The sequence below is a fragment of the Camarhynchus parvulus genome, chromosome 2, assembly GCF_901933205.1.
Source record: "Camarhynchus parvulus chromosome 2, STF_HiC, whole genome shotgun sequence".
Taxonomy (NCBI): domain Eukaryota; kingdom Metazoa; phylum Chordata; class Aves; order Passeriformes; family Thraupidae; genus Camarhynchus; species Camarhynchus parvulus.
Window position 1 is genome coordinate 100,839,264 of NC_044572.1, and position 72,089 is coordinate 100,911,352.

Sequence of the window (72,089 nt, forward strand, 5' to 3'; positions counted from 1 at the left end):
ACTCAGACAGTGATGTGGTTTTAATTTGCAGACTTTTTTAGAGGTTTTCCTAGGAAAGGCAAGTGATGTTTGGGAATTCTCCTGATAATTTTTGCACCACTGGGCATTTCCAGCCATTTTGAGAGAGAAGCAGAACTAAGACCTCACACACCAAGGTGGCCAAGCAAAGCAGACAACATTCATTTCCCTCAGAAGAGGCAATGGTGTTAGCTCATGGCTTTCCAGGCACCAGGACATGCCCACCAAACAAACCAGTCTGTATTATCCTACCAGACCCAGAAATAGTTTTAACATGAAAAAGTCACAATCTGGAAAAAAAAAAAAAAAAGTGTTAGGAAACAACTGCTGTAGATGATGAAGACATCAAGGTGAAAGGTCTGAAGACATTGTTGCACAGGGTGAAAAATTTGGAAGAAGCAGAATAAAGTTCTTCACCTAGGACTTGCCATTGTCAGCTAGGTCCCATGATCACAGGGTTCCCCAGGTGGGAAACACTAACAAGGCCCTGTCCTAGACAATTCAGACACACTCCTTTTCCCCTAGTTTCCCATAGTTAAAAATCACTTTCAGTATATTACACATACTTTGTAATGGGTTTAAGTATATAATACTTATATACTTGCTCAAATTCTGTATTGCAAAGAGATGCTCTCGGACTCCATGACTTCTGGCAGTGCCAGCTAGCTACTCCTTAAGTGATTCCCATTATCAGTTCTGATTTCACTACATCTCCTCTTGCTTCTAGGCTGTCAAATAAAACAGAAGCTTGTGATAAAGGTTCTCTGTGCTGCTCATCTTTTTATAGACTATAACATTTCCCTACCACACTCGAGTTTCCCATCCAGTGAGTGCTATAAAAGCTTCACTACAAGCCAATAATTTTTATTGGTCTGGTTTTGTATTATCCTTTTCTAGATGACCAGCAGTGCCCACAGTATTTCAGGTACACTCACTGACCTGTGTAACAGCTACAGTTCTAGAAAACATTCCCAGATTTTCTTAGTTAGTCTCTGTTCAGTTCCCACTGTAATCTAACAATTTTTGCAGATTTTCATTTCTCCTTCTCTCATGATGCTCCTGAGTTAACACAACACACTTAAACAGAAAAGTGCATACTTATTCCCTCCAAGTACTTAATATTTTGAATATTAAGATTTCTTTACCATCCTCTGCCTTCATTTTTCACATGTTCCTCAGAGGTTAACTTTATGATTAAGTTCTGGCTGATCTTTGCTGGGCTTGACTTAAGCTAGAAAAACTTAGTGTCATCTGAAAATTTTGCTGTATCATTGCTTGTTCCTTTTTCCAGTTCACTAAGCAGCACCAGACCTGGCAAAGAACCTTGCAGCACCCCTGCTGTTACCCTTTTGCTATGCTGAATATTGTTTCATGTACCTTAGCCAAAACCCCTTAACAAGCCTAGCCTGTATCTTTATCACTCTTGTTTCCCAAGGTTACACACAAAACTGCAGTTCTTATTTGAGTAAGAATCCTAGATTTACATGGATTTCCATGGTTATTTTGCTTGACAACAGGGAGTTCCAAATATCAGGGAACAAAGATTGTTTTCACCAGAGGCAGAGTCAAACAGTGGCTGTGGTTACAGGATTATCTCAGTTTATCTTATTTATAGATCTTTATGGATGTAGCTTCTTTGCTCTGCCAAAAGATCAGATTGTAAGTACAAGTCCAACTAAAGGTTCCCACAGGTCAACCCTGCTCAGAGCTCGCCTGAATTTAGCTTTCCTGTTTCTCGGAGAATGGATTCCTACTGATATACTTTTCTACCTGTACAAGGATGCAATGACACTTTTTTCTTGTTGCCCTTGTTGTTCTATTAGTACTTCACAGCGAGTGGCTTCACTTTCCACTGATAAAGTAACAAAATAATCAGAGCACATAATGCTGTCATCCTTTCCACATCAAATGAGGGAACCTGTTCCTTTGGCTTTTCCTAAAGGGTGATACTGAGGAAAACAGTTCCTGGAAAGCAAAGTTCTGCTAACCAGTAGAGTGTTTGCGGTGCTTTAGAAAGAGTCGGGGTTTGTTGAGCTACAACCACGTCAACCAAACGCAACATTGCCACGGTACATGTTGCACCGGACTGACGTTCATCCAGCGCCCACAAATCGGGCTTTGCAGGGAGCCGCGATCATTCCCTTAAGTCCCTTAACTCTCCTTAAGCCGCGCCGCGGTCCCGCTTCGTGGGGGCGGGGGAGGAGGGGGCCGAGGCTCCCGGCTGGCTCTCCCTGCCCCTATTGCCCTCCTGCGGGTAAAATTCGGCATTTGGTCCAGCGGGGGCGGGGGTCCCATGGGAGGTGACTCCAGGCAGAGCGAGTATTCCTCCCTCCTTCCAAGCGCGGTCCCCGCATTCCCGGGCAGGAGGGGGCCGCGTTTCTACCGCTGCCGCCTCCTTCCCTTCCCATTCCCGCCGCGGGCGATGCTCACCTTGAGGTACTCGTTCTCCGAGCGCAGCTCCTCCACCTCCCGCTGCAGCTCCTCCGGGGCTGCCGGCGGCGGCTCCCCGCGGCTCGGGGCTCTCCCCCCGCCCGTGGCCGCAGGTAGCGCATCCCCGCGGGAGCCGAGGGCCGCCGGAGCTCCGCGCCCGGGGCCGGGGCCGGCACGGGGCTGTTCGGCGGCGGGATGAGCGGCGGGATGAGCGGCGGGCTGCTCCCGCTCCCGGTCGCTGGAGCCGGTGCCGGACTCGGCGTCGCTGCTGGCGGCCGGGGCCAGGCGCTGCTCGTCGGAGAGTGGCTCGGAGGGGCAGTCGGAGAGGTCGGAGCTGCTGTCCGTGTGGCCGACGCGGGCCAGCGCCGCCGCCGCATGGCCGCTGCCCGCCGCGGCTCCCCGCTTCGCCTTCCTGCCCTTGCCGGGCGGCGGGGCCGCCTCCCCGCCGGGCTGCCGCCCCGCGCCCCGGCCGCCGGGCCCCGGCTCCGGACCGCGGGCTGCCCGCTTGGCGCAGGGGCGGCCTTGGCGCCCGCCCTGCCGACGGCGGTGACGGCGGCGGCGGCCGCCTTGCCCCCGGGGCCGCGGGGCGGCGGGAGAGGCGGCCCGGCGCCGCCAGGAGCCCCGCGGAGGGCTGGTGCACGCCCGGGTGCGGCGACGAGGGCGCCCGGGCGGGGGAGGCCGGGGGACTTGGGGGCGCGGGCGGCGGCTTGGCGGCGGCGAGGGCGTGCAGGTCCTTGAGGAAGGGTCTGGCGGGCGACGGGGCGCGGTGCGGCCGCTTCTTCTCGGCGTGCGGGTGGTGGTGGCCGGGCGAAGGCGGCGGCGGCCGCAGCGCGTCGCCGGGCCCCGGTGCGGGGCCGTTCAGCGCCTCCATGGCGCGGGCCGGGGGCGGCGGGGCGGCAGCGGCGGCCGCGGGGGCGCCCGGCGGCGGCAGGAGCGGCGGTCCCCGCGGGGCGCGGCGACAGGACGGGCAGCCTCCTCCAGCCTCCCTGCTCGCTCTCTCATCACTTCTGTTTCTCCCAGCCACAGCCCTCACACTTTTCTTTCTCGATCCCCCTCTTCCTGCCCCCCCCACCCCCACCTTCTCCTCCTCCTCCTCGCCGCTCTCTCCCGAGCACTGATTTGTTTCAATAAATCGAGCCCAAATCCCCCGGTGGCAGCCGTCTCCTCCTCCTCCTCCTCCTCCTTCTCCTCCTTCTTCCCCTCCCGCTCCCCTCTCCGCCTAGCTCAGCTTGATGCTGCTCAAGTTGTGATGCAGCCCAAAAAACCTATCCTTTCTCCCTCAATCCGAGGCAAAGGCGTGTTTTCCCGGCTGCCTTCGCCTCCGCTTGCAAGCCCCCCGCTCAGCCCACCGGCGCCGCTAACCCCATCACTGCCCCGGCTCCAGCCGCCGCCTCCGCCCGGCTCCTGAAATAGCCCCGCGGCTGCCGGGGCCGCTCCAGCTCGGCGCTGCCCGCCCGTGCGCAGGATCCGCCCCCTCTGACAGCCAGCCAGGCGGCTCTCCTCCCGCCCGGCAAACTACTTTCCTCGCACGCTTTATTATAGGGACCCTTCTGCCAGCCTCTTCCTATCAGAAAGCCTCATTTGGGGGGAAATTTTGATTTCCCAGTCATGAGCTATATAGCGTTGCCCGTTTTGGTTGTTTTGATTTTTTTCCTTTTCCCCCGAGCTAAGACTTCATGGAAACGGTCTTTCCAGGGACCGGCAGCAGCAAAACAACAGCCACCGCATTATCTCCCTGCTCTAGGCAGATACAGGTTCACCTAGAGGCAGAGCCGAGTATCCGAGGATATCGGCAACTTCCTGGCTCTGGCTGAACTACAAAAGGCACGGACCCGTCCTTTTGGAGTGCGGGGATATGAAATTGCAGTCCTTATATTTGCAAAACACCCGGAGAGTAAATGAAAGGGAGGAGAGGCTCGGGCATGGGAAAGAGGCACAGCCTTAATGGGGAGAGCAGAGCAGCACCAGCCGGGATGTTTCCGATTCTTCCGCTGGGACACAGCGGACCTTGGAGGAGCCGCGGTGGCTGCCTTATCTGTCAGACGAAAGCAAATGCGTGCTTAGCTTCTGAAGTCCTTGGGAGGCGCGGATCATACACGTCTGGATGTCAGGGACTGCAGCGCGCTCGGGGGACGTCAGTCCCGGACGTTTTGGGGGACATGGGAGGGTGGGCGGCACACTGCGGCGCTCCGGGCCCCCCGCTCCGCTCATCTGGGCTCAGGGCATTGTCCCTAAAGGCAAAAGCCCCAGGGTCTGTGGAGCCTGAGGGCAGCGGGCACCTCGGGGCGGGTGGCCGAGGCGAGACCGGGCAGCTGCTCCTGGCAGCGCCAGGCCGGGGCCAAACCACGTTGCCCGGAGGAAGAGACAGGACCGCTCAGGCATCCCCGGGTCCTTTCTCCTGGTAAACGAGGGGAACAGATTTATCCTGTTAGCGCTGATTTATCCTGAATAGCGCTGCCGCATGAGTATGCAACAGGTAGTTCTTACTTTGTAAAGGCTGCAGAAGTGAAAAAACAAAACAAAACAAACATTCAAATCAGAGCTGTATTTACAGGTGTCCAGGAATTGGGAGCAGCATCACGACAGAGCCCCGGGCAGCCGGCGTGGGCAGCGCCAGCCGGGAGAGCGGTGATGGGCGGGATGTCGGCGGGGCAGGGGGCGAGGGCGGCTCCAGCCCCGAGAGAAAGCCGGGGCTTGGAGCGGCAGCGGAGGGGGAGGAGGAGGCCAGGTCCTCTGGACAGGGCGGTGTGGTCCTTCCGCGAGTGGGCAGGCGATGAAAGCTCTGCTCCGGGACACCCAGCGGTGATGCCATGCTGTGTTGGGTGTTTTCTTTTTTTTTTTTAATTTCTTGAAAATTCCACTTCTGCTCTTTATTTTCCACCCGTTGACCTCGCTGCCAGACTGCTGTTTTCCCGCATCCAAGTGCGCCTTCCAGGTCACACGGCAAAGTACCTATTGTGGCAAAGATGGCACTGGCTGCTGCCGGTATGTCCATCTACTACAGTCACCGACAGCACTTCGTGGGGCCAAGTCCTTTAAAAATACAGAAAACGCTTTGGGGAGAGTCAAACATAACAAACCCACTCGCAGATGTAAGTCCCCTTATTCTCACTCGGTGTAAAACATTAGTAATTTATTTGTTTGGGTGAGACAATCAGTGTATAGAAGCAGTATGAAGTGGCTCAGTTGATCTAGAAAAACGGCTTATAAAATACAAACTACTGTTACATTTTAATGACATTGCATTTCTGTCAGGCCATCACATATTATCAGTGTTCCCTACAGAGCTGTTGCGCTCCTAGTTGTTGTTGGTTTTTTTCTAATTATAATTTTAATTTTATTTTTTGTCAGTACACTGCTGAGCAGTTCAAGGAATTCTCCTTTATGGGAATGTGAAAGAGAGTGAAAGAAAGTGAAAGAGATGGCAACTGCTGTATTTCATAATGAGAAATAGTAATTATTATGGAAACACAAAATATTATAGATGTTGCCCTACATGGGAGATATCAGAACGGTTCTTTTGCACTACTCTGTCACCCCTCTCGCTTGGTTTTGGCTATAAATTCCAAGAATAGATGGGAATTCCAGCTTCACCTACTAGATTTGCAAAGTGTTTATGCCTGTGATGAAAGAGGAACTGCTCTGTGATAATTTATGAGTTGCCTGTTTTGACTTTGCCCCATGAACAGAATGGTTCAATTCAAAAGGAAAATGAAAGGAAAAGTATGGCTCAAGATAAGCCACTTTTCTACAAACAATAGCTGAGGGACACTGCCAGGCTTCTTTGCACTGGAGGGGAAAAGAATTAGGGATGTGAAAAAAGGAGCACGTTCACAAAAGGCTGGGAACTGTCTGGGAGAATTAATCTGAGACACTTAAGTGCCTGACACAGCCCAGTTTCCTCTGGTTACCTTGTAAATTTTACATTGCAAATACATTAATAAATATATATTTTTTCTATCTTACTTATCTTTTTCTCCCCCACTAAACACTTTGTTTCAACTGTTAAATGTTTTACATTTAAGATTACTTTTGTATCACTGTGCATCACCAACCACAAGCTCCTGCAGGCAAAGAGGACTAAAACTCATCCTGACTTCTGAGGAGGTGCCCTTGACAAACAGAGACTGAGAGTAATGAAAAGCCCATGACAAGGCAGGGTGACCTCAGATTGGAAAGGAGACTGGAGAGCAGATACCTCTTTAAACTCTGTGTATCTTTGTGTTCTGTGCACCTTCTTCTCATTGAAACACACAGTGATGTTCTCTGTCCTGGGCAGCACCAGTTACACCAGGCACCTTAATCAAGTGATTTATTCAGATTAATGCTCAAACAAAGTGGGGCTGTGGCACTGGAAACGTGCTGCAGCAGAACATGTTAGAGGGAGAGGAATGATCAGTCACATCAAGATCCCTTTATGCTGTGCTGGCAGTATAAGGCATTTAATAACAAAGAAATGCAGCCCCTGTAGCCCTCCCTGGGCATGTGCCTGGCTGGGTGCAGATGGCAGATTTGTGTGGTATGAGGCCAGCTGTAGGATTTTGGCTGTGCTCCTCTGTCCTCTGCTGCTGTGCAAAGCCTATTGGAGACCCCTGCGAGGATGGTGTAAACAGGCATAGCGTGGATGAGGATAAGTCCCTAATATGAAAGCTAAGTACATACCACAGAAATCTCCACTGGGCTAGGCAAATGCCTGGTGAGAATTACTGGTATTATATTACTTATTTATTTATATCAAACCATTTTTTTTCCTTTACTTAAAACTCACTATTGGGTCTTATAGGAAAATACAGTCACAGAATACCGTGAGCCCCTAATTCTCCTCTTTCTTTTTATTTGCTTGTAATGTCCAATTGTTTTCTCTTATCGTAAATTAGTCATGCACTCCCTCCTGGTGGAATGGTTGCTTATATGCTTGTGTAGCTCTTAACATAATAGGACATCTGGGTGTTGGTTGAATAATACAAATAATCAGACACAACACTTCTACAACATGTTTATTTTGGCAATGCTGATATCCTTTGTGTGATTAATGCTGACATTTGATAACTGAGCTGTATTTGCAGAAATAATTATGAAAAGTAGATGCTAAGCCTGACTACTTAGATTAGCTATCACACATCTTACAAAGCATAAGACAGTTTTTGGCAGTGCAGGACTGCCTAAATTCTTTTCTTGGGCTGAGGCACGGGAGAGTTTACAATTACTTAGAGAAGATGTGAAGAGGCTCAATCTAAATGTAAATTTGCCCCTCAGCTAGCCAGCTTACAGTAGCCTAAGTCTAAGCTGTTATTTTCTCCTATTTCAAATCCCTATTTGACATCTTCTTCAATGACACCACAAGAGCAGCCAACTTCTAATGGCCAGGCTCAGAGTTATGAGGGAGCACTGGTGTTTACAGAGCTAAATCAAAATAGTAAATGAAGACACAAAAGCATCCATACAGGCCATATGTATGGATAACCCAGCATAAATCTGGTTGAGTCTATTATTATTCCCCCTTTATATGTTGCAGATCATGAGCTGTAATTTCTTTGTGGCCACATTGTGCTCTGTGATTATACCATCCCAGAGGAATCCTAATCAGGGCCAGCAGGTGTGACAGTGACATGTTGACAACAGCAATGAGGCATAGCTTCAACAGAAAAATGCGTGACATTTTCAAGTTCACAAATTCACAATTTTTTTTTGCAAGCTCTCCCTCAACTGCTTTCTCTCCCTGAGGGATTGATTCAAAGCCCCAAAGACCTTTTTTTAAAGATTTATCCCTGCTCCCAGGAGTTATATCTAGATTGTCACTTCTTGTTCTTTATTTGTATAAAACCTGATTATTAGAGGTCTCAGTTCTTCACTGGAGCTTCTGTCTTACAGCAATGATATTATTAATTGCCATAACTCAATCAGGGAATGGAAATAATTGCATGGCCAGCTCCTGTAAGGGACTTTAGCAGTAGAAGAAGAGCATGAGGAGATGTTAGGCACATTTAGACAAATGGGGATTTTGGGGGATAACAGTAAAACTGTGATTCCCCAAAACCCATTCAGTCAATCTCAGAGTCTCCTAACTCTATTGGTAAACTTCATTTTGGCCATAAAACTCCATGGATGACCAGAGCTTTTTCCTTGTCCATGCTGGCTCATTCAGAGGCAGCAATGGAGACCCTGGGCATTGTGCAGTTATCACCAATGCTTTCTTAAGGGGATTTTTGGGGTCCACACAAAACACAGAGGCAATCAGCTTGGATGAGAGAACAGCAGCACCTCACCTCTTGCAGAGGTGGCCATGTGTCAGGGCAGCAAGGAAGAAAGAAGTCTGACTTTGAAGCTTCCTCAGACTGCAGGGATTAGAGACCAAACCCTAAAACACCAAGGGGTTGAGGGGGCTTGCTGGCTGCTGTCAGTAATTCCTGCTGGTGCTGAGCCTTTGTGCATGTATGTGAGAAATATCCTGGGATCAGGCTGGGAAGCAAACATGGCTCTTGCACCCTTGCTGGAGAGGAGCTTGTGCCTCCCTCTCCAAGCAGCAGGTGGTTCCCATGGGAAGTGAAGCCATCCTTACTCTTCCCAAACAAGGATCTACCTCCTCTCCCAGTTCCTCTAGCTGTGGGTTAGTCACTGCTGCCCAGGCTGAAATCTACAACTCTGTTACAGGTGGGTGTTCCCAAGTGTGCACTGTTCCTCTTCCAATATCCAAGGAACTGTCAAAGAGCCAGAATGTAAAGTCCTTTATGTTCAGCACCACAAAGGCAGAATTTTTCCAGTCTGGTGCCTGCTTGAGAGTCACAAAGTTCCTGCTGAGGACTGACTTGGTCTGTTACCCACAGTCCCATCTCTGCAAAGTACAGCCAGTGTCATTTCCAGTAGGAAAATAACCTCCAAAATTATGTATCATGCTATTGTACCAAGGAGCATACACTCTGCTATTAGAGTTATTGCCTCTTTTAGAACTAAAAATTTGTACTTTTTCTCCTCACAAACCACCTGTGATACCAATAAACACCCACATTAAAAGTTTATCACCTGCTTCCCATTGAGGGCATAAGTACTTGGGATCTGCTTTTTTCTGTAGCACACCACTGTGTGCCACTCATTTTCTAGCTCCCTAACTTCCAAAGGATCACTTATATTTGATGAGATGCAACATGGAGAGACCAAATAAGTCAAGAATCATTGGGAATCAAAGGCTGTCTCTAATCATAGGCACCAGAAGAGGAACAGCTCATTTTGGGTCTTCCTCCATAGAGAGGGTGCAGCTGGCACAGAAAGGTAGCATTAATTTATCAGGTGTTCAATGAGGAAAAAGAAAGATGGGTCATATCCTTGTTACTTACTGAAGATGGATGCTATTGACAGTTTCTGGTTATTGAAATTGATATGCATTACTGGATACACTGTTTGTGAGATACAGTTTGATAGAATATCAACACCAGAAATATTTCACAGAATTATGAGACATTTTAAAAGCTGAGGAGCCAGACTAATAAGATGTCTGTTGGTTGGCAGTATGAATAGATTGGATATCCTGCAAGGAAAGTGTCGCCTTACACTGAGCAAAACATCTTAGAATGTTACAAATTATCCATTTCTAATGGTACAGTTGGCCAAAGAAAGCTACAGAAAATATAATTCTGCACACACACATACCTCTAACAAGTAACCAATACCCCAATATAGCAAACATTCAGTAGGATCAACTTCCTAGATATATCTGTGCCAAATTTAGCAATTAGAGTCAGTATTTTTCCACAGTGCTTCATTCCCACTGTATTATTTCCTCCTACCCTCAGCACCTCTTCAACAATTTTTTTTGACCATGACTAAGGAGGCTGTTCCCAGAAGAAAACAACCCCCAAATTTTCATTCATTCTTACTTCAATTCCTCTTAAGATGCATTGGCAGACATACTGTATTTTTTGTTTTACCCCTTTTCAGTAATTTCTATAAATCTACCTCCATTTTATCCCAAACATTTAGGACCTCTGGCTTTGGTGCCAGTTCCCTTCAAAGCTGTAGCCATTTTGATTTAAGACTGTTTTTTGAGACAGCTGCTCCTTAGTTTTTTTTTTCCTGTCTCTGAAAATCCCAAACAATTGCTTCTTACAAATACTCTGTGATGGTTTAGGAGTTCCTTTGTCCTCAGTGCATCTGCTGTTCTCTTAGGTTTCAGAAAAGCTGATTGCCAAAGTCTGCTTCACAATTCCTGTGTTTCCACATGGAATTTCCTCTCCAATGCTCCCATCCAAATCTGGGGCATGTCATTGCTTTCCCACATGACCCACAGGCTCTCAGCTTTGCAGCACCTTTGAGGCAAGCACACAAATTAGCTCCCGCAGTTTAGACTCAGCTGAGAAGGCTCCACAATGAGTTGAGGAATCAGGGATTTTTAAGGAACATGCAAACAGCGTTTAAGAACCAAAATTAAAGGCTCAGAAGGAGCAGAGTCAATGAGCAGGAATGCATTATTCTGACATAAAGAGAAGTATTCGCAAGTAAGACTGATTTCCATTCACTGGAGGAATGTTTGGAAGATGGACCATTGATTGTGGGAAACATGGAAGAATACAAGACCTACAACCTCAGCACACTATAACTCACCAAGAATGGTATTAGGGGTATGTTTGGGGTTTGATGTTCTTTTAGTGTGTGAGTCATAGACTACAATTTTTGAATTTAAATACTCTAGTGCTTCCTATTCAGAAGTCAAAGAAGCAGCTTTGCTTACTTTCTTGTCTTGTAGGGTATTACAGTTTGTTTCTTATCAGTAGCAGAATGGAGACTGGTGTTTCCCTTCACCTGTAACAGAAAGTTCAACAATAAAGATGGTCCCTAATTCAGGGAGTTAATATTCACAGAAAAATATTTTTAGATCAGCAGACACTTGTAGCACATTGAAGAGGTGTCCTTAGCACTGAATTATTAAAATTTCAAAAGAGGCTAAAAACTTTGACATGTATTGTATATTTAAAACACTTTAGGGGTTTTCTTTACTGAAGTTAGATGAAAGGAATTCTTTATATAATTTAGTATTAGAAATGATGGTGTTTTAAAAAGAATAAGATACAACCTGATAACTAATTGATTTACTGCAATTCAGGTTGTAGAGTTGAGACCTGAATGGAGTTGAAGTTTCTTGACATGGCAGGAAAAACAAGGAAGAAGAAAAGTTTTCTGGTTATCTTATCTTGTATAAAAGCTTAGAGACTGTACTCCAGTTTCTGAGGGAAGAAATATCTCTTTGTCAACTTCTTACCTAGCAATAGAATTACAGCTCTGCTAATCTTTATTTAAAATTGTGAAGTGACAGCATGGTGCTAGCACTGACCAGCCCTGTGATGTTAGATGTATTTAAATGCCTCAGCTGTGCAATAATTAGTTCAATAGTAATATGAAGGTCTTTTTACATTAAAGAAAAGATAACCCAAAACCTCTGTTTATTGCATATGTGTATTGGTCTGGGAGTGATTACAAGTTCACACTGCTGTCCTTACACTGATGCTGCAACTTCCTAAATTAATTTTATCCTGATCCTTGCTCAGAACAGGCACTTGTTGGAGGGATGCCATAGCACTGGGTGTCCCAGGAGTGTTGCTCACATCTGACCCCAGCCCCTCAGCCCTGTGCTGAGAGAAGACAGGACCTGGGTTTGGTTTTCCAGCCTTTCTCTCATCTGTACTGCTGTGGGCTTGGCTCTCTGTCCCAAGGGCTCATGTTCTCCATCCCCAGGGAGGGGCTGGGGGCTGCGTGGTTTGGAGTGTGGGCTGGAGCCCTGCACGTGCTGCCTCTGCTGCTCGTTTCCCTGGAGAAAGCTAAATCCACTGACTATGGCAGCACAGCTTGTGACTGCTTGGGTAAGACTAGATTAAACCCAGAGGAAAAAAAAGAGTAGGAAGACATGCCTTCCAAAAGGGGATGTCAGCACAGAAGTGAAATCACAAACCAGCTGCCGCTCTGTGTGAGTGCAGAAGATGATTCAGCATTGGATGCAGCATAGACATTAATTAAAAATAATAAAATGAAGCCATTCCATAGTAAATCTAAGAGTCTTCTAAACACCAAGAGCTTATGAAGTGCACAATAAACCATTTAGTTAAAAATTTTCTGAAGAGTTTTGATAAAATCTGACTTTGGAGGTTCTTGACGGCTCATCTTGTAATGAGCTAACAATTTGCTGCAATGTGGAAAGTATGCAGGGATAACTGGAAAAAAATGAAAAGATGTTAATCATTGGACTTGACAGGGAATATCACAATATAATTGGCATTTTCAACCTGTTTATTAGCAGCTTAGAAAAGAAAGGGAACATCTTCATTCACCAAATTTGCTCATAGCAAAACACTATTCTGGTGGCTCAAGACTGTGACAGACTCTAGGAAAACCCTAAATAAATTACATAATAGAAAATTTTATGGTAAACTAAATTTAGACCCATGCAAGACTGGAACTTGAGATGAGCAAATAAATCTTTCTAAAATGTATTCAGCATATACAGCTTTTGTATGCGTTTGAGAAATGCTGAAGACATTTATGTGAATATGATAGAGAGGTTTCCAAAAGTTTAGAATTCACTGAATTGAGTGATGTGAAAAAGAAATTACATTAGAGTTGAAAATGTGACAGTTGAACCCAGAATGGGGATGAGCTTTTCTTCAACAGTTGTGTATAAGAGGGAACTCTACAGGATTTTTAAAATATAAGCAAAAACACATACTCTGCATCATAGCTTATCAGCAATAAAAAAAACTAAGCTAACAAATATAAAATTAAGTTTAGGATAACAACAGGAGTAAATACAGAATGGAGGAGAAAAATTGTATTTTGAAGGAAAATGATAGAAGGTCAGTAGAGAAGCTCAGAGAGTTTGTAGACCCAAAATTATCAATTGATTATTACAGGAACATCTTTAATGTTTTCTCTTTATTACAACAGTCAAGAAATATTTCAGTAGTTAGAAACATAATTTTAGTTTGCTTTGAAAAGGATTTACTCTCTGGGCTAAAAGTAAGAAATGTGTTGATCAACATTATCTGAAGCCCGAGCCAGTGGGCATTGTAGCTGGGTGTGCTGAGAACAACTCAGAGATGAGAAATGGATTAACCTTTCATCATTTTATGAAAATCTGTGCTGAGTCTGTTTTGGCACACCTTACAGATAACTAGCATCAGATTGTAAGCTACATTGCACACTCAGAATTCTTCAAATTTATCATCATCACACAGCAAAGTGGAAAATTTGGGGGGGAAGAAGACAAAATATGGATGAGGAGAAAAAGAAAAGCAAGGTTACAGAGAAAATTACCTTCCAACCGATTACCTTCCTACCATAATAAAATGTCCTAGGTCTAGGACATACTTCCTGTTACAGTGTATTTGGAAAACTATCCCAGTGCAGCTTGACAATGACTTGTACCTCCCTCTCTTCCATGTGTCACACACCCTTTCCAAGTGGATGAAGAATATGGAGGGTAGGGAGGAGGAAGGGACTGGTGGAGGTTGCATGAGACACTGGGGCTGTGCACAACACCTGCTGGCTGTGCCTCCCTCCAACAAATCCACACCACACACCACAGACCTTCCTTGCAGGAAGATGTCCCTCTGTTTTCTGGATTCAGTTGTGCAGAAGCCTTTCACCCCTCCAAGGGGGAGCAGCTTTGCTCTGAGGAGTCTCAGCATAACGTGGCAATTCATGAGGAGCACAGCAGTGCAATTCCATTTCAACAACAATGAGTTTATGTTTGTGCCACCTCTCATTTTTAATTCATGAATACATTAATTTTGTATCATTTGCATCATAACTAGAGCCTTTCCTGCAAAGGAACACTAAGGATTCATTATTTTTATCTTTTTTTCCTGATATTCTGCTTTGCTCTTAGGCACCTGCTCTACATGAATCAATATTACTTTTCCCAAAAAACAGGCATGTGGGATTTATTCAGGCAAAGTGCTGGTATTAAAGCTGGGACAATTCCCTTTAGCAATAAACAGTGAAGAATAATGTAAAACATTATGGTATGACAGCCATCACCTGAGCAAAGAATACACACCTGACTCATCCTTTTTGCTCTCTGTCAACAGCAATTCATTTGGATGTGGCAGTACCTCTGTAAGCCACACAACAGGATGCCTTCTCATTTCTTTTGGACTTTTGCACTAAAAATCTGTTTTCTCCACATTCCAGAGATGTTTATCTGTTTTTATAAAACCCCTGTTCTTCACCAAAAGACAAGAAGGATTTGTAATACGTTTTAAACTGGCAAATGTTGCTGATTATTTTTAAGTTTATCACATTTTGTAACTTTCAAGCTCCCTTAGTTGCTTTAATTTTGGGGTCAGTACACCATCCTTTTTCCATTCGAGACAGGAGTTTACTATCTCAGGAGGCAAAGCCATGCACTATTTTAACAGATTCCTGAAGAGACGAAAAGGTTATCAATGGATCCTGTGGTCTAGATGAATACCTATTGTGCTGATGTGACTGTATGAAACACAAAAAGAGGATAAAAAGTGAGATTCACTTTTGGCATTTAGATTCTCCTCCTTTACTACACTCTCCCTGAAGCACATCCCTGCCTTTGTTTATCTCCATCTCCTGCTTTCTCTTCTCTTCTAACCCCTGCCCATTCAGAGTATTAAAATCCCCTTTGCCCTTTTGGCCACATTACTCCTCTCATCAAATCCTTGTTGCCTGCAGCATAATTTTTAAGGTCTTATCCTCCCATCTTCATGGGGCTGTCCGTGCTTCATGCTTTTTCCAAGCATAAAATATAATCAGGGTAAGAAACATGCCAGAGGCTTGCAGAGTTTGAAACCATTGTGTTTGTCTGGCAGTAGGTCAAGGCAGAGATGCAGCTGCAGAGCTGCATTTTAGTGGGTTTTTTTATGTCTCATCTGTAGTAGAGGTGAGCTGTGCAAACTACCTGTTGAAACCTTTGTGTGACGGAAAATCAGAGTGCCAGTAAATACACCATCAAAAAGAGAACAGGGAAGGAGAGGGAGAAAGATAAAAGCTGCTCAGTGAATTCATTACCTCACTATGGGATGAAAGGTGACCAGGAAAACCAAGTCATGAATACTTGGTAGTGCTTTCCTGCCTCACCTCCTCAAGGGCAAGTAACACCCATCCACTGCAGGAACAGCAGTCACAGCCTTTCATGATGGATATAAAATATGGCTTCAATTTATGTTTTTTTTCCTCCCCAAAACGACACATTTATGGTGTTTATCCCTGAAGAACTTTCAAGAATATGTACCAATTAATATGCATATTTGAAATTTTACATTGTATTAAATGAAGAATATAAGCCAAGCAAAACTATCAAATATAAGTTTAAGAATTGAAATCTATACTGTTAACTCAAGGCTACCACACAGTAAAGAGCAAAGCCTTTTAAAGAATACCATACAATGCATTACAGATCTAAGCTTTTTAAAGCAGGATATGCAGGATTAGGGCTACATTTAAATCCAAACATGATAAAAGGGAAAAACCAAACAGGCAAAACAGGACTATTTTACAGTGTTACATAAGAACTCACATAGGAAAGTAATTCAACCCCTGATTCTGTTTTGTAATGGTACCAGGAGGAAAAACAATATTTAAAACCACATTTTTTTTAAATTTGTCCTTATCTGATCTGATACCATAAATATCAAAATACTTTAATCCAAACTGTATGGCTATTGCCATCACAGTGCAGAGCTCATTTTGTTTGTGAGACTCAGTCCTGTATTTTCTGTTTCAGCACATATCAGTGTCTCCTCAGTACCAGCTCAGCCCTGACATTTTGGGAGTTTGTGGCCACTGAAATACTCAGCTTCGTGACGCTTTTCAAATAACCACAGCATTATCTACACTATGTTCTATTTTCAAGCTTGTGACAGATATTCTCAGCACTGAGTCAGTCTTGAAGTCCCTCGCATTTTCAGGAAAAAAAGCTAAGATTACACTATCCTTTGGGACTATGTATACTGCCTACATAATATACATCTATTTTTTAAGCAGCTTAGGGTAGGAACCATGTATTATATAAAGTTGAGTGCATAGCCAATGCCCTTATTTAGTAATAACCCATGCTTCCACTCCTTCTGACTGCAGTGCCTGGTGGCAGACTGGGATTTGTTTGTGAGGAGATGAGTGGTAGCACAATAACATCTACAAAAATGCACTTGTTATTCCTGCCTTTCTCATTCAAAGATGAAGACGGCAAGCAGCCAGCGGCGTAACCTCCTCGGTAATTGATATGCGTAAGAGGCTCCTACATCCTACCCATGCCATTCCAGCTTCTTCCTCCCCAGGAAGAAATGCTGTGATGGAGACAGCAGCATTATCCTCAGGAGGGTACCACTGTTCCCTTCCTTCTCTGTCTCCCTCGCACTCTCCCCTGGGCTCTCAGAGAAATATGTTGCTTTTGAAACCCATGTGCCAGGATATTATTCAAAGATTTATGGTTCCTGATTCTTGCTACGGTCTGCTTTTGCTGCTTTGTTTACTTGGCAGGGTGAGGGAGGGAGGAGGGAACTGGATTAGCCTCAAAACCCCACAACAAAAGGCAGAAAAGCACTGCTTTAGGCATTTAATAATCTGCATTTCTACAGAATTACTGAATATGCCGGAATTATCTCTTGAAAATCTAGTGTATTTTAGAAGAGTTATTCATATTCATAGCACTTAAGAAACACTTCACATCAAAATAGATTTGAAATCAACAGGAGTTTTGTTCTGATCTCATAACTACTGTCACATACCATAAGAAAAGAGCAAAACAAAATGTTCTAGTTTTACTTACTTTACCTTTAGAAGCATAAACATTACAATCCGAGCATTGGGAAAAAGAAAGGCAAGCAACTCCGGTTTTAGGTAAAGTGAAAAATTTTCTTCCCATTTGTAAAGACCTTTACAGCTGAGAGGGGACTACAGTATTTCCCTGAACATCCTGTGGGGAGAGGACCAGAGTATTGGTTTTGTTGACTTTTTATTTAGGAGTGGAAGAAAGCTACCTAGTCTTTGCTCATGGTATTGGACAGATATCATGCAGTGGCTCAAAACGCTAATTTGCTTAATTGCATTAGTCCACTCCCCTCCTGTTATGGGAATTGAAGCTTCAATGGCAAATTCGACTTCCTAATGAGATTATGGTGCCGTTGCCAATATGATGCTGTGGGGTAGCAAAGTAGCCACGTGTTTCTGCGGTGACTGGCTGAGTGGTTAACCCTGGTAAGATGGGGTGGAGGGGAGAATCAGCCTGAGTGACAGCACGTCATCCTTTAAACTTCAGTTCATGGCTGAGCAAAGCAGAAATAGTGCCAAGCAAAGACCATGGGGAAATTACCCTTGTTTTAATCTTTGTCTCCTCCAGCTGATGTCAGTAGAAGGAGACAAGACAAAGGACCTCAAGCTGTGGTAAAGATCATTAAAACAGAAGAACATAAAGCCATGGACATGCCTGTGCCATCTATTAAATATTAATATCAGTTGAATGCAGATATTTTTCTTTGTTATGCTGTTTGATACTATCATTATTAATATACCTTTAATCTATTTCATGTAGTTTTACTCCTTTTTAAGCTCCTTTGTAACAAAGGTGCCTTTTAGAGTCAGCTCCACTATCTAATCAGATTGCTTTCCCTTCATTACTCACATTGAGCTTTTAAAGCCTGAAGCCTGAGCTAACTGGAATATATGGTCACGATTTAAGTAATATGGAAAAGCTGAAGCTGTGCCAGAAACACAGCACACAGCTACGTTTTTATTGCCTTCATATTAAGAGCAGGTAAGATGCTTTTGAATCAGGGACTGTTCAATCAAAAACATGCCCAATTACTGTACAGGAGTATAACAGTGTGAGAAATGGATTTGTAAAGAATTCTCATATCTGTAAAGAATAACAGATGTGTTTATCACACACATATTTCAGTGGAAACAACTAATAGCCTTTTTTGCCATTTATCCAATAAATTTTGTGAAGACAAATGCAGTGCAACATTAAAGAGATCAAGTCTGTGAATGGAGAACAACAATAATTTTTTGGGAGTATATTATTTTTTTCCCAAGGCAAAGATATTTCTGAGTCAGAGGACAATGTTGCCCACATGCAATTAAGGAGTTTACAACCCACACACATGTATCCCCAGAGCCCAGTTTCGTTCACAGCAGTGCAAATCTCGAGAATTTCCATAGTGGTCAGTAAAGTTAAGCTCTTGTCAAAAACACCCACAAAGGCAAAATTGTTACCTCTTCCCCCAAGACTGTGTTTGTGAGAGAAGATTGGAGGCGCATGCCCGTGGGCAAGGCTGAGTGAAGGGATTCAAGGGCTAGATGAATTCAAAAGTGATAAAAAACTTACTCTGACCACCAAGCACCACTGGAGCGTGATTTGCCTCTCTGGTATGTGGCTGCTGCCCGGGAGCATGATGTTGGGGAACAGCAACCTGGTGCAAGAGCAAGAAGAAAAGGAGATACCATTACTACATGACACCACCAGCAGCAACTCCTAATTCCTCTGTGCTCTAATTTAGTACAACTGAGAGTGTCATCAATTGCTGAAATCTTTTCACTATTTTTAAACCTCAGGGACCAAATGGAAATCACATTTTAAAGATGGAAACTTAATTAGGGCTTTTGAGTAGTCATTTACCAAAGGAGAAGTGACAAGGGCAGCTCTACATTCCTTACCTCTCCTCTGGGAAGGTTTCTGATATCTGCTGCTGATTCACGCCGTGTTCCTTTTATTGTGGATTTGTCTGTGATGGCTCCCGGCAGATCAGTTTGATGTAGCTGGTCATCAGGGTTAAAATGGAAGAATCAATAAGTTTCTCAGTTTGCGTTTTTTGTTTTCCTCAGCACTTTTAGGAAAGCCTGTAATTCTCATAATCACATCCTGACCTTGATTCCCAAGATCATCTATTTTTGAAGATACCTACACTGTAATCAAAGCTGCCATTATGGCATTGCTAGTTACACGTGTAACTGCTTTCATCTAGCTAGACTCAGATTAAAGGTTCCTGCAACATTTAGGCTGCTGAAGCCAATGGCAGGAAGGCTGTTGCAGCAGTGGAGCCCTTACAGCCCCACAGGGGATGCTGGGCATCCACTTGTGAGGACCAAGAGCTTGGTGGCCCTTCCCATGACAGCTCCTGCCTCTATGGCTCCGCTGGAGTCACACTTTTGCCTCCTAGAAAACCCTTGTAAGCCCCATCACGATCAATTGTCTGCAGTTAGGCCTTTCAAACATGACCTTCTTCAGCCCTTCAACCCAAGTATTTATTAAGCGCATGGACAATTTTGCTCATTAAGTTCTCACAGCCCATGAGGGGTGAGAGCTGCAGCTACTGTTGTGACTGTGACACACATTTGCAGCTCCTCCTCTTCATCTCTGGAATTTTTTTCTGAACATTTTTTTTGTCTTGGCTTTCTTCAAGTTTCTTTGTTGTTTCCTGTTGAGCTCTAGAGCTCAGGAGAAGCACTTCTGGTGTATTTCTGAAAGTTCAGCAGGATCAGTAAGTTAGCAGTTTAAGAGGCTGAGAGGCTGGGAAGAGGGCAAGATAATCAGAGCACCTTTATAAAATATTTAACACATAATAAAATACAATCAAATATTTTGCTAAATAAATTAGGAGCTTAATCTCTCTTGGCTTTCCTAACAGTGACGGAGATGACTTGTTCTGATTCCACTTGGTGGAGGAACCTAATTTAAGCATCCAGATTTAGATGAATTAGTATATGATGTGATGACTCCTTCCCACTCCTGTTCATTTTTCCACTGCTCACATGGGTAGGAAGTTCAGATGTATGCTACATTTTTTTTTTCCAGCCACGTGATGTGACCCCTTATTGTTAATGAGAAGAGATTAACCTTTTGAAATGTGAGGATGAAATTACATTCTTTTTCGGGACTAGAGCCACAAGCTAACATAATAATGTAGAACCTAGGAAAGAGCTACGGAGACACCAAAATCTCAGATCTGAAATTTGTTCCTATAATGAGAAAAACAGAACACTTATTAAACGGATATTTAAAGAGGATCAGGATCACAATCCCAACCAATTCTGCTTTGGCCAGGAATAAAGAATAGTTAAGAGAGTAAGGATGCAAACCCAGATCTCCACCCACAGTTTCAGTGGGAGAAAAAAATAATCTTTCAGATGGGTTTTGCCATTGACTAATCCTGCAACAGCAAGAATTTTTATTAGCATTAAGAGGCCTAGGAAATAAAATGATCTCTTAAAATGCAGCCTCAACACTGTCTGGAACTGAATTTTGGGTGTGTAATGTGCACTCACAACAGACTTTGGCTGCCCTATGTTTTGAACACAGCTGCAAGCACTCATGTAGTTATTCCCTTAGAAACATCCATCTTGGATATGGAAATATTAGGAAATATGGTTCTGGAAGTCCCTAGAAAATAACTACTAGTCCTTATGAGAGATCACTCTCATCTGACCAGAAGAACTGTCAAATATAGGCAATATTATGTGGAAACTATCAAAAAAAAAGGGTATGGAGGCAAAGAAATACCAGGATATACCTTTGTTAGGCTGCATTACTATAAAATATAAACAAATGGGAGAAAATGCTCTTGTGATTCCAATTCAGAATTTGAGGCATTCCTAAGTTACAGCTCTGCCAGAGGCAAGGGGTCAGGGACACTGCCCTTCTCAATGCCAGCAACATTTTCAGACTACCTGACATATGCTTAGGTGCTTGTGTATCCACAGGGGAGGAAGAAAAGGGTATAATGCAATGGGCATTAAGTAGGTTCATCCAATTGTTGTGGTTTACCCCCAGCTGGCAACTAAGCACCACACAGCCCTCAGCCACTGCCCCCCTACCAGTGGGGTGGGGGACAGAGGAGGAAGACTCAGACTCATGGGTTGTGATAAAGACAGTTTCATGGGACAGAAAATGAAGAAAATAATAATAATAATATAAAATATTTTGAATATACAAATCAAGTGTTGCACAGTGAGCTAGCTCACCACCAAGTGGCACCAGTCAGCTCCCCCAGCCAGCTCTTCCCCCAGTTCATATACAGAGCATGATGCCATATGGTATGGGATATCCCTTGGGTCAACTGAGGTCAGCTGTCCAAGCTTTGTTGCCTCCCAGCCTGTGCCTCTCCAGCCTTCTCACTGTCAGGACACAAGAAGCTAAAAAGTGCCGTAAATTGCTCAGCAACAATGGGAAACAGCAGTGTGTTTTCAATGTTACTGTCATACTAAATCCAAAACAGAGCACTGTACCAGTTACTAGGAAAAAAAATTAACTTTGTCCCAGTTGAAACCAGGACAGAAAATACTTACCTACATTAATGCATCTCCCCTTTGGTTCTGCTGTCTTGCACATCATTTGGAATGTCATGTCAAATATTGCAACGCTAGAAAAAGAGGTTTTGCAGCTGTAGTTGACATAGTTTCAACAGAAGCTGAAGTTTTCTGTCCACCAAAGAAGTAGCCTGCCATGTTGTATATTTCAGAAACAAAGTACATACAGACCATTTCTAGTTGAAAAATGCTTCCACTCATATGCTAGTGATTTTGTTGGCAAGATCTAGACTATGCTTTTAATATCATCAACATTTATTTCAGCTTCTCTCTTCCATTTCAGCATGTCTGCTTCTTTCTTCCTTCCTTCTTTCCATTCCTTCAATTCTTCTGCTCCCACTGCAGTAGTGCTCTGGAGGCTTCTGGCAGTCCTGTCCTGTAGGTCCATGTGTGCATGGGACTTTCATGAGACAGCTCCTTGGATCCTGATCCAAGGGTCTGAGCCCTGCTTGCTGGTGTGCCACTTGCACAGGGCTCAGCCCTTCTGACTGGCAAGAGGCTGCTTTGCTGGCTCATCTGGGCACACCAGGAGCTCAGCTAGCATTGACAAGGCAGGCACTCCCCCCACTAAATCTGACAGCCTGACAATACAGGTTTAATACTAAGGAGGACAATTTCCTCATCAATATTTGCCTGAGTAGTCTCATGTCTTCTTCCTTTTCTCTCCCACTTTCGCTCTCCCATGTAAATCCAATCTACTTGTGACATACTCCCATCCATTTTTCATTTTCATTTTATCCACAAACACTCCACAAATTCTCTTCCCTAAAGTTGCAAGTGGTCAGGCACATGAGTGGTAGAAGCCCTAAATGGTTACTGAGCTCACTAACACAGCTTTGTATGGGGTAAAATGAGTCAGAAGGGAACACAGTGGGTGTCCCTCTCTCACTGAGGAGAGAGGTCAAGGTGCTAGCCATGGCTGAGTCACTTTCTAATGAGGAGCTTTTAAGGAAGATCAAAGATGAGGCTGTCCAGATGTGCTATTGCAGTGCGTCAGAGGAGGAAGGACACAGGCCCATCTTTGCTGAAGCTCCTCACAGGAGAGTGAAGGGATCTAAGTGAAACAAGGAAAGCAAAAGGCATTGAGTGGCCCAAGCAAGGCAGGACAGATCTGAGTTACTACCTGGGGTGCAGCACTTGAGACATGAGGTTTGGCTGTCCCACACACCTACCCACATTTGCATTCTATCTTATTCATCTTAATTAGTCTTCTGTTTTGCTACAGGAGGGAGATGTGGACCTTAAAAGGCACACTGCTCTGAGAAAGCTCTTACTGCAGCCTAACCTGCTCCTCTTCTCATGGAAGAGATCAGACAAGCTAGACTTTCTCTGAAACATACAAAAGAGCTCCATATTAATTCAATAGGAATTCAGTTTCTAGATGGCAGCTGATTAGAACTGGATGACTGATTCAATTAAAGAGCCCTGATGCCTGTTGATCAAACTGATAACTGATGTACTGTAGGGATTGCTTTTTGACCTATCCAGAGATGGGCAGGCACCTGGAAGCAAATGTCTAATTTTAATTTAGACCCCTTCACCAGACAAACCCCTCTTTTTGTTGCTTTTGTCTCTCAAACACTGATATTTACTTATGATGACTACTTAGAGCTGTGCAGTGCATAGCAAAAGTTGGTCTTATTGCAGAAAAACTGAAGTTCACTTTTTATCACTGGCCAAATTGTGTCTGTGTCCATTAAGAGGAAAAAGAGAAGTTGAACTGTTCAGAATAGCTCTCTTCCATCCTCCTTTGAGTTTCATTATCAATGATATTTTCTATTTCAGCAGACACCTAAACTTTCCTTATGAGCTTCCAGCACAGCCTGGCACAACCACCACTATTTAAATCTCTCCTACACAAATACATTTTATCCATAATTTTTATTTTATGACCCAGGAAGACATAAAACTCAATTTACTCATTAACCTTAGCTTTCTGAAACTGCAATTACTGCCCTGTGCACTGTCAGTAATTGAATTGAAAAGAGGTAGCATGCAAATGCCAGCCAGTGCTAGCTACTGCTAAATAGATAATCCTGCATGCTCACTAAAATTGCATGTGGCACACAGACAGCAGGTAGAAAAGCAGAGCATTAGAAAGGAAAATGCATGAAGTAGCATGTGAAGGGATTAAGAAGATGTAAAAGATCAGGCTCACAGGAAACCACTCAGTGGGAATAAAAACAACATTATATTAGCTTAGGTTTGCGATTACAACTAATAGCATGCAGTTATTACTTTTGCATTGAAAAGCATTTTCTGAGTGGATGGCTTCACCACAGAATCAGATCTTTTCTCCCGGCCTTTTGTAATTCAAGATGCTGGTTAGCATTTTATATAGCCTAATGTCTCCTGACCCAGCTGTCATGAAAGAGATGAAGACATTACAAGGACTGGCCTAACAGAATGAGATTCAACTTGAAGTGTGCTTGTCTTTCAACATTGTTACTTTCAATTTTTTTCCTCCTACTGAAGTATGAGTGTATCCAGGCTTGCAGACAGCACTTTTCCATTTTTCAGCTTGATCTATGTGTAGATCATCCTGGTCTCTTGCAGCAACATTTCATGTCATCATGGCCCTTGCAGAAGTATCTCACTCATTGCCTGAGTGCATTTATCATGAAATCTAATACCCCTCTTGCATTTCACGTTTTGTCTAGCTTCCTGATTCCAGTCCTAATTTCTTAATTCCTTCCTTCACTACTGGGAAATGCCCTAGTAAGTAAAAAATGTCAGTTAAAAGCTTGACTCACCATGTTCTGAACCCATACAAAGGTTCTGAACCCTACATGAGTATTTTCATTCAGATCAGGACAATTCCCTCTTGCTGCACTTTGGTTCATGCCACAAAACTGTGCTGGAGAACATGAAGTGGATATCTACCCAAGGAGTCTAAAGCAGATGCTGCTCTTCAGGAGCACAGGTAGCAAATCCCAACTGCTATTGGCACCTGCTGCCCAAGGCCAGAATACAGCAAGCCCTAAGCAATCCCTTCCCTTGCAAGGTCCAGAACCAACTCATTTCAGCAGAACTGCTCATTTGGGATCACATCACTTGTTAAGATTGACATAGCATCCATAACATAAGCATACACAACCTTCTCCTGTTTTAATTTGGATCTACAGCTATGTATAGAAAACAGCAAGTTATTTTGCTAATCTTTTTGTTGTAAATGATGCCTCTTTAATCTGATGTTTATTACAGTAGTTTTCTCGTTCTCCTCTTTGGCTGAACTTGTCTCAGCCTGACTGGTAACCTTGGTCTATCTTGCTTAGCTGTAACAACTTTTTTTTTTCCTAGTGATCTGACAGCTACTCCCTATTCTATGTACTTTTGCTTATTTTAATCACATGATGTAATAGTTTTTGTAGAGACAACGGTGGCAGCTGGTTATTCTACATAGAAAGATGCATTTAGGACTCACATATACAGCAGCCAGTGCAATTATATAGGAATAACAGTAAGGCCTTCAAAGTGAGAATACTGGATGTGGCCTAGACAAATACAGGCATGTATTGACAAGAGGGGCTTGGAATCACACTAAGGATGCAAATACTCATCAATGGTAAATTAAAAATACTCACAACTTGGAGCTGGGCAAAACTAGTATTAGGAGCACAAGAGAGCAGAAAGCATTATCCAACACATGTAAAATGCACTGTATATTGTAAATGCAGATGAGAGGCACTTGCAGACCAGTGGAAAAAAGCAAGGTCCATTAAAGTATCAGCAAACATGAAAATAGCCCCAAGTGGAACCTAGAGTGAGGAAGAAGTTGCCAACATCACATTCCTCTTGGCAAGGAAGAGGAGGAAACCCAGTCATAAACACCACACCCCACTCAGTGTGTGTGGACGGGCTTGCGTGCATTTCTGTGCAACAGTTTAAATTTATTATTTTTCATACAGTGAGAAGTATTGATTTAGTTGGGTAATAGGGACCGTGAAACTTCGTAACTGGAGTAAAATCTTAGTAACCACTTATTGCATTTTATTTAAGTCTACTAAAATTTCAGTTACATGAACATTAAATTCTTGGCTTCTCAAATAAGGCATGTCCCCATTTTTGCTTACAACAAGACTTTGAGAACAACAAACTGATTTCAATTAAGATGTGTTTTGTTGCCAGTTTAAATAATCCTTGTCTGGATGCACAGAGTTCACAAAAAGCGGCAAAAGGGTTATTTTGATATAGATTTGTATCCAGCACCAGTGGTGCTGGGTGTTAAATGTAACCAAGCTTAAACTTTTAAATGTGTCAGTGGAGATTTCCAAAGCTTTTGAACTGCTTTTAATCTGCACATAAGGTGACAGAAATAGTGTAACTTGCCTGTACTTTCTTTGGAGTGGTGACTATACATGTCTTATACAAAAACCAGCCATTTTTTCTTCCCCCTCACACACATTCCACTGAGGAGAATTCTCTAAGGGATATTGGAGAGACATCAATTTGGGATAGTTGTTAGTTACTAGAATCAAAGGACATACGTTATGTAGAAAAATAATATTTGGGATCTAAGAATATCTGTTATATCCAGCCATCATAGACTGATTAAATCAGCTTGACTTTATTTACCTGTTTTTATAAAAGCCATTCTACACATCTCTTGCTGAAGGCTCCTACAGATACTAAGATGCCACGGAACAAAAGTCCTCTTCTGGATAAATTGCTGATGAAATTATAAGAAGATATTGTGTAAACTGATGCTGAAACCACATTTTTGAATGTAGTTCTGGCCCTCTTGAAAAGGGATGATGAAAAAAAAAAGATGTACAAAGGAGGGCTGTAAGGATGTTTAAAGGTATGAAATGCCTTCAATAACAGGAACAACTGAAGATAACAGAACTTGCCAAGACTGCAAAGGATATGACTGATGGAAACACTTGATACAAGATATTAAAATTATGGGAAGATATTTTACCACAGAAATGGTAGAAAGGAAACAATTGTTCAACTGTTTCTTCCTGTAAGAGAATGCTGGGGGAATGAAACAAATTAGCAGATGATAAATTCAAAATTAAAAAAGCTCTTTTTCCCATAGTCTATTTTTATGATGTAGCACTTACCACCACAGTATATTGAAGATATCAGTAATTCACATGGGTCTAAAAAACTGCAAGCAATTGGACCAATTCCTGAGGAAAAAAAATTGCTACTATGATTCATCAGCTCAGGGACAGCAGAAGTTTACCATCAAGACTTCCTGCCCAGCAGGGGAAAAACTTTATTTTCTGTAAATCCTTGTCTATTTTAGGATTGCAGTGGGGAAAAATCCTCCATTTAATGTTTGTTGATAACACAGGGGATTAAGTTAATGAGGCCTGAGCAGACCCTTCCATTTCTCTGTTCTTAAAAATCAAAACTGCAATGGAGCAAAAAAAGCAATTCCCTTATCCAGAGGTCATCTCTGGCTGCAAATGCATGTTCTGGTCTTTTCTTCCTCCCAGTGGTTGTTGGAGTTCTTTGGATTTTGTCCTTCCCCCCTGACATGCCACTAAAACCCCAACAGGGGCAGCTGCAGTACCCTGCAAGAAGGACTAGCAAGTCAGAAGCCTGGAGCATAAAGTGATTTTATAATTTGGCAGTTAAAACATTTTGGCTTCCTTCTTTCTACTGCCTTCCACTGCTGCCTTCCCTCTTTCCAGGCAAGCTTGGACAATTCCATAAAGCCTGTGTTTACATGGCTACTGTGAATCTGCATCACTATCCCTGAGGAAAAAACCTGACTTCTTTCTTCAGCACTGGGCAGCTTTTAGGGACCCAAACTCTTATTTATGCCAGCTAGGGAAGGTGTCTGTGACACTGTGTGTACTAACATACTGAGATACACATGGTAGATTTTATAATCCTTAAATACAACATAAGGCGGCTTTAGAGAACGTGATAAGGAACTTTGGGTTAGAAGAAAGCATAACAGCTTTAATCTAAGCAAGCAACTTAATTACCTCATCACAACTAAAATCAGCCAACACCAACCAGGATTCCTCTTTCTAAGAGCCAAAATCATCTTCAGGAAAGGAAATAAAAATTAAAACTTTTAAACAAAATAAAACAAAATATTTCAGAACTATCTGTTAGGATCTACAGGAAGCTGGATTCTTTTGCAAGGGCTGGCATAGGGCCAGACTGACATAACATTTCGTTTTAAAATATTGACCCTGTAATTCTCTGTGACACAACAGTATCCTTGAGGAACAATTAATTGAAACAGAACTCTACAGTACCTAGCATTAAAGTAAAAAGTTTACCTCTACAATTTTAAAGAAAACACCCTTGACATGAGACAATTTACTCATATTTTGGCCAGAGTTGGAAGGAAAAATAGTTACACTCCAGGCCATCTAATCAAGTACAGAAAACGGATTCCACAGGAAATTCAAGAATAAAAAAAATTGTTATGAGTCCTGAGAAAAATCAAGGTAATATATCACACCGAGGGTGGGGTTTTTGGTTTTCTGTTTTTGTTGTTGTTGTTTTTGGTGGTTTTTTTTGTGGTTTTTTTTTTTTTTACATTTTGATTTATTTATTAGGAAATTAACAAGGCCCATCTGGATACTTACTGATTTTTGAATAAGTCACTGAAGGGGATCATCAAGAAGTAAAACTAAACAGATTGTATCTATCATGCAGTTAGCTAACTGGAAGTTAGATAAGAATAGCTTTTCTGTCAGAAAAGATACTTAAGAAAACACAGTTTTGCATACAGAAAATAAAGTGTCTTTCCAATATTTCAGTACTTTCTTCCTTGTTCCAGAACAACACACTCGTGCATTTCTTTGGCTATATTTGCAGTGCCCACAGCTAAGCACTTTAAGTTGCTGCTTTGGAAAAAGCAGGAGTTTTGACGGAAGAGGCTTTTGTTCAGGAGGAAGCGGTGGGAAGGAATTGCTCATCATCCACCAGGGCAGGGAACAGACTCCTCCATTGGCGGAGCTTCACTGACCCCTAATGGGCAATCCCCAACAGTGCCTTGCCCTGGCAGGAATATCCAGCCGTGCCAGAAAACCTCACATTGAGCAGCACTCCTCCTTTCAGCCTAATTCGAACTCTGCCACCTCAGCTTTTCACTACGTGGTGTCAACTTCTTTATTCCACCTTCGTATCTGACCATCTGAAGTGTTCTAAGAAGCCAGAAGGAAGAGGAAGGTGAACAGTGTTTAATGCAGCCATTCTGACACCTAGCTAGGACAGAGCAAATTCAACTTCAATTCAACAGCAAATTCAATTTCAATTTTAAATTGCTTTAAAAACTAAAGCAAACTGGTTTTACATCTTTCAACAAGAAATAAAAAACGTTAAGGACTAACATCTCTGACTGACCCATTTAAACTACTTTAAAAGGAAGATGTGCAATCAGCACAATCAAGAATCTGTATAACATGGTAGTAATTTGAAAGGCACAGTCCAAGTATTTGTGCTTTTCTCCCCAAGGAGTGACTATAGCTGCCATCAGGAGAGCAATGAGACGTTTCCATTAGAGGAAAAAGACTCTGCTTCAGCAAAACTGCTCCCATTTCCACTGAGTGAGAAACTGCCAGCACCAGAAGGGAGAATGAATCCAGGCTGGCTGGTGCAGTTCCCTTCTGTCTTTCACACACTGCAGAGATTAACTCATGGCAATGAACAAAAATTACAGAATACAGAAAAGTGACCAAGCTGGAAACAGGCTGCATTTCCCTTTCCCTGTCTAGAAAAGAGGTTTGTTCACATTCTTCTTGAACTAGTTTGGTTGCTCTGTTGCCCTTTTCCTATACACCTTGCCTTCCTTCCTACCCCAGAAATGTACCTGCTATAAAGCTTCCAAACTCGAGATTTTGATGCACAGAAGTAATGGCATGGAATAAAAAGGACCCCAGAGCCAATGCCCACACTGACAGCCAGCAGAACAGCACCCTTCAGACAAATAGCACCAGTTTGTAAGAAAACTGCTGGCTTCCAAGGCTAACTGGATTAACTAAAAATCTTTGCCCAAATCAAAAAGACCCATCAAATTTCAAATTCTGCTTAAATCTAGCACTTGAAGTAATGATCATGTTATGGTATCACTTTCACAAACAAAATTGATAAAAGGCAAACCAATTCAGGCAAACCCTTTGCTGCCAGAAATTCCTGCCCCTTCAGTTGACATAAATAACAGATTAAATTAAATTAGATTAATCTCTGGTTAACAGAGCCACTTGGGGGACAGTCTTAAAGGGTAAAGGAGTCCACGAAGGCTGGACATGCTTCCAGAAGGAAATCTTAAAGCTGTGGTAGCAGGCCATCCCCTTGTGCTGAAAGATGAGCTGGCAGGGAAGAAGACCAGATTGGCTGATCAGAGCTTTGGCTGAAACTCAGGAAAAAAAAGTTTGTGACCTTTGGAAGAATGGGCAGGCAACGAAGGACGACTACATGGATGTGTTGACGTTATATAGAGAAAAAAATCAGAAGCAACAGGGCCCAGCTAGAACTTAATCTGGCTATTGCCACAGAAGACAATTAGAAACATTGCCATAAATACATCAGCAACAAAAAGAGGGCTAAGGAGAATTACTACCCTTTACAAATGCAGGGATAAAGATAGTGACAAAGGATGAAGAAAAGACTGAGAGACTTAATGCCTTCTTTGCCTCTGTGTTTAATAGTAAAGCCAGTTGTTCTTTGGGTACCCAGAACCTTAAGCTGGAAGACAGGGATGGGGAGCAGAATGAAGCCCTCACAATCCAAAGGGAAATAGTCAATGACCTGCTACACCAGTTAAGACACACACAAGTCTGTAGGGCTGGATGGGATCCTAGGGTCCTGAGGTAGCTCCTGAGTGTTCAGTGGGCCACTTTCTGTCATTTCCAATCCTGTGTTCAATTTCACAAAATTGATCCTCAGGGGAGGATCTTATTGTTCTCTAAAATTACCTGAAAGGAGGCTATAGCCAGGTGGGGTCAGTCACTTCTCTGAAGTAACAAGTGACAGAAAAGAAGGAAATGGCCTAAAGTTGTGCTGAGGAGGTTTAATTTGGGTATTTTAACTTCCAGTCCTTTTTTTTCCCACCTTCTTCTCATCTTTCTTCAACAGAAGCACCAAATCCTGACATTAGTTGTGTATTTCTGCTCTGAAGGAGAAAAGAAATCTAGTGAAAGGTAGATTTGACTGTCACTATTTCTCTAGCTCAGACAGGACAACAGTGCATAATTCGAGATGTCCTGGTAAGCCAGTGGTTTCAGTTTTTTCTGTGTTGTGACTATTAGACACGAGACAAACTTCTGGTATTCCTATTTTCTGTTCACTTGTGAAGAAATGGTCTGTTAACTCAACCCACTGGCGGAATGGCCATTACAGTCAGGTTAAAAAGTTTAGGGACACAATCAAATATTGTTTGAGTCTCCCAACAGATATGAATTTTAGTTGTGGTAAAAGACACAGTGCTAACTGGATGTAATACAGTATCGGGAATTCACTGCATTAAATCTTCACCACATTTAAATCAGTGGCAAATCACCCTTCAATGACCACCATCTATCTAATAATTGCAGTATTTCATTATTTCTCTGATTCAAGAAAGTCAAGAACCCCCCAGTATATCAGAGCAGCTGACACTCCTGTGATTTATGCTTGCCATGATCACACATTTATTTTGACCATCATGAAGAACCTGCCAGGGACTACAGGACCTCACAGCATCTGATGATTTTAGTGTAAAAAGCTTTTTGGGCTCAGTGTTGGAAGGAAACAATCCCCACACACTCCCTGAAGAGTGAGAATGGCCCCCCTCTAACCAGGGCTTCTAAAGAACAGTGATGTGCAAACACAGTTGTGCCAGTGCTCATCTTGCCCTTTTTTTTCCATTCTGTGATCCTTGATGGTTGTACAGACCATTCAAATAGTCCATCATTAGATGCAAACATAGACTGTTAAACTTCCATATGAGACAAGGAAACAGCATGAATAACTTCTTTCCCCTCCTCCCCTCTTCCCATATCCCACCACTAATGCCTGCTGGGTGGAGCAAGGGCATAAATAAACTGGTTTTGATTAATATAAAAGCTGTAGAGATAAAATCAGGAGACAAAACCCTCTTCATAGTATACATGGAAAGCAAACAGGCTTCCTGGTTTTTTTTATGATTTCCAATGGATAATAAAACACATTCAAGCACTCAAATAAATATGTCCTTCTTAAATGCAATAGTTTTTAATTTTTGGTACAAGAGACTGAGATCCCAATCTGCCTATATACAAACAGCACAGAATTACAAAAAGAAAGTTTATCTAAGTCAAATTTCTTAATTTTTATTAAATTCAAAAATTGCAGGAAAAAAAATCACAAGTTTCTAAGTACAAATAAAAACAAATCAGCTAAAATAAAATGGTTGTCAAGTTAAAATCCACTTTCCATAATTTTCCCTTCCTTGCTATTGCCCACAGTATCATCTGAACTCCTAGAAGTGCTTTAGAAATTCATTTTATCTTACCAATAGGATAGTAAACTGTAAGTTTACTATTTTAAAAAGCGAACTGTTTAGGCACAAGGTGGCAGAAGACATAAGCACAAATATCAACCATGCTTTCCTTAATTTTTCAGTAGAAATCCAGGTGTGCTACAGGCCTGCATGGCATTGAATTCAGAATGTCAGAGCTTATTCAGTGAAATAAGGGCTTTTTTTTGGTGTGTGTTAACAGTTTGTTGTGTCTTTTTTTCTCCCATAAAACAGAGAGAATCTGTTTAAGTCAGTGGTATACTTTAGTGTTCAGTGCCAGTTTTGGCTAGAAGAGTGGCAAAGGTGACAAAATGGGTTCCAGCACCAGAGAATGCGAAGTAGAGAAGCTGTAGTGTGCAAAAGACTGGTTCATACTTGTGTTGTCAGTGTAACTAATAGTCTGGTGACCACCTGCTAAGGCAGCATGACAAGCAGTCACATGCTATTTGAAGATATCAGCTGGGCCAGGTCATCAGCTGCTCTCCCAACAGAGCAGTGACCAAGGTGAACAACTAATGTCTGCTGCTCTTCCCACTACACCTAAAGAACTGTCAAACAGAAAATTAAATCATAACAAAATTAACACAAGTGTTGTTCCATATTCCAGATTCTACCTTTTACCCATCACTTGATACTTGCCATTCTAATAACAGGTGCAGTTCCACTGTCATTCATAAATACAAAATTTTATTTGCACTTCATTAGTTTAGAAAGACCACAATGTTTTTCAATACCACAACATTCAGGACACACCAAGTTATTCAAATATGTATCTACTGATTTACCACAGCTAAACTAAACAGTGCATTTAATAAAAGATATACCAAAGATATAATTCACAAGTTCATTATCAGACAAAATCCTAACACAGTATTTGCTTGATGGGAATAATTTCCACCATTAGGAAAGAAAATAGTTTTACCATAGGTTCCCTTCCCCCATCCCTACAGATGTTCAGACAAAAATACACATATATATTCCTTAACACAGGAAAATGTATCATAATTTTTTTCTCAAGAATTTGTCTAGGACAGCAGCATTGCTTTTTTTATACCTTCTTTTAGAGCTTGATATATCTCCATTCTTTTATTGAAACCTAATGATTCTTGTAACCAAATTTATGTTTACGCAGAAAATTATATATGTTTTTTCAAAGTGCAATCTTAGATCTGCACCAGGTGTGATGTCTCGGTACACAAAGAAAGGTGCAGCATTAAACAAAATAAATAAAAGACTGCCAAAAATTAAACTTAGCTTTTCAATAAATCCAGTCAGCAGAGGATGCTACAGCCAAAAATGTTTTCACTACATTAAAAGGAAACATAATGCTGATTATGGAAGCTTTGTACATAAAGTCCTCTGTTTTTAAAAAATTTGTCTTTAAAATAGTTAGCAAAGCACCATATACTTATCTTCATACCAGAAGAGCTTCTACCTGCCTGTTTATAATAACAAAGAACTATTACAACATTTATGTCAAGAATAGGTATAGATTTAATTTCTCCTCCTCCTCAACTGGATGTGTGACAAACCCCGACCGACTGTACAGTATTTATAACACTGGGGCAATGAACGAAACATCATTGTGAGGGAGAGGGGTAATAATTAAATGTTATAGTTGAATCCTACATAGGATTGCATATTTGCATATTTACAAGTTAGTGTGTAGCTCTGACTCGAATAACAAAGTGCAACGAGAAACTGCCAAATGATTGTAGTGCAGAGTAGTACAGATACTTTCTTTACCCTCCTGCTCATATTTTTCACTCTGGAGGAAGTAAAAAGTCAACAGCAACGGACATGTGGCCTTGGAGGAGGCAGTTCTGGTGGGATTTCTGGCTCTGGTTGCAGGGACAGGATACTGTTGGACAACTCATTTCTTATAACATCCAGTGGCATCTTAAAGAAAAGAAAAATCACCTGTAAACAGTCATCTGCGTAGAAAGAACTCATTTCAAGAGCTCACTGACAGCGAAAGCCTCAATTTCAGGGTCTTTTGGGTCTTATTAGTGAAATGCAGTGATCAGCAGTGTGTGAGCTGCATCATGCCCACTATGTATTATCCAAAAATTTCACCTGACAATGTGTACTCGCTCTCTGTCCACCCAAGCATGTGCAGTCATTATTTAAACATTGACCATTTGGGTGACCAGAGGAATACTACAACTTGAGTATTTTACCTTTTTCAGAATGTCATCAACAAGTTTTAGAAATATTTCATCCACATTAAAGTTATCCTTGGCACTTGCTTCACAGAACCGCATCCCAGTTATTTGCTGTGCAAACTGATGGGAGAAAAAATAAAATAACTCCATGAAGATATGTGCAAACAGTGACACATCACAAATATATCCTCCTCATAAAACCTTAAAAAAACCCCAAACATGCAACTTTCCCCAAATCTTAGATGGAAGTCTAATCCTATTAATAATCCTGAATCTGCATGGTAGAAAAAATATTGCAACATATAGTTAATTTTTGCTTAAAATAGGTTTATTGGAAAAGTACTCTGCATTTTTCCAGACTTAATTCATGTATTCAGTTGACACATATTGCTGCAGACTGCCAAAAAGGAAGAACTTCTCAGAACAGCTAATCTCAACTTTATTATTCAAGATATAGAAAAGGGAAGTACAGATGCAAGACCTGAAAAAGTTTGGAATAAGCCTTCACTTCCAAATGTTTGTGTACACCCATACTGACAATAATTCTGGTCAAGACAGTGTTGAGTATCACACTACAACAAACATATTCTTTTGCCAGCTTCCTTAACACTTACGGGGTTGCAAGAGAACAAAAGGAACGTGAAAACAAAGGTGAGCCAATAATCAAAGCAGGGCTGTTGCCTGTCCAAAAATAGTACTGAGAAGCAAACATCTGAAAGAAGGCCCACAAAGATTTTCTGACTAGAGTTCTCCATTTTTGCTTCAAATCTTCACTACGCCTCCTTTCAGAGCTCAGAAAGAAGTATCCCCTAGACTACTGGTACAGTGGAAGCTGACTTGTAGCTTACTCTTTTTTTAGACCAAAGACACACTACTCCAGGATGAACACTTACAACTGCACATCACCACATGGATTTTGAGAGACCACCACCACCACTCTCAATATGGTCCCTGCATCCAGCAGTCTGAACAAGAGTAGCCACAGACCATCATCAGCAATGCCACAACAGCTTTGCCTCTAGACCTGTCCTTACCTTCTCTCCCTGCTGCCGAGAAATCTCTCGATCAACTTCACAGTCCAGTTTATTTCCAACTAATAGAAGCTCTGCATCTTCTGAAGCATACTGCAATTAAAACATTTCTAATTAACTACACCTAGAAACATAAGATTTTGTAATGCAAACACAATACAAAAAAAGGGCAATTCCACTACCACACTGACATAGTTTATAGGTAAGTGTTCTTCCCAAACATTATTTCAAAAATTTTCAATTTTTAAATTTCATTTTTAAAACGTGACTTGAGAACTAGCTGCTCCAGTTTATCTAAGAATGAACACAATGACCTTATTTCACAGACAGGAAACAAACCCCCCTCCCCCCCACTGCAAAGGTAAATGAGCAATGTTACAGATTTTCACTGACACTTCTAACTGGGACAATTCTAGTTCAAGAAAGCAGGAATGGACAACCATTTTGCAAGCAAAACACATCAATGTTAAATCCTGGCTAAAAGTAATCAGTGCAAACTATCTGACAGTAGTTTATTAATCCTAAACCCATGCTGTAAATTTCTCTGAGGGGAAAAAATCCTTGTTAAAAAAAGCATATAAAAAGAAAATACTTAACGCATACCTTATCAATCATTTTCATCCATTTTGGTAAATCGTCAAATGTTTCCTTCTTGGTGATATCATACACCAAAATAATTCCCTTGGCACTTCTGTAATAAGCTGAGGTAATGCTGTTGAATCTCTCCTGACCTGCTGTGTCCCTAAGAAGCAGCAGCAAACAGTGGCACAAATATTTCACCAATTTGCAAAGTAGAGAATAACTTTGTTTACATTTTAATAACAACACTCCCACATTAATTAGAGACACTACATTTCCTTCCATATGTGTGAATTTCAGGAAAAAAAATGGAGCAGTACTTTCAATCATAAAACATTTTCATATTAAAACTATTTATCCCATACTAACTTCACCATGAAAGGCCGCCAAACATTTCTACATGTGTCTGAGAGTGAAGCTATCCAATGAAAATGTACCAGGAGATAAAGCTGGTTTTGTGTTCTTGGGGTTTGTTGTGTGTTTTGTGGACTTTTGGCTGGGTTTTTTAACAGCCCTGAAAAAATGAAAAAATAGACCAAAAAATGGATACATGCTTATTAAACACATCCACATACCCAACCATAAAATGAGCAATGCACTGATCAGTATCATTTGAGTTTTCAGACTCTTTTTGGAGTCTGAATTCAGCAATTCAGACATGGTTCTAAAACTACTGCAAAACCTCCTGGCACAGAAGTGAATTGCTCACAAGAGTGAGCAATCACCAAGTGGTACAACTTTTGCACTAGAGACCTGGCTTACACATTTATATCTACTTATCTGAGGTGTGCAAGTAACATCCCTATGCTCACTGTCAGCACTGCAGGTATTTCAGACAGGGTGCATTCACACTGGAGAATAATTTCCAGCAACAACACTAAGTCACCCACACTAGCTATGGCTTCTGTTCCAAAGTAGATGAGACAGAAGAGTTGTTTTTTACTGAACCATGAAAACTTCTGAACTGCTTTTAATCACATCATCAAGCCTTCCTAGGGAGGATTTTTGGCAGTTATACTAAAAAAATAGCTGGTGCATATCCTAAGTCTTAAAATGTGACTGGCATCTCAATTCGAAAGTAGGTTATATGGTGCTCCAAAGTGATCAAGCATTTGCTGCTTGAGTTCAGTCCCCAAAGCCAATGGATAATTTTGCAATTTCAAAGTTAGAACAAGTCAAAAGATGGATCAAAATTAAGAGTAGAGGGAGGAAAATTGTGTGCATGTGTGCTGGGACTCAAAACTTCAAAATTAATCCTCTTTAACAGTCACATTTTAAACAAAAGGAGGAGGAGAATGAATTTGGGAATGAGATTAACAATGGAGACCTGAAACACTTGTTACAAAAAAAAAAGGTCATGTTCACAAAATGCCACATTGATTGTCCTGAAGATTTAAGGTCTATGCACAAGCAGTAGAATATACTAGCACAAACCGATCTTACTTTGCCTAAAATCTTTAGGAATTTCAAACGAGTTTCAAAGTGAAGTATTTAACTTGCTCCTGAAATTGCCACAAGTGTACTTGATAGCAACAAATATTTGCTAGTGATTTTACAAAGTAAAGCAGAGTCCACTAGAAAAAGATTTGCAATCTCTGCTTCATAGCCTGTAGGAAAATAATGACTTATACTTCACTGCAAGCCAATGACACTGCAGCACAGGGTAGAGAAGAACAAATTCCTATTGCATCCATTTTTGGTTTATTTTTATTCAAATCCCACTCTCAGAACTTCAGAATTAAATTCATATAAACCTCTGGGACCCTACAGAAAATGAAAATAGGTAGTCTGTTTCAATAAGGTCAAGCACCAGTAGTATCGCAGACCAGTTTTAGATGGTTAATTGGTTGTTTTATTTTCACTAATGAGGCATTTTTTGTAAAGCAATACAAGTTCTGGCAGCTGAAATTATATATATATATATATAATATTACACAGAGCAAGTAACTCCACATTCTTTCCCATTACTTCTTTGTTATGGTCAGATTCATTTTTTGGAAGGTCCTTTGGATGTTCAGTCTGTTAAAAATTAATAATTTTAGTATGAACCGTTGATTTTCCACATATGGATAACATTGCTCTAGTGCTTAAGAACAGAACTCAGAATTATGACCTCACAGAGAAGCCTGTGTCATCTGTTGCTAATCCAGCCTACTGATGAAGTGTATTAGGGGTGGGGGACCTAAAATTCCATCTTTCTGAGCACAAATAACCATACGGCAGGTGGAAGGGCATATCTCATGTGGGAGAATACACCAATTCTATTTTGGTTCAGAGCAGTGGGAAAACTTGCTTTTTGGTTTTGTCAGATTGATTTGCAGGCCAGTCTTTTCCCTTTTTTCTGTGCCCCTAGTGGAAAAGAGAAATAAAGAGGGTATTTCAGAGTCACCTGTCTGTGCCTTCAAGTGAGTGCTAAGGACCTTTAGCAACTCCATCGCAGGGTACCAGATCACTGAGCAGATACATTATAAAATCACTAATGTCCCACTACCCTCCCTGCAGGCAGTCAGCAGTGCACTAGATAAGCAGGCCATGAAGAGAACTATGCAACATTACAAAACTCTCCCACTCCAGCTATCTCCAACCCCACACTTCCCCAGCCCTGCTGAGTGCTCTGTCTCCAAGTCCACCTGGTACTATCAGCTTCTCCTCTCTCCAAAACACCCTCAGGCTCTTTAAAAGTTTACAGCATTCCTAGGCTGCTCCACCCTGTGCTCCTGTTTGTATAGGTCCTTCACCCAAATGTGACAACCTGAAGTCTGGCTTGCTGGCTGTTTGGGACACACACGTGCTGTGGCCAGTTCAGAACACCCATGGACAGCCTGGCTGCCCACTACCTATAATAAATGGCCAGATGACCACTGACTGTCACCTGGTCATGCCAATTCCAGTGGATTATGGCTGACCTTCTTCGCCTTGCTTGAAGTCACTGACTCCCCACACTCCACCTCTCCTCCTGCAGCAGGTGGAAATGAAACCAGTCAGCAGGTGTCTGATTGTGAGCATGATATTCTAACCCTTATTTCCTTTGAAAAGTGGAAGAAAATAAGCTGAATTTGTTTCTATGCTGAATGTCTCTAACATTAATCTCATGTTGTATTATTCTTCAAACTGTAAGGTGAAAGCTAGTTGGAAAACTATTTCTGCAATAAGTAAGTTTAAAATGCAACCCCAGGCTACCTAAGTAAACTGCAGTTTGAGTGTCAAGTTGATCTTTAGCATGGAAAATCTTTTCTTCTACTAGGTGCCATCATATTTTTCATGAAAACATGTTGCAAATTCTTCCAGTGCTGAGGAAACAATGACCACCCCTAATGCAGAGCTAACATAAAGCACATCCAACTTCAAATGCCTTCTTCTAATGTGCAGGGCTGGAGCAATTATTCTTGCTAGTATAGCAATATATATATTTTCATGGATGTATCGTGCTCCTGCAGTTGGAGTATTTTAGTAAGGATAGCTATTGAAGCACTAGTGGAAAGCTGGAAGAAGAGATGACCACTGTTTAACACTCATGACTTTCATGAGTGATACTAAGTGCTAGTAGTTCTTTATTTGCTCTGGTCAGAATCAACACAACAGCAGAAGGGCATTCAATTTAATTCCAATTAAATTAAACTCAACTCCAGAAGTTCAAATAAGTTACTACAACTTAAACAAGCACTTGGCATAACTGAAAAAAAAACCCCATCAGATTACTTTTTTTTTAATGCTAAAAGCAGTTTTCTTCTTGATTTTTTTTCCAAGAAAGTTTTCTAAATGAAAAGCATTGGTCTTTCTCATCTGTAATCAGAAACATACAGTGTATGACTCCTCAACCAGCTATAATCTGCAATTAGAGAATCCAACGGCTTGACTGTTTTTTGCTTGCCAAACAGAAACTACACATCACTCCAAAAATACAAACATACAACAAACAAAAGCAAATTAAAAAATCACAAGAAGCCCATTTTCAACTGTTGACTTGTCATGTTCTATGGCAGACTGTATAAAACACAATACAAATACAGTTAATCTTAATTAAAATATCTTTGGATAATTTCTCTTTTACATAAATGTTCTCTGTGTCTATCCAAACCAGTTGAAACAAACACATGAACAGACTCAAAACTGTCTCTGGCTCTCTAGTTAAATTTATTTGCTATGAGTGGTGGTGTAAAGTGGCAATAGAAGTGAATATGTTTTGAAACTTACATAAAAACTTAACACTAATTTAACACTTTCACATGCTCTATGCTTCTATGGAACCCACAGGCAGTATTTTAAAAAATGCTTTAAGGTAATTTTAGGGGTTAATTCTACTTGTCAAACAGATTTTTTTTCATCCCATAAACGATAAATATATTTAAGATCTTTTATTATATAACTAATTTATTTCAGAGGTACTGAACCAAAGAAACAACATTCTTATATATTCTAGAACAGGTACTTCCCAAGACAACTGTCTCTTAGAAAACAGAGCAGGCAGAATGTGAATTTTGAATGAGAATGCACTGGCTTTAAACACCTTCAGAAGCAAATGAAGCTTGTTTTGTTCCCAGGTCGCTGGCTACCTTGAGCATTAAACCTGTAGAGGTATCAGAGAGCTCCCTTGGCTAGGGAGGAACTGGGTGCAGTGCAGGGCAGCCCTGCTTCCCACAGCCAGCTCCTTCTTTTCAGAGGGAAAGCTGGGAGTCACTGTGTCAGCTGCTTGTGTCAGCAACTACCCAGATTACTCAGCTGAGAGGGCACAGTCACACAACTTCCTGTCCTGCTTCAAAGCATCACTGAGGGGTTCCTATTATTTGATCCAGTTTTCCAGCTTTGAAGAAGCACTGATTCACAGATGCTTGGATTTACCTGGACACTTACACTATCCAGTAGTTCTGGTTACTCTACCTCATGACTTGAGCTGCATACAGGTATTCCTTCTCACAGGACACAGGAGCTTGTGTCAGCCTAGAACTGCAAGGCAGAAGCTGATTTACTGAATCCTAACACTTCTGGCAACCCAAGGGGCACTACTAACTGTTCCAGGTGGCACAGAAAAGATGGGTAATACCCTGTGTCCTACCCTGTGACAGTGAAGCTCTATCATTGCATAATCTAAAGAGTAGAAGGTTGTTTTCTGACTGGAAGTCGGGGAAATAGGGGAAGCAGGGACCAGACAGGAAGCTAGAGGTGAGAGCAGATGCCTCTGTGATCCTCAGGGCACAGTTCCCATTACAAAAGGAACACAGGAGACAAGTCCGTTTGTATTCTACTCTCAGGTCAAGTGACCACAAAAACATGGAAGCGAACTTTTTAGAAACCATTCTTGTTTGACTCTAGAAGTAGAATAATCAGACTACCTAAAAAAAAAAAAAGCAAATTTTTTTGCTTTGAAATGTAACTTTTGCCATTTTAAGAGAAAAGATAAGTGTAAACTTCAGAAATTATCTGTTCACTGAACAAAACAGGTCTTTCTGTAGTAAAGTTACTGCAATCAATGTATATAACACTACCAGGAGCCTGTAACACTACCAGGAACTATGAGGCAGCCTAAATTCTGTCACTGTGTAGGTATGAAAGGAGACTGACGTGTGATCAGCCATGCAATTGAAGTCTGCAGTTTGAAACTTCCAACTTGAAACTTGGTAAACTGCCTTCCTCTTCAATCCAACAACTGGAGGTACAAGAAGGAGCTGAGGGTGTTTAGCCTGGAGGAGGCTCAGGGGAGAGACCTTGTCACTCACTACAACTCCGTGAAAGGTGGCTGTAGCCGGAGCAGGGGGGGCTGGTCTCTTCTCCCAAGTAACAGGGAACAGGACAAGAGGAAACAGCCTCGAGTTCCACTAGGGGAGGTTTAGATTGGCTGTTAGGAATAAAAATCTCTTCTCCAAAAGGACTGACAAGCACTGGAACAGGCTGCCCAGGGCAAGGGTTGTGTCACCTTAACAGACACGCAGACGTGACCCTTGGGGACAGGGTTTAGTGGTGGACTTAGCAGCACTGGGTTAATGGTTGGACTCACTGATCTTAAGGGTCTTTTTAAACCTAAATGATTCTGTGATAATAAGAGGCCCAAAAACACGCACAACAGAATTCAGAATTAATTAGCAAAAGTCATGCTTATCTAATTGCTTTTCTAAAAAAACTGGAAGCATGCCAAGGCAGTTTTAAAGATTAAGAACAACATTTTAACAGCCACTGTTGGAGAGAAAGTGACACTTAGGAGCAGGATGTCATGTTCATGCATTTTACCATATTTTAAAATATTATCTCTTTACATTGTGTTTTCCTTGCCACTTTAGTAAGGCTTCCCATAGGAGTAATTATCACATCTTAACAACCTATCAACTTTTAAATTCAATTTTTAAAGTGTCCTATATCCTACTAGCATATTCTCAATATGTGGAAAATAATGGTTTAAACATCTCTTTTCCAAAAATTTTCACTCCTATAATATATTTATTCAACATGAGAATTTTTTTTTGTAAGCTTAGTACATTTCACAGTAGGAATGCATATTAGATATACATTAGCATCTCCACATCAGGACTTTTTGTTACCTCTGTCAGCTCCAGCAGACCCTGGCTAACAATTGCTGGCTCAACTGCCAGTCTTGTGGTCATAGGTTTCCAAACAGGGACAGATGAATGAAGACATGCCACTAACATTCAAGTGTTAGGTGACGGATGAGACCAAAGATGAGCAGCAGTTAACTCAGAGGGAAGCAAGACAGACACATGGTGTGACAGACAGAATTGATGGTGACCTGCCAAGAGGAGTTAGTAAACTGAATTCACTGCATCCGTATAATTAAGAATGAAAAACTACCAGAATATCCCAAAAGTGTAATAAAAAGCATATTTAGAGCTTTGCCCCCCTCTACGGCTTGTTAGCAGCTTAAACAGTTTAACTAAAATGGTAATTATGCATCACACACTGTTAATAAACCAAAGCTAAGCTTCTACATAGTAGTATGTAAGATTAATGTACAGAACATAGCTGGTTTATTCTCTCATAATTATGTTTATGTATTGTACTACTCTGTAAAACAAAGGGGTGTTTAGCTCAATAACACTTAAGCAATAAAACCAGTATTAATCACTAACATGGAGAACCTTTACCAGAAATCATGTAGCCCACTGCAGAAAGGAGGAGTTCAGCTCAGACATTGAGCTTTCTGTAGTAGGACATCAGTACCAGTAAAGGTATAGTCTTATTTGCATGGGATTGCTTTATTTTTCCATGCCGTTTAGAATGGATATGATTTATTTCAGTCCTGAATGCCCTTCACTTTGAAGTTATTTAAAAACAGTGTCAAACAAACAGCACTGCCTATACCACGTTTCAGAAAAACAGTTTAGAAAATACTTCACAGTTGCTTTATAATTGCTGTTACAATGAAGGTCAGTTTTAATCAGTCCGGAAAAATAAAGAAAACAAAATATACTTTCTCTAGTGTCTATTTAACACAGTCAACTTTTGTTGTTTGTGGAACTCCTGTTTCTTATGTAGGTGATGTCATTCTTCCAGGAAAAGGGGCTCAAGGCCTCTGTGATGCATTAATATTTCAGTAATTACATTCATGCCCTACTTCTAAATTTATCTCTCCTTCTCCTCCTTTTACCCTCAAAAAAATCTAAGAGCTATTTGGTTTGGTTTAAGTCTTGTGGGAATGGAGGAGAGAAGTAATAGGGTAAGAGCTAAACCAGCTTATAACAGTTAATAGTAGTATTAGACAAGCATATTAATTCATGCTAGAACATAAAAATTAAAACATACTGCTGGTTGCACGTTTGTTTTACTTACCAGATTTGTAATCTAATTTTCTTTCCTCTTAGCTCTACTGTTTTGATTTTAAAATCAACACCTATAAATAAAATACAGTAAACAGAAAAGGAGGAATAAGAAGCAAAAGTAATGAGGGTGCAATTATTCTTTTTTGATACTTTTTTTTTTTTAGATCAACTTGTAACAGTCTGAACAAGCAGGAGGGTTTGCACCACTACGGTCAACTCAGGAACACCACGGGGATTTGACAACCACTAAACAACCTGTGAGCCATCCAATTTGGCAGCATCACAACATAAACCTTCCCCTTTGTGCAAAATTTCCAGCAGCAGGTAAACCCAGCACAACAGTAAAACAGGCACAGTATGATTGTTTCTCTCTTATTCACCTCGACTGTCAAGGACAAGCCTGTTCTACTTCCAACTGGCACAGATGCCCTGGAGGCACGGAGCAGAACCAATCCCTCCACATCAGTTTTGCTGTTTGTGAAGCAGGAACAATATAGGTCTGGCTTCCAGGATGGATGCTTAGCATCTGTAAAGTGCTGTAGGTAAAGTGCTGGAATTGAGGCTGGTTTATGAAGAAGTTTGTCAAGACTGTCATTATTAAGTCCTGCAAATATTTATTAGCAAACTTCTTATATTCAAAGAGGGTATTTGACTTTTAATATTTAGTTTATACCTGATTGGTACCTTTATTCATAATCTCAAAACTCCAGGCACATTCTGAATGCAAGCTAAATATCAAAGACAGAACCATAAAGACTTTGTTATACAGAAAGATTTAACTTTTATAAAAAAAAATAATGCTGGCTAGCAACACATAAGACATACTGTGGTCAAACAATACCTAGACACAAAAGATTACCACCTTAACTACAAAAATGTATCAGAGAATAAATGTCCTAGAATATCATAGATTTGCAGATTGTGAACCTGTTCATTTTAGGATACATTTGTAAGAAAATTTTTGCTTCAGTTCATCCTTCTACACATCCTCCCTCCTAACAGAGCTAAATCAAAAAGGGAGAAATAAAAAGACATGAAACCAGGTTCAGACTCGTACACTTAAAACTCACACAGAAGTGTAGAAGGATAATGTGTTGGAAACACTTTTGCCATTTCAAATGCAATTGTAAACTAAGAACAGGGATGAAACCAAAGAGGAAAAATGGTTTTTATTTTCTCTAACAAAACCAACACATTTTCCCAAGGACTACCCTTGGTAAAAGCTGAGTGTCCCTGCTGATATTAAGAATTGAGACTGAATTTAAACTTTAACAGAAGGGACTGAACTTGGCCATTATGTCCATATTTTTAGTTTGCAGAGCAGGTGGACATTTTTCAGCCCGATTAAATAAATGGAAGGATCACTGGCCTTCATTCTTCTAAACAAATATCCCCTCTAACAGCCTGCAGTTGCACATTGCATATTGATAAAAGTAATGGTCATCACACCATGACATTTGTCCTCATTCTCCATGTCCTTAATAGCTTCTAGCACACCAAATCACCAGTTCTTGGAGAGATATTCAGGACATGATGCCCGTACTTCACTTACAAACATGTATCTCTTTCAAACCCCAGGAGGTAATGTGTTAAACTGATTTGTACTAAACAGTCAAAACCTTTAATGGCAATTTTCAAGCATTCATATGCAAATTGATAAAAATATTCAAATGATTAAAATTTCAAATAATTTATTAATCCTAACTCCAAGAAATCTTTTTGTACACTTCTGAAAAGTGACTTACTGCAAAGGCAGAAGAGAAATTATCCAGCTATGTTCTAGTATCCAAGGTGTGTGAAATGAGAATTCTTGTAATTCTATGCTAATAATATTATTTTTAAAGAAACACATCCATTACTACTGTTATAAGCCTTTTCTCTATAAAAATGCATTTAAATTATAAAATGCAATTGTCTTAATAGTCACAACTTTGTCTACAAGACAGAACTTTACTTAACTGTAATTGCTTGCCTCATACCTCTCCTGTCCTCAAGAAAGTTTGAATATAACTGCCCAGACATCTCAATCCCAATTCCCAATCCTGCCATTCTGTCACACAGAACATACTATATGATCTGCCATTCATTTGATGTTAAAAGAGTCTAAAATCATCTCTGAGCCCAAGCTGAGTGTTAAAACCACCACAGGAATTTCATGTAAGTTTCAACAACTACAAAACAAAAATATTTTTATTTTTATAGAAGTGGTTTATACAAACCACTGCTGTCTTATACAAACCAAAAAACCAAAAGGATTTTGTTATGTTTTTAAAAATGAAAATAATTAACTATGGAGAGAAAATTCAACTGTTGTAATAAACCACATTTTCAAATGGGACTTCCTGGAACTAGAAGGTCCAATATATTAATAAAATGAAGTAGAAAAAAGACTGCATATTAAAGAGATTGTTTCAAAATAAATAATATGTCAACAGTATTCTTAGTTTAATGGCAGATTTTTAAATTGGTCATCTTGAAGTCATACCATTAAATATTTCCCTACTGTGAAATTTTGCAAGGAACGATACAAACAAGTAACACTTTTGGAAAAGCAGACAGAATCTTCTATAGAATTGTTTGAATCATTTAACACTTAGACAGAGTGCCAGAACTCTTCAAAGGTTGCTCAATTACATTTTTATAATTAGTAATGCTCTGCAAGCATCAACACAATACCAAAAGCTTCATGTCTGCCAATACTGAAGGAAAAAAATCTGGCAGCTTTCCTTTTGCACACGAAGAAACAAATTCTTAAGCCTGTCAGGTTTCATTAGCCTGTTTCACCATAGACTGCCAAAGCCAGTGCTTCGAGTTTACATACAAATTAGTAATTCAATTAAAACAACAACACAATAATTTGTTTTCCCCTTCAATTTCAAATATTGCACTGAGTTAAGAAAAAGGTCAATGAAAGAAATTATTTAGCTTGACATATGTTAATGGAAATACCTAAATGAAAAGTTTTGCTGTCCATACAATTACTCTGGCATGGTTTTATATATAGTTCAATAAAACAGAAGAATCAGAAATTACTCTTGAGGACTACGTTAAATCTGAATAACAAATCTTATAAAAAGGATTTTAAAAAGCTCTCTTTAGCTGCTACAATACCAGCAAACTACCAGTGGTTTGCATACTACCTAGCTTCCATTTAAAGGCTGCTGGCTAATTGTCGGTGAATAACAAAATATACACATGCCAGGAAATCTGACAAGTGCCTGTGCTTATGACCATACTGAAGCATGCCATTTGCCAGGTCACAGTGATGAAAGGCTTATTAAAATCTTAAAAAAAGGCTTATTAAAATCTAAAAAAGCTTATTAAAATCTCCCCTCCCATTAAAAAGTCAGCCTTGTCCCTATATACCAGGGACAACCTTGCATATACCAGGGCAACAGGCAATCAGCAATTTTCTAAAATTATTACACTCAGACAACAAGTAAATTCAAACTAATATCTCTTTTTTTTATGGATTTTACAGATTAAAATTGTATGCGTTTTGGATGTCACATTTTGACCCCCATTTTTCACTGGGAAGGCCTTTTTCAGGAGTCCAAACAAATATCCCACAAAAATTAATGAAAAAGGCACAAAAATACAGATCTCAGTCTCTGGATTGGGTTTCTGATTTTGCAATTATTTAAGCATTTGAAGGTAAATTAATTAAGCTTGCCCTACAACTTAAAACTGCAAAGGAGCATTCCTCCTCTCCCCACAGGCTAGATACATGTAAAACATGGCATTAAGGGCAGCAACACTAACCTGGTGTGTGTAACCTAAGTTAAGGATTTTCAACATTTTATTTAATGTGCACCATGGGTGTTAGTAGCATGTGAACTTTGGATGAAAAATTGACTTTGTGCAAAGAACATCTATTACAACATAGGCTCAACTGAAGCTATGCCTCCTCTAGTAAAAACAAAGGGCTACCAGGACAGAAGGGTTTAAAAGTACATTAAACATACAGCCAAACAACCTGTCTGCACTCTTTAAAAACTAAACAGCTTTAAAAGAAAGAGAATAGAGACTCAAAATAGAAGCATACTAATGAAGGTCTAGATAAGGGTAAGTCACTGAGGATGATATCTCTTGTCAATGAACCAAACTTGAGACTGTTTCAAACTTGAGACTGAAATCCTACAAAAATGAAGCCCAGCCCAGAACTGACTACAGTACAATAATTTTTCACCCCAAACAGAACTAGAGCTTATCTGCCAAAGCACAAATTGAAATACACACTGGGTGCAGCTGCTCTCTTTAAAGCTAAAAGTATTTGTTTAGAAATAAAATAGTAAAGAAACTTCTTACTATGCATTTTATGTTTAAATTTGCAATCTTTAACTTCCTTTCATGAGAGACAGAAAAAGAAAATGGATACAGTTTTGCTTAATGCACACAGAGTGACCTTTCAGTGGACAAGACTTCCTGGTAACAAAGTTAATGGAAGAGCTGGGAAAACAGATGCAAATAGAGCACAAAAAACCCCTCTAACTAAAATCAATTCCAATAGATTCAATTTTCAGAGGCCTATTAGTGATTTGCATCAAAGTAATTCAATCAGTGAAAGATAATCAGACCATGCTTAAAGAAACACAATCAGTTTAAAAATTCAGAGGTTATATACCAATTAACCCTTAAAACAGACATGTAATTTGAAGACTATCACAGGTTATTGAATCTGGACATCTGATGCCACTATGCAAAAAAAAAAAATTCTTACTTATGCTACATTTGGTAACTGAGATCACATGAGTTTTGAGGTAAAAATCATCTTTATTACAAAATATCCTGGTTTGTAACTCAAAAAATAGTTACACCTATCCCAAAACTGCCAAAGTCAATGAAAAGATGCTCAAGAGTGTGCCTTTTGAATTCCATTGTCCTGCTTCAGCGGGGAAGCAATCAACAACAAAAGGCACATAGGGAGGGCAGGAAAAGATTACAGAAACTGTTACAAGGAAAAAATACCCTAAACCATTTTGTCTTATTTTAATTGAACTCTAGGGCAAGCAGTTAGCTTTTAAAACACACGAAAGTGGAAATGACTCTTTCAAAATGCATGTTACAAATTAAAAAATTTCAAAGAAGAGATCTGGAATCATGTAGTGCTAAGTCAGATATAAGTATGTTTGGGGATTATTTTAGAGGCAGGTAAAGTACGTTGTCCACAGAGCTTCAAACGTGTAATTCTAGAACGATTAACATGCAGACATTTGAGACTGCTTGCCTAAAATAAAAGTGCACCCATACCTCAGCTGGCAACTGGGCTACACACTAGAACGAAACAGATATCAATTTTCTTTTTTTTCTGTGTAATATACATGCTGTGAGTAAATGTTGAAGGTGTAGTCAAGTGATTTTTTTTTTGAATGTCCAATATACAGCTTCTATAACATTTCAGATGCTTGGTACTGCCCAATTCAGCGAGAAAGGAGGAAATGATAATTTCTTTACATTCTTGTGGACAATAAAATCATAAGGCCTTTCAGAAATTCTAGGCTTTTGACACTATTTAGGATACTAAGTTCAAAGCATGTAACAAAATGCTGGCAAACACAATAAGGTGGAAGAGGAAATTGGAAGGATTAAGTCTCTCTGTGGCTTCATGAACAAGACTTCTTTTCAAACTTCTGTTTGCAAAGCAGAAAAATACACTGAGCTACTGGTCAACAACTACCTGACTTGAAGGGAAAACTGAATGGAAAAAGAGAGGTTATTTCATGAGCAACACTACCCAGAGTTTTAGAAGGTGGAACCTATAAGCAGCTTGTTTTGGGTATTGAGTTTCCCTCTCCTTGGGATATCAGCAGAAATAAGCAGTAAAAGTGTTGCTAACCAACTTCAGGAGTCCCTGAGAATCATACGGCTCTATTTCCTTTTTTTTCTTTGCTAATGACACGCTCAGCTGTTCACAGCAGAGACTGAGTCTGACAGCTGCATTCCAGTCTCCTTGCAAACCTAACTCCCCCTCTGACACCATTCAAGTGGCCTCTTCACTCTGCCTGTTGTTTTATTTGTGTATTCTCATATATGTCCTGGCTAGGGACTACAAGGCTATCTGTCAGTCCTGTAGTGTTGACATAACCCAGTGCCTGAATATTTCTACCAGGTGGAGTTACCATCTAGTTTACAAATAAAAAAAACAAAGTTCAACTTGAAATTTACTCTTTCTTGTAACCCCTTGTTAATTAAAAACCCCATACCTCCACAAAACCCTATTCCTAAACCCTAATAATTTATATTATCTACCTACCTTTTCCTGTTTTAAATTACAGTTTTGTTCACTTATGAGGATTCAAATGATTATGCATAGCAAACCATTGCTGACTATACCAAATGCTGTAAAATACACTTAGTTGGCACATCTGGGGCAAACAACAACTGGCCAGGTGTTTTCACTTGCTGGAGTCTCTATGTTGTCCATTACAAGTGACTACACTGCTCCTACAGGTAAAAGGCAGCTTCCAGGGGACACAGGCTTCTGTCATAATTTGCACCTCCAAAGACAAACAAGGAGGTTCATACATGCTCCCTAATTATCTTAAGGCTTTCTGTAAGACAAAACTGCTTTTCTCTGTGAGTTTCCAGCGTCCTGCTCCTCTCTGTCTGTTTATAGTTTGGCAGGAGACTGCAGCACGCCATTAATAAAGTATTGGTATGGTTTATTTACACTATTCTGCACTAGTCAAAAAGCCAATACATAAAACCAGATGTATTAACATCCTGGATATGCAAAAGTAAGAACAGTCAATTCTCACAGAGTTACTAATCCCTCATCAAAACTTCCTTACATTTTTTAATATAACAGCATAAATTTCTCACTTTAAGAGCTATTTCTTGATTAAAGCAAGAACATCTTACTGTTACTTTGTCACGATGTGGTAAACTAAGAAACATCTATTTCTACTCTTTCTCCCCTCTCCCACACCAAGAAAGCTTTCAGTGATGTCTTATTGAAAGGGGGGGGGAAAATTAGTTTAGAGAAAAATTAAAATGAATTATACTTGTCAGAGAGCTCACAGGCACACACAAATATATCAAAGAAAGGAATGTTTACTTCGTTGACTCAGGATGATTTTCTGAAAATGTTTTATAGGTTGTTCTTCACCTCAGATTATATGAAATTACTAAATTTATTTTTAAGCCATATTTTTGATTTCCTGAAAAAAACCCCATCAAATTGTTAGCAAGCCACATACTATGCTTACAGTGTCTGTGAGAATACTGATTAGATAACTAAAAAGATTGAGGAGTAACTTAGCTGGCAGTTCTGAAAAATGACAGATATCTCAAAAGTGAGTAGTCTGATATTTTAGTGAAAAAATCATTATGTTATATGATAAGCTTATGGGAATGAAACTGAACATTTATGTCATTAGCTCCCATTTTTTAAGGATAAAGAGAATGAATACAGGTTTGAATTGTGACAGAAACCCTAAACATATGTATACATACATATAAAAAGGTATATATGTATATATTTGTATTTCATATATAAATGCCTATATACTAAAGACAGATGTTGCCTTACTTAAGAAATTCTGATAGAAGACAAAGCTAAAGTTTTCACTATTGCTATTGTTTATTTGATGGACACTAGGAATCTTGCATGGACATGGGTATTTTAAAAATAAATAGTAGGAAAAATAGCAATTGGAAGGGAAAGCTATGGATCTCTATAAATCTCAGGAGTTTCTGAGTGCCATACCATTTCACATGAAGGTGAAACAAGGTCAAAGAGCATTTCCGTGAAGTAAAAGGAGTCTTGTAGCATAAGGCATTTACATGCCACTGATCTGGATCCCTCAGGCCCAGAAGAGATCACAGGTCACTAAATTCCTATCTTGATCCACAACAACCCTGCCCATTACAAACTCCACTATTATTTTGCTTGTAAACAAGGACAGAAGGAAGCTTCAGTGTTTACTACACGTGACACTTTGCTTTCCTATGAACAGCTCCTAAAACAGCCAGCAATGCACAAGGCACACACACTGCACTGGTATTATCCAGGGCAAGGCCTCTTTCCTGGGATGACTTTAGACCTGGTGGAAAAGAGCTGAAAGACAAGACAAGGTCTCAAGAGACTTCACATACTGAGCCAGCATGTAAAAGAAAAGCTGAGGAGTCCAACTTGATTTGAGAGACCAGGACAATCAGCATCCTAAGAGGTGAGTCAGTGCAGGGCCCCACCTTTGGGAGAGCAGGAACCTCAGGCTCAGAGAATAAAACCCAGAGAGAAGTGTAATGTCTGCAGAAGAATTAGATTGACAGGAAATACTGCTGAGTACAGGAATTCTGTAGATCTGTCATGGAAGAAAAACAGCAGGGAGACTGGGAATGAATGAAGAATTGGTGGATTAGAACCAGGAGACTGAGCAGCAGCTGGACAGATGCTGGGAAGAGAACAGAGTCTGTTGAATATTTAATAAAGGGACTCTGATGAAAAAGAATCTCTTTAAAAATATTTATATTAAAATAAAAATGTAACATCATGACTATGGAGATCTGAATAAGGATGTATTTCTTCTAGGATAAGAACTAGCTGAGGTGGGATAAAGGGGTGGAAGAAGCAGAGGCAAACACTGTTTCTTCACGCCCACGCTTGAATCTTCTTACAGATGTGGCAATGAGTATTTATCCACTACCCTTGGAAAGATCATTCTTCTTCACATCATATTTGGTGCATATTTTTTTTAAATTGTCAATTCTGGAAAACCTTCAAGTGATAGCTTTGGATTCTGCTCCTGTTTGAATAATGCAGGCAACAAACAATAAATTAAGACAAAATTTTACTTTAAAAAAAGAAGTGTAGATTTGTGTTTGTTGACAAAGCTAATATGATCCCAATATTACCCCTGAAGAAGTTAGTATCCCATTATAAAAAGACAGGAGATTTGACACTGGCATGGAGTGAGTGATTTTACCTTCTTCAAAAATCAGTAAATATTTGAGCATATTGGGTATTCTCAGTGCTATGTAAATAGCAGATTTAAGGAGACACAATATTCCATGCAACTAATATAATGCCCAAAATAAATACATCAAAAGAATTTTAGATCAACAGCACATTGTGCGCTGTTATGAATAATGTGCTGAAATCTGCCAAGCTATTTTTGAACACTTTCAAAGAAGTTCCATATCTGAGCTGAGACTGAAGACATGTTGATGTGTTTTCATTACAGATTTTTCTTTACCAATTGGGCAATGCAGTCTTCTTAAATTAGCATTTAAATACTGTATCTTTCTTAATTGAATCCAAACCTTCCCTTTTCTGCAGAAATGCTCCACTGTTCAATAACATGGCACCATTATCAGCACTTAGGGGCAGAAGACAGAAAAAGTCTTTGGACATTCGCAATTCTGCCACTATTGGAGGAAATCCTCTGAGTAGCCTCTGCTTTCATACAAAATCTTAAGGTGCTAAATGTTGTTCTTTTGGTCCTATATATCCACAGGTTTTAGTATACAAGTATGAAAGTAAGGCTGAGACCATAAATACCAAGATAAGGAAGTAAATATGTATTCTAGCATTCTATTTTAACTACAGCTTTGCTAATGTAAGGTACATACAACAAAATGCAGTTTTTTGTTTGGTTACATGGCCTTTTCAAATTGAATCTCAAGGTATCTTCTGTTTATGTAACTGGATCAGTCACATCATTTTCACTGATGTCTCAAAACACATTCTCCACTTGCAAATTCTTGAAAACCACTGCAGTTAAGTGGTGGCAAAGGAAGAGCTTTATGATTTCAACTGTGTATTAGAGGCTGAACTCAGGTTGTTTTGGAGTGTGGGTTATTTTCAATCTATATGAAATGTAAATAGCAGAGGTTATTTTTTCTTACTTGTTAGTGAAAAAAAAATCAGAGTGTGTGCTGACTGAAAAGCTCCTTCATTTAGCAGTCAAAAGATCTGGGGGAATCTCAACAGCTCTCAAGTTTAGTCTGAGGACCTTGAAAGAATGCCATTACTATCAAGTCCTTCTACATGTATTTTGGCACAAGTTGATTTCCCTATGCTGCTTTATGTTGGCACATTTTGTACAACAAACATTACGTAACCTTCTGTCTAGCAGCATATCACTACTTATTTCCTGTTTCTTCCCTAAAATAAGGAAGCTTCTCTGCTTAAATCACTGTCTCAGTTATTTAGGAAATCAGTTTTGTTGAAAAGGCACCAGCCTGGAAGTCTGGACCGGGATCTAGACCACCTCCCCTCACTTCCCAAGATTCACAGCAGGAAACTAACACCAGTTACAGAGAGCAGCCCAGACCTGACTGAACCCTTAATGGGGGTCAACCTAAAGAAGATGCAGGAAAGTTAAAAATCAATGTCTAGACCTAGAGAATTTATAAAGAATACATTCCTCTATTAATTGTACTTTAGTTGTACCATAAATTCAATTAATCTGTTCATCTAGACAAGACATCAACATTTCTTCATTACAACACATCCCTTGAGTACTAATGCCTCTGAAACTGTCTTTCTAACTTCTATTCTAAAAGGTTAAGTTGCCAACTTCAAACCAAAAAACGTATCAACATAACAGTGCTAATCCGCACTACCAGATCTGGACTTCTAGCCTAGGAAAGAATTAAATAACTAGTAAAAAACACACTAAAACAAAAGTATTAGTAACTGTGCATCATTTTGTTTACAGGAAGATAATTTCAGATAGTAATAACTCAGCTTCTAAAAGGCAATACAATCACTTTTCATCAGATGCCTAAATTCCCTCACATTCCAAGCTACAATTAAGCTAAGCATACATATTTTCCAGTGACACAGACTTTAACAATCACCTTGCTGCAATACTCAAGAGTTCAACTCCAAGGATAGGACTCTAATAACAACGCAGAATAACTAGCTTGTTTTCCTCCCTTTACACACTTGTGTATTAAAAGACAGCAGGCATTAAATTACCTCAGAGATGCACAGATGACTAAATCATGAATAAGACAGTACACTACAGAACTAGGAGCTTGCTCTCTAGGTAGCTGCATAAAAAGCCAAACACGCAGTGTTCTCGAGAAACAAAACATTAACCTCGGATCTAACATCAGAGGGGGGTTCTTCGCGAAGCCATAGCAGCCATCTGGAGTTAATCTGACTGCGGTCTGGAAGAGTACTTGAGTAATACACTGGAAGAGTACATAAAATACACACTGCAACTTTTCAGCTCCTGAAATACTTCTGTCTCCTTTCACGCAACCTCTAAGACTTAAGCACAAAAGCCTGCTTCATCAACCATGCCCAATTTTTTCTTTAAACTGTTTGCCGTTAGCAAGGCTGAAACAGGAGGGCTCAGAACTCTCAAAGGTAACTAGGACATCTACGATCTTTTCAAGAAGAGCTGTTGTAGTCTGGCACCAACCAAGCCCCTGACCCTCCCACGGCCGAGGAACCCACCCGGGGACACCCAACCCGGCTGCCCTGGGCAGGAAGGGGACCGTGACCACGGCGCGCCCCGGAGCGGGGCAGGGTCTGGGAGGGAATGCCCGGCAGGCGGGGAGCGGGCCCGCACTCGGGGAAAGGCGGGACAGGGGCCGGGGAAGGGCGGCCGCCGCACCGACCCCGCGTTCCCACGGCCGGGCCCATGAGCACCGGGGGGAGGAGCGCCCCCTTCCCCGGGACGGGACGGGACGCGCTCCCTTACCCACGGTGGACTTGCAGGCCTCGCAGAAGGTGTCGTCGGTGAATCGCTCCATAAGGCTGGTCTTGCCCACCCCCCGCGACCCGATGATGATCACCTGCAGCTTGAAATCGGCCGGGCGCGGCGGCTGCTTCCTGCGGCGGGACTGCCCCCCCGAGAGCGCCGGCGACCCCGCCGCCGAGCCCGCCCCGAGGTCCAGCCCGCCGCCCCCCGCCCTGCGCTGCGGCAGCCCCGAGCCCGGCTCCATCAGCGATGCATGCGGCGGCGCCGCGCTCCCTCCCCGCCCTCCCCGCCACCGGCGCCGACCACTGCGAGGCACGGGGAGGAGGGGGCAGCGAGGACGAGACGCGGCCGCCGCCCGGCCCTGCCCGAGGGGAACGGGAACAGCCACAGGAACTGGAACTGCGCCGCCGCCGCCGGGAGCGGCGCGCCCAGGCCCGCGCCCGCCCGCGCAGCGCCCTCTGCCGCGCCGGAGCCGCGGCCGGGCTGAGCCGCAGCCGGGCTGAGCCGCCGGGCCGGGGTCGGGAGCTCCCGCCCGTCCTGCCGCGGCCCGGCCGCGCCGCTGAGCGCCCCGAGAGCGGCTTGGGAAGTGTGGCCCAGGGAGTCAGCCTTGCCCCGGCCCCTCCTGGGGTGACCCGCAGCCAGATCTTGCTTCGAGCTCCCAGTGGGAGCTGCCTCTGCCGCGACGGCGAGGTCTCCGTCCTCTTTGGGGGATTGGAGCATTGCTCTTACGAGGAAAGGCTGAGGGAGTTGGGCTTGTTTAGCCTCAAGAAAAGAGGACTGAGAGGGTGTATATAAATATCTAGGGAGGAGTCCCAAGAAGATAGGCTCTTCTCCGTGGTGCCGAGAAAAAGGACAAGAGGCAGTGAGGGAAGCAGATGCACAGAAAGTTCCACTTGAACATAAGGAAGAACTTTTTCACTGTGCAATGACTGTGCGCTGGAACAGGTTGCCCAGAGGGATGTGGAGTCTCCCTCCGTGGAAATAATCAGGAGCCCTCCGGACACAATCCTGTGCGCGGTGCTCTAGGATGACCCTGCTTGAGCAGGGGGGTTGGGTCAGATGACCCACTGTGGACCTTCCCAACATGACCTGTTCTATAATTGTCGATTTTGTGATTGTCTAATTTTGTCTCACCTAAATTTACCTTCAGGTGGTCAAGCAGAACTCAGCCCTGGGTAGACTCCCTATGTGTGGTAGCACACATGGGTCTGGGGTCATCCTGGGCACTGGTGTTTTCATAACAACCACCTGTGCCAGCTCAGCTGTTCAAATTCCAAGCAAAGGAAATTCTGGCTGTAGAGGAAGTAGTGTAATACATCATATGAGGGACAAATGATAGGGATGAGTGTTGCTCATTGTAGTTTTTGAGGAAATTTCTATCTCTCCAAGCTCTGAGGACCTAGAGTTCAGAGAATACAGATTTTCCAGATGCAGGTGGCAGCAAAGGGGGCGTAATCATAAAATGTCTTGAGTTGGAAGGGACCTTCAAGATCATTTAATTCCAGTCACACTGCTATGGGCAGGAACAACTTTCACTAGCCCAGGTTGCTCAGAGCTCCATCAAACTTGGCCTTGAACACTTGCAGGGCTGAGGCATCCACATCTTCTCTTCCAGAAATAGGAGGGATTAATAGTCTTAAAATAATCTGAAATCTACATGTAGGATAAAGTGTTACGAACATGAGAGGCATAGACAGTCAAAGCTGGTGGAGATGTGAGAACATTCGGTCCCATTTCCTAGATTCTCGCTACCATTTCTAAGCTAAGAAAATTTGTCAAGGGAATGTAAAACTGGGGGTACGTTTAGGAAACCATTGCGATGCAGGAATGATTTTCTCAACAGCTAATTTTCTTGACCAAGTGAGGCTATTTGTATAGTGAGGCTAAGTTTCCAAGAATAGCAAACAAACAAAAATAGAAAAAACAAACACAAACTCCCAAGTAAGAAAATTTAAAAAAACCCCTGAACTGAGAACTAGAACCAATTTAACATTTTTCTTAATTGCCACTAATTTTCATTACAAGAAAAACTGGCAGTTCTTCAAGCAAGTAGAATGGTCTAAACCTTAAAGCAAACAAACAAAAACCATATCAATCCCAACACTTCTTGTGCATTACACTCACCCCACTCTCTCCTTAATGATTATATGTAATGCTATAATTAGGTATTTGAAGGGGCAATTCATCACTGCGAGTGAATTAATCTAGCAAGTACAGCATCATAACAAGATAACCGTTTTGGTTTTAGTTGGGTTTTTTATCCCTTAGGTCCACCCTCTAGAATTATAATGTTCTTCCAAATCGCTAACTCTAATAGATCCCCAGGACTCCTCTGTTCCTCCTAAAGGGTGCAGGCCAGTAGGTGTGTTACAGACTGTTCCTGCACATTCATTATTGGTCATTAGAGTAGCCTCACTTCCAGTTGTTATTTTGTGTGCTACCAATTCACTTTCAAACAAGATAACTCAAGCAAATCTATGCTGACCCCCTTATTCCTGTACCTGCACACAAATATTCAGCAACATTAATACTTTCAGTCCTTCATTAAATGAACTGAGCTGTGAATACCAGGCTTTAATTGCATAGCCTTGAGTGGTTTGCAGAGTTTGTTCAGCATAAGAGCTTTGTCCTGATTAGTCCACAGCTGCAGAGAACCCACAAACATGAAGTGTATTCCTTTGTGCCTCCAGGCTGTTGCCAGCCATTACCACTCTTCCTTTTTATCTCTTTGGCTACTTGGTGGGGTCATCTCAGTAAGCATGCATGAATTTTTTATGTCACCTACTTCCTGGAATCCAGACCTTTCCTTCAGCATCTGTCACCATTCACTATGTAACTGCTCTTAGTTTTATAAAGAGATTTATATTGGTGTGGTTCAGACATTTTCCCTAAATGACAGCCTGTATATATGAGCTATTAAGTGTATGTGCATCAGTAGACTCTTACTAACATATATACATAAGAATATACCAATATTACTATGTAAAAAGTTTTGGTGATGCTGTACAATTTTTATGGACATCCTGGCCTGCACTTCAACTCATTTATAAACACAAATAAAAGATGAACATAGGGAAAAAAAACTAAATCAAAAACTAGCTCAAAAAACAGAGAAAGAGATGGGATTTTGATTTCCTTGTAATTGTTTGGTGAAAAATAATCGATGTGCTAGTAGGTAGTGTAGTCTGAGTTGCAATGTTTTCATTATAAATTAAATTGGTATTGGGCAGCAGAAAAAGGGTTGGAGCAGAACTCACAGGATTGCTATAGCAGCAGGGATGAAATAGAAAACCAGCTTCTATCCTACTGAAAAGCAAAGAAACAAAAAGGAATAAAAGTCCCCAAACCTCTCATTTGATTAATAAGCATATGTATGGAAAAAAGGGCTATTTTAATACATGATTCAGCTGTGCTCTTAGGGCAAAGTGTAGCTAAAATTTCCATCCCTCCTCTGCATCCTTGTCACTCTTAGGGCAGCCAATACGTGTTTATGTTTAGAAATATGAAGGGAGGCTTGGTTCAATGTGGGGAGCTGCTTGGAGATGTCACTTTGTGTCTGTATATTGAATTTCCACTATACAGCCTTTAGTATATGTCCCCTATATGTCATCTGTCATGCCCCAGGCCTATACTCTTTCTTTTTATGCAGGTTGTTTTTGCCTTCTGCTACATCTTGTGCTTTTCTAGATTTGATCCAGGTGGAATTTATTTCAAGAGAATTATTTAAAAGAAAATACATGAAGTATTCCTTTGGAGAGAGGGGAGGCAGAACAGCTGGATAGATCAGCTTCCCTGGCTGTCAAACCCGATGTCTCTAAGCTTAAAGGATATTGATGGAATATTGACTGCCTGGTCACTGTTCCAGTGGAAGGAAACTTGCTACTCAATTGACTACAACAGTATAGTTAATTTGAATGTGTCTTTAATCAATCTTTCTCACAGGCTGTTCTGTGATACTTATGCTATCACATCTGAGCTATGTTACTGTTATAATTTATTTATCTTTTCAGTGCACATCTAAAGGGATACCGTTATGTCCACATTACAGGTGGGAAAGTGAGGCCTTGGTAATTTCGGCTGTGTACTCTTTGAGACTGGAAAAATTTGAGATGGTTATCTCATGTGTTAAGTCGTGAGGATATCCTTCATAAACTGCATGGAATATTCTGTTTTGGAAAGGGTGGCAAGATTTTTAAGACGATGGCAGTGAAAATGAACACAAGACAAGGACTGGAAGCGTATGATGCAAGAATGGTCTAAAAAGTGGGATTTCAAAGGCTTCTGCTGTAGTACATTGGAAAATTTATAGCGCTTTAGAAAAGTGGTCCAAGAAATAGTAGTCTTGACCTACATTGGAAGAAATGCTAAGCACAGGGATATAGCTGAAATCTTTCTTTCCCAGAGAGCTCAAAATTTTATAGAGCTTCTTCAAGCTCTATAGGTGCATAGCAGAATGCAGATTCTCCCTCACAGATTAATATCCTAAGACAATCTCTTATGAAATATAAAGTAAGTCAGTGGCTTTTGTTAGCTTCATTGCTCCTTTTTTTACTGCATGAGCTTGTGAAAAGATATCTATCTGCAACTTCTTTCTTTCTTCTTCTCTATGTTTTTTTCAAAAAGAAGCAATTACCTTTTCTCTCCTGTTTTCAGAAACTTCAACTCTGACTATTTTTTCCTTGCAGTTCAGTGGTCCACTGTGATTCCCATGTGAGTACTATATGTGAGCTCCCATGTGAGTTTTATATGTACTCACTGAACAGCTTTTATTCTGAGCAAGAAACCTCCTTTTTAATGTTTGTTCCTTTCTAGGCTTGAATATTTTATTTACTGTGTGAGTAAACTAAAAGAAATTTTTACCTAAGCCAAGAACCCATTTTAAGATTTAAAAAATGGGAGCTTTGAGTGATATCACACCTTGCTTTAGTTCCTTAGTATTTTCCCCTTTATAATTCAATATTAGCATTATTTCCTTACATGTGTGGGATATTTATCATCCAGTGTCACCATGTCAAATTGAATATGACTAAATCCAACAAGAAAGCAAATAAAAATTAGGAAAAGTCCTACTGTAAACAACTTTGAAAATTCTTTATTGTATTATCAGTTTTAAGCAGGTTTTCTCATTTATTTCAGCCTGGAGTTTGGCCTCCTGATTATTCATTTAAATTTGAACAAAAACAATAAAAGGATTTTATGTGTGGGAGGGACTTTCTTACTAGCACCATTAGTGTGAAGGTTAATAGGCTGCATTCTGATCACTGTCACTTCTGAGTAGGTTTTCCTTTGACACATCTTGCACATGGAGAACAGCTTTACACATGTAATCCATGCCTTTCTTCAGGCAGGACTGAATAGCTTTTCACATCTTGGAAACCAAATTAACTGCTTCATATGCAGGGACTCTTGGGAGAACTGGAAGCAAGTAAGCAGGAGAAGCAGGCACTCAGTTAGCCTTCATTTTTAAACAAATTTGGAGATCCAGAACTCCTAATACCCTTCAGCTATTGCCATGGGTTTGTGTGGAGTGCCACAGGAACTCTGGTCTGTCCTGTGAAGGTAAGCAGGTCCCCATCCCCAGTGGAAGGCTGTCTTAGGAGTATATTTTGCTGAATTTCTTGGTTCACAGAAAAATGTTCATTGGCATCTGTGAAATCAAACTGGTGCATACTTTTTTTTTCCTGTGGTTGAAGTTTCCAATAAAGTACATTTAAAGATTTACAGAGCAATTTTCCTGATGCAAACATATCTCCCCCAGTTCTGTTTCTAGAAATGCTTCAAGTAAAATATATTTGGTATTGAAATGAGAAACTTGGTAAAGTGCAAAAAATAAATCCTGAAGATAAATAGACCTACAAACAAATTCTTAGATTAAAATTAAAGCTAACAATCCAAAAATCTCTGACTACTGTAATATGATAAAATGTGAAACAAACCTTCAAAGTATGCAATCTTATGGAGCTCAGGTTGTAATAATAAGCTTGAATGACCGGGTTTTCTTCTTACTTTTAAACCTGCACTTTTCTGAGTGATGTCAGAGAGCTATAGTTAGATATTTTTCAAATTTTTGATTAATAAAGAGAAATAAATTCTGAGGTTTGATAATCAATATTGTTAATTATTGTGATTAACTTGAAGGCCTTGATTTAAATATGGAAGGATTACAACTAGATGAAGACATTAAAGTACTTTGCTCACTGTAAAGAGTAGCAGATTTTTTTATAAAGCATGAGGTGTGTATATGGGTTGCCTTTATTGTAAGCAATGACTTTTAAAAACTCAAGAGTTTTTTCTTTCTTGTGTTTTTCTGTGAAATACTAAAGGATAAATTCACTCTAGATAAAGCTCTAGGTCCCAGAGAAAGTCAGAATAAACTGTTAAGAAAGTGATCTGTTTATGCATTTCAAGACCACTAGGTGCTGCCTATTCACTGCAGCAAATGTTACAGTCTCTTTTATAGTGAGTTACAGGAATTATGTGAATTACTAAAAGTATCAAACTGAATTTAAGGCCTTTTGCTTCCCACTGTAATCCAAATAACTGAGAATAAAGCTAAAAAATACAGTAGAGGTCTTATGTTGTCTAGTTAAAAGAAGCATTTCCTTGGCCACTTAGTTTTGAGCCCTCAATTACTGACATGGGGAATAAAAGGTATCAAGAAAATCCTGCAAAAAGCCATTCCAGTGTTTTAAGAAAGGAGAACACCTAAAAAGGCCTCATACTCAAGTCTGACTAGCATAGGAGGGATTTACTGTCAGGCAATTACTGAAAATTGAAAAATGTAATTAAGGTTCACTTAAAAGTTTATAATCTCACTTTAGCTCTGATGCTCATTATCATCTTAAATGCGACAACTATTGTTTTATAAACAACATGGGAAGAGCTGGTTTCTTACAGTTAACAGTCATTCCTTCCTAATATATTTCATTACCTGCTAATTCTGTACATGCAGCTGCAGATTAAGGACAGACAGGAGCAGAAGAATAGATTTTTCTGCTTGGTTATAATAGAAAAAAAATGCAGATCTCTAGCTTTAAACAAGCCTGTCCAGGATAGTTGTAAATAATGCTTAAGAACGAAATGCCAAGAGCAATCACAGCATGTGAGTCACCTATCCACAGACAAATGGAAGCTCATGGCTGCATCAGATTTCATGGAAACAGTTGTGGTTTTGCTGTGTTGGACAAACCTGGATTTCTGTGTTCTACAAGATGGACTGCTGTATGAAGTTCAACACCAACCGTATGAAGTTAAACAAGGACAAGTGCTGGATTCTGCAGCTGGAGCAGGGCAACCCTGGATGAATGTACATCCTGGGGAATGAGAGCAGTGACATGGAAAGAAACTTTGAATTCTTGGTCATTGGCAGGTGTAACATGAGGCAGCAGTGTCTGGCAGCCAGGAGGGCCAGCCCTGTCCTTGGGGGGCATCATCAGCAAGGCAAGGGAGGGGTTTGTCCCTCTCTGCTCTGCACTGGGGTGACCTCATCTCCAGTCCTGTATGCAGTTTTGGGAGCTACAGTATAGGAAGGATATTGAGTTCTTAGAGAGCATCCAAAGGGGGGTCAAAAGGATAGTGAAGGGCTTTGAGGGGAAGCCCTATGAGGAGTGGCTGAGGTCACTTGGTCTGTTCAGCCTGGAGAAGAGGAAGCTGAGGGGGGGCCTCATTGCTCTGTACAGCTTCCTCACAAGGGGAAGAGGAAGGGCAGGCATTGATCTCTGCTCCGTGCTGACCTAGTGATAGGATCTGAGTGAACGGCATGAAGTTGTGCCAGGGGAGGTTTAGGTTGGATATCAGGAAAAAGTTCTTCACAGAGAGGGTGGCTGGGCACTGGAACAGGCTCCCGCAGGGAAGTGGTCACAGCACCAAGCCAGACAGAGTTCAAGAAGCATTTGGACAGTGCTCTCAGGCACATGGCGTGACTCTTGTGTTGTCTTGTGCAAGGCAGGAGCTGGACTTCGATGATCCCTGTGGGCCACTTCCAACTCAGGACTTTCTGTGGTTCTGTGACGAGTTTGGAAATAAATATGGGACAAGAAATAGAATTAAAGAGCATTGATAGTTTGTTTATATTAGCATATTTTGATAAATGAAACATTGAAATAAAATTTGCAGTATGCAGAAAGCCTGGTTATTGTTACTATGTGTGTTTGATACCTCTTTCTCTTTTCTAATGAAGAAGAGATGAAATTTCATTTTTCCTTTGACTCAAGTAGACCATTTTTTCAGTAGGAAGAATAGTAAAGATGTGAAATGAATGTTGAAAAGCAGAACTAAGCATTATCAAAAATTTTGGAAAAATTTAGATAAAAAATTGCAAAAGTGCAATTGTTCTCTTCATATCAGTGAAACAACTCTAAGAATGAAGCTGTATGCCCGTTATTTTCAAGGTCTGGAAAAAAAAGTAATGCTTGAATAAACAGTGTAATAAAGAAAATTAGTAGTCTATGTGAAGAGATTTGTCACTTCTATAAAATATCTCTCTAGTAATACTTCATGTAAAGATTGTCATAAGAGAACATATATGTAGGTGACATGGGAGCAGTGTTGTGGTAAGAACATGGGTAAGATTCTGAAGCAAAGTTTAGAAACATGAACCCCCTGCAAGTTTAGCTTTTGCTTTCCTCTCTATTTGCAAGGTGCAAATCATATATCCAAGAACAATGTTATGATCCAGAAAATTTAACATGAATCAAAACACTCTCAGCATTCTATTTCTCACTGATAAATCCCAAATCCATTTAAGCTAATGGGAGGTTAGTTTTTTCGACCTGTAATTTCAGCACAGTGAAAACCCATCAGTGTATCATTTTAACCCCTGTCTGGGAAGTGCAGGTTGCTACCAGTTGTGTGGAACAGGCACGATATTCCCATTCATGTTTCTGAAACCCTTGTTTTTCACAGCCACTGCCAGGTTTGGGGCCATCCAGTCAGTCTTCTCTGCTGCAGATTTCCTCTCCTTTTTCAGAGCAAGAGACTTGGCATTCACTATTCATACTGGCAGCACTGTGTAATAATCACTAAATAGAGTCAAAACGAAAATGTTATGTACTGGAGGTGGGAAGTGTCAAGCTCATCTGGTCCCTGTCACCTCTTTGAAGCACATGTTTTGTTTCCCAGCAGTAAAAATGAGAATGATTTGGGGAACAATGTAATGGCTTTCCTCATTTCCTTCTCTAGAGATCTGCCAGAAAAACAGCTTTTAATTGTGTCTGGGGTACGGAAGAGACACTGTGACAGAGCCTGCCCCAGTGAACAGTGACCAGCTGTGTGGGGTCAAAGCTTTAAATTCTAAATTCCTGAAAACCATCAGTTATTTAATGGTGTTATTTTCAGCTATGCACGGGAAGCCTGACCAAAGGACCTGCTTAGTGAATGTCACTGTTCAGAAATTTGTGTGCAAATAGCAGACTTGTGTCTGATCACACAGTTGCCCAAGTTACAAGGCGGAGACCTTTATTTGTAGGGAAGGGGTCTTCTTTACGGCAATAATGACAAGATCACCACAATGAGCATCTCATTTTCTGGATGGTACAGAACATTTACTTTACCTGAGGAAGGTAGAGAGGAGAATATAGGGTAGCATCTTTTTAAATTAAATATATTTATATCAGTAATTAATGTGCTGTTAAAGTTCTTGAAATAATACTAAATAACACTAATTTTCAAATTAACTTGAAAACCAGAGGACATGCCAGTGAGGATTTCCAGCATTGTTTTAGAGAAAGGGAAGGAAACTTGAGGATCTACTTATTTGCTTAAATCTCATACAAAGTAAAAAAAAAAGGCATACAAAGTAAAAATTAAGTTAATTTTGTTAACAATAGCATGATGAACTGTCAATAAGTGTTATTTCATGGAAAATAGAACTTTCCAAACAGTCATGTTTATTTCATAGTGAACTGTGGTTCTGATGGAAGAAGGCAGTTGTATAGATATGGTAGTGTTGGAATTATCCAGAGGGTTTGATGTAATAAAGCACATTCTCAAAAAAAAAAAAAAAAAGGCTATGATTCTCATAGGACAACCAGTGTACACACTATATAGAATTAAAGTTGGATTGAAGAGGCCTTGAAATGCAGCTGATACTAGGCTGTCAGAGCTGGGTGCCTTGAGCAGGCTCCAAAGGGGTCATTAAAGTACTTCAATGCTCTTTTTAAAATCAATTGTGTAGATGATGATACAGAATCTTTGCCTGGATGGTTTAAAGATGACATAAAGATCTACCAGGGAGGATAATGAATACAAGTTGCTTTACAGAGAGGACCTCATTACCTAATTAAATGCAATTACAGAGTCCAAAGAACTGTGATTCAGAAGAGACACGTCTACAACTAGGAGTCATTACAGTTCACAATAGTCTTTGCCAGCACTGAGTATTCTTCAGCAGGGCTACCTGGTCTTGGCAGGTGGTTTTGGCTGTGCTGTCCCCTGTATTCTGATTAACCCTTTAGGGGTCATCTCAGGCATGTCTGAATTGGACTGGATCCAACTGGTTCAAATTGGATCTGGCAGATGAGTGACACAAAGAATATCTGAAAGCACAGTGTGGGCGATCGTCTTGAAATCAAACATTAAGGCTGTGCTTTAGGAGGAAGGAGCAAAGGGAAACAGGGAAGTGACTTTATCAATAAGAATGGCATTACTAGAATACTAGTGTTAATTTTTCATAGCTATGCTATGAAAAGCATGTGGAGATCTGATTGAAAGATGCAGAAAGGTACAGGGCCATGTCAGCATGAGGTCTGTAGATATCCCTGCTCAGTCTATTAGCTCCTAACTCTTAGGGAATTTGAAAGAAAGGAGAATACCTTTCCAGTTGTAGCCTGTGTTCATAGCTTCACTTTCAAGTTCATTACTTGCTTAGAGAAAGTCTGGGCTAAAAGCATTGTTCTGAGACTCACACCTGCTCTCTCTCCAGTCTGTGCACTGAAGCAGTTTCTCTTGGTAGGCAGATAGACTAAATCATTGTAGGTCCCTTCCGAAGGAAATATTCTAATCTAGTACAGACTTTTCTGTTCTTCAGGGTTAACTCTGTCATTGGCTCCTTTTCCTTGGGCTTCCCCATGTGACTTTTTTTAGTGAAAGACTGTTGGCCACCTGGAACAAATATCAGACAAGATGAGCAAAGGAGATTAAATAAATAAGTCCTGCAGAAGCAATTGCATAATACGGTGGAGTTGTTTTTTTTTAAAGTTAAACCTGAATGATTTAGAAAAGATGTTAGTCATTATATACTACTCTAAAGACCCTCTATAATTACCTTTTCCTTTTCACTGACTTCACTGATAGCAGAGGGTGGACCACTAATGATCTTTGGCTACATGGTACTTTTTTCCTTTCAATGAAAGGACAATAGGTAATTACAGCCTATTAATGGACAAGAGAACAGTTATATATATACAGGAAAAAATGTTAGGGTCTCATTCAAAGATGCAGGGAGGAATTTTCAATGCATAGAGGCATTCTGTTTTATCAAAGGACTTGGTCTTTTTCTTTCCTCTAAACGCTGATTCTTTGGAAGCTCAGTGATATCTTGCATGCTGCATTATTTTGTTACGTAGCAGTGTGCAAGGATTTGCACCTTACAGAAGGAGGAATCTGCCAAAATTCAAAGATGTTTCTGATTTGGTTTATTGACTATAGTTCAGTCATGTTGACCTTTTTCAGTTAGCTGCAGATTTGAAAATGGGAATTTGAAGTGTGATGTCAAATGTCCCTGCCACTGTAAAACTCTTGTAATCTGTCAGCATCCTGGATGACATTTCAATGTGTACTTTTGCTATTTTTAAAAATCAATCTTTTATATAACTTCAGTGACAACAAATTTTATTTGAAATTAAATTGTTTCCAGGATACTTTATAAGTCTTGTGTCTGCAAAAAATCATGTATCTCATTAATAGAGCTAGACCACCTGCCTTCTTCTTTGATCAGTACTTTGGGTGTTAGGAAGGGATAAAACTGTGCTGTAAATTGCAGCTATTTTTTTTTGCACTCCAAAGCCTTTGAATTTTTTTTAAAGGAAGAGAAATATGTCCTTTTCCCCAGTCCCTAACAAATATTGCTGTGACTCAGAAGTGCAATTTGACATTAGGTTATGCCCATTTCAAAAGGAGCTTTGAGAAGAGTGGATACATGGAAGATGCAAAACCACTGGAGTCTTTATAAACAACAATTTCTGAACTGTAATACACTGGGCTTTTTAAAAATTTATTTTATTATGTATTACTAATAAGATGCACCACAAGATGGCTCTCTAACAAAAAAAATAGTCACAAAATCCAGTGCTTTTTCTAAAAATAGTTACTGAGCTCTGAGTAGGAGCAAATTCACCAGCACACACCTGTGTGAGGTGCTGTTGGAACTGAGGAGGAACACTGTAACCACACGGACAATGCCACATGGATCCTTGTTTTTTTTCCTGCAGGTTGTTATTTGCTTACAGGAAGCAAGTAGAATATAATAGCACCCTCTTAAAAGTTCAACAGCAAATAGCCATGGCTACCTGTGACAAGTCAACAGTGTATTTGTTACATGGTTGCTGAGCACAACAGCAGAACTCAACGGCATTTTTACCTAAAGAACAATTTCAAAATAATTTATACCAAATTTTGTGTGAAAAAAGTGAAGTATTTGTTCTTAATTTGCAGAGTACTATTTTCTACTCTACTGTTCTTTTAAAAGGAAGATAAGCATGTTCCAAATGTCCATTTATTAAAAAAAAAAAGTATGTGTAGAGCTATTTTTTAACCGGTTTGCTTGCTGGAAACAAAAATTTGTACATATGCTAAAGTGAGGAGAGAAATATGCATGTGGAGAATGAATAGCAAATAAATGTATATCAATGGCAACTTGTGTGCAGTAATAGTCTTAGGCAGGTACAGATAGAAGTGACTACTGGTAAAGGCCATCTCCCAGGAAGTATGCACTGACTTTGCTAAAGATGAAGCACCAAACTTTTGTATTCTTGTCCTTCATTTCATAGGTTACCATCAAAAAACTGAGTTTTCCTGCCTGTAGCAAAGGCTAAAACAAACTTAAGATTTTTTTAAAGGCAGCATCTGGTCTTGGAGAGTCATTGAGTAGGTGTAGACAGTCCCAGCACAGGACATTTTATGCCCCAGGCGACCAAAAGACAAGGACACAAGTCTAACCTGGACTAGTTTAGTCCAGTCAAGCTCTCCTTGGAGCTCAACTGCAAATTTCACAACCCAGTGGGAGAAACAGGGTTAGCATCTTGCTGAGCAGATCAGAACACAAGAGGAGAAAGTTGGAAGCTGTCCTTAGCTGCTCCTCATCTGTTAGTCATGGCCAACACCTGCAACTCAGTAATTGCCCATGTGAGCCCTTAGGAATTGTTAGGACAAAAATCAGCTTGAATTCATTCAGCTGTTTGAATTTTCCCCTAGATGGAACAGAACCCCTGTAGCTAGTTACCAGCTCTCAGCCAGGAGTTATACATTATCCAATTCATAGAAGGCAAAATAACAGATTAGTTTGAACTATCTTCAGCAGCTTGTTAAGATAACACGGCCTGAAATGAAGTGCTCCCATAGTCAGGCACAGCAGAGATGTGATGCTAGAATATCTTTTACCTTTCTTTTCAGCTGCTGGCTGCTGCCTCAGACCCATACCTGACTGTGGAAAGGCTTAGGGAGTACTAATAAATCAAAGGCAGGCACAGATTTAATATGTTAGTGGGTTTGCTGTGACTGAACTTGGGATAGAGAGCTTAGCCACAGCTCAGTGTTGTTATGGTTCTGACCACTTCACAGAGGCTTGTGGTGCTAGTAATGAAATATAAGAGGATTACTGTTTTGGACAGAGATTTATATCTAGTCTTCCTAGCTCTAATACGAAATGGTCCTAAGCCACATAAAATGGGATTTAAGACTTTCTTAAAGTTTAGTTGTGTTCTGAATGGCAACTTTGGATCAGGGGAAGTATTTATAAACTTAAGGATCCTGGAATGTCTGCTGTCTGAGACTCCCTAGCTCTCGCTATGGCTCCCTGTGGAGCAGTCCAGCAAATTTACTGTGATGAAAGTTCTGCCTTGCAATTCCTCAGTCCTAACCCTGCCCATGTTTCTTATAAAGGGCTCTTGTTGCTGAACTGGTCTCTGGTTATTGCCCTTTGGGTGAGTTAAGGTCACAGACAATGCCAACAGAGTTCTCCTAATTTGTAATTATGTGAGGGTTGCTTGATTGCCCTTGTGAAATCATGGGATAGACTGTGTCTGTTGACTGACCCCAAGTGAGGTGATGTATTAGACACTGAAATGGCTGGATTAAACTGGAAGTCATGGCTGATTCATTCCCTTATCCTGATCAGTCTCTTCATTGGAAGCATAACCTCCAGTTACAATCCCGTTGCAAAATTTTATCTGATTAAAACGACCCATTGTAGGTGGTACTGAAATAAAAAAAGCATCCCTAAATCTGTGGAACAGACCAGCCAGATTATATCCATTGTTACAGAATTACAGAATGGATGAGGTTAGAGGGTACCATCCCAGGTTGTGTTCAAGGCCAGGTTGGATGGAGGTCTGAAAAATCTGATCTCATGAGTGACCCCCGTGCCCATGGTAGGGGGGTTGGAGCTAGATGATACTTAAGGTCCCTTCAAACCCAAGACACTCTATGAATCTGTGACCTTCAGGTCCAATCCCATTGCTCGCCCATGTCTAGTCAGACCTTGAATTTCTCCACAGATGGAGTATCCACAAGCTTTCAGGGCAACCTGATACAGTGTTAGATCACCTTTGTGGTAGAAACATATTTTATCATGTTCAGATGGAATTTCATGTGGTTTAATGTTAAAATCCTTGCAGAGGGTGGATTCTGCCCCATCACTGAGGTCATTAAATGAAGGTGTTGTACAGTATTGGCCCCAGTATTGTGCCCCATGACTTGTGCCACTGGGGATTTGCCTCCAGATGGACTTAGGGCCGCAGACCACAAAGCTCTGGACCTGGTCATCCAGCTACCCTCTAATCCACATCACTGTCCACTTGTCTGATCTATATTTTGTCAGCTTGTCCATGATGATATTATAGGACTTGATCTTGAAGTCTTTATTTAGGGTTAACAGTGTCCACTGCTTTCCCCTTTTCCTCTAGAGCAGTCATATCAATGTAGAAGGCTATCAGGTTGGTCAAACATGTTCCTCTCTGTGCAAGTCCTTGCTGACTATTCCCCATAATCTTCTCGTCCTTCTTATATTTGGAGATGTTTTCCAGGAAGATTTTCTTCTAAACCTTGATGGAGACTAAGCTGAAACTGACTGTCCTGTATTTCCCTAAATAGTTATTCTGGGCTTCTTGAAGATAGGAGTGATATTTTCTCTCTTTCAGTAATCTCTCCCAGTTGCCATGACTGTTCAAAGATAATCAAGAATGTCCTTGCAATATTAGCTAGCTCCCTCATCACGAGTGCAGCCTGTCAGGCCCCTGCAGTTATGTACATCCACTTAGTTCCAGTGCTCCCTAAACTGCTCCTCCTTCCACTAGGGTGAGTCTTCCTGGCCCCAGACCTTTCCTCTGGTCTTAAGTGCCTGGGATTCCTGAAGGATAGGAAAACTTGTAGAGACTTAGGCAAAAAAGGCATGGAGTACCTCAGCCTGTCCACATTATACATCACCAGTTCCCTTGATCCATTCAGCAGTGGGACCACGTTTTCCATGATGTGTTTGAACTTGAAGAACCCTTTCTGGTAGTCCTTCACATCCCTTGCCAGACTCAACTTCAAGTCAGCCTGTATATGTCAGACTCTATGCTCCTCCTGGGATATCTGCCTCTGCTTCCACCTTTGTACACTTACCTGTCATAGCCATGTACCTGCTGAAAATGCTTCAGCAGATATGGAGAAGAGCAACAAGATTCTTCATTCTCCACCAGCCCTTTGCAAGGCAGGTTGTGCTGAGTTTGCCAGCTTCTCCTTTCATTTGCTTGCACCTCTGGGCTTAGCATGGCTTTCACACCTAACTGCTGTCAGCAGCTTCTGGCCCAGAGCGTGTAACATCACTGGACTTTTTTGCCTTTCACTGTATATTTACAAGAACAATGGATTTTTAATATCTAAAGAAAAATAATAAAGAATTTAATAAATATATTGCCTATGTTGTTTCATTTATGTCTGTTTAATAATTTGTTACTGAAACTCAAAATGACCAAAGTGACTTGGCCAGTCATAATATGCAATCCATTGTATTGCTCTTTGGCAAGTGATGTTTTGGGATGCACAGGACACATTATCATTACAGTTAGAATACCATGGAGTCAACTGGGAAAAGATACCAGACAGAAGAAATCTCTTTATCTTGTTCTAGGTTAAAATTCACAAATCTTTGCAGATTTAAATGAAGGAAAAACATATTTCAATTTTTTTTCCGAAGGAATAAACTATGAAATATTAATAATGAAAACAGTAGCAACACTTTGGAAATAGACGTGTAACAGTATACTCTCTGCATTCTCAGTAGTTAGCAATTTGAGTAAATTTGGTACAAATGAAAATAAAACAAAATAAATTTCATCTGTGGTGTTCAAATGTTTCGTTGCTGTCTTGTGAAATTTACATTCTGTGACTCAAGTAATAATACTTGAAAGTCTTAAGTGATAAAACAAAAAAGAGTAGCTCATACAGAACACAGAAATTGCATTAAAATGCAC

At 40.7% G+C, this 72,089-nt stretch overlaps 2 protein-coding genes across 5 annotated transcripts in view; both read right to left on the minus strand.

Moving 5' to 3' along the window:
• MTCL1 (microtubule crosslinking factor 1) overlaps nucleotides 1–2,881 on the minus strand; it is a 102,279-nt gene extending 99,398 nt beyond the window's left edge. For all 4 annotated transcript variants that reach the window (XM_030944131.1, XM_030944133.1, XM_030944130.1 and 1 more), the window contains exon 1: nucleotides 2,449–2,881. The gene's annotated coding sequence lies outside the window, so the exon portion shown is untranslated. The remainder of the gene's footprint in view (nucleotides 1–2,448) is intronic.
• A 29,123-nt stretch (nucleotides 2,882–32,004) lies between these two features.
• On the minus strand, nucleotides 32,005–55,801 carry RAB12 (RAB12, member RAS oncogene family). The gene is made up of 6 exons (XM_030971380.1): nucleotides 55,420–55,801; nucleotides 43,770–43,830; nucleotides 36,018–36,156; nucleotides 35,418–35,507; nucleotides 34,399–34,503; nucleotides 32,005–34,117 (listed from the first exon to the last, which is right to left on the minus strand). The coding sequence occupies exons 1-6, from the start codon at nucleotides 55,661–55,663 to the stop codon at nucleotides 34,004–34,006; spliced, it is 753 nt and encodes a 250-aa protein (XP_030827240.1). The 5' UTR covers nucleotides 55,664–55,801; the 3' UTR covers nucleotides 32,005–34,003.
• Between the last annotated feature and the right edge of the window lie 16,288 nt (nucleotides 55,802–72,089).

Excerpts from the sequence above, each read along its gene's own strand:
- RAB12 (XM_030971380.1), bottom strand. The coding sequence starts at position 55,663 with ATGGAGCCGGGCTCGGGGCTGCCGCAGCGCAGGGCGGGGGGCGGCGGG. Across the intron at positions 43,831-55,419 it reads GGCCTGCAAGTCCACCGTGG|GTGTTGATTTTAAAATCAAA; the intron begins GTAAGGGAGCGC and ends TTTTATTTATAG. Across the intron at positions 36,157-43,769 it reads AAAATTAGATTACAAATCTG|GGACACAGCAGGTCAGGAGA; the intron begins GTAAGTAAAACA and ends GCTGCTTCTTAG.